Below are 72,089 nucleotides of genomic sequence, written 5' to 3'. Positions count from 1 at the left end.
TGAGTTACAGGGGCCGGTCTATACCACCCCTGTCAATTTCATATCCATAAGTGTTATGGTGTGGGCACAGTGCCAAATATAAAAAGAAACTGCCACCAATGCGCCACCTAGTGTCAGATCGGTAACCCCTTTGTCAGCTATCCTCAGGAGGCCATTGGCAATGAGTGTACCAAGTTTTGTATTAATCCGACCAACCGATGTTGAGATATAAAATAGTTCAATTTAAAGAGCGCCACCTAGTGGTCATCAACCAAAATTTAGCACAGAGCCTTAGGGCCTCATGAGGAAGTAGGATCCTGAGGTTGACGTCATTTGGACAAACCAATGTGGAGATATGCAACACTTCCTGTTTGGAACGAAATCTGCAGGAACTTGTTATTTAATAACTTGAGTATTTCTTGGAATATCAAAATTCTTTTAATAACTTTTTGTCAGGAGGGTCCACAGATGCTGTGTGCAAAGTTTGGTGTAAATTGGTGAAATTGCCTGGGAGGAGTTCGAAAAAGTAGGTTTGCGACATTTCGCGAGCTAGTGAAAAAAAACGCCAGGCAGAAATGGGCGTGGCCTATATCAGGAGATTCAGCACAATTCACTGAACGCGTGGATATAAGGTTTTTGAAGGTGCGACAAAGTATGTGGGAGTTATTAGCCAAAACGTACTTTCCTTGATAATAGCGCCACCTACTGGTGCACGTTCACAACAACAACAGATTATAAAATTTTTCGCCAAGCCTAATGACTTTGCCAAATAAAATCGACTTTTCATTCACATTCAGGCAGTGAAAAATGCGATCATTTTGGACGAAGGAATAAAATAATAATAATAATAATAATAATAATAATAATAATAATAATAATAATAATAATCATTCGAAAAACAATAGGGACCTCGCAGGTTCCCTGCTCGGGCCCTAATTAAAGCTGCAAGCAGCGATGAACGGGCCCTCGCAGTCCACGCGGGTCGGGGCGTGCTGCTGTCGGGACGTGCTGCCGTCGGGGCATGCTGCTGTCGTTACATGCTGCTGTCGGGGCATGCTGCTGTCGTTACATGCCGCTGTCCGGGCATGCTGCTGTCGAGGCTTGTTCATGCAACAACTTCCAGAGAGGGTTCAAAACTGAAGGCAGTGAAGCTGTCATTTCGTCATTTAGCAATAAAAGCGCCACCTATTGGTCGATTTGCACGAAATTTTGTAGAAATGCTCATCCTGCCATGGAACACAATTGCCAAAAGTTTTGTGTTCATCGGACTGTATTTCATCAAGATACACAAGAATGTCTGTTTGACCACAATGCGCAGGAAATTGTTGTTTTATATTTTGGTCGTTCTTTAGACTATCACAATTCTTTTAATAACTTTTTGTCAGGAGAGTCCACAGATGCTGTGTGCAAAGTTTGGTGCAAATTGGAAAAATTGCCTGGGAGGAGTTCGAAAAAGTAGGTTTGCGACATTTGGCGAATTTGCGAATGGAAATTTAGTGCGAATGTGGGCGTGGCCTACATCACACGGTTCGGTTGTATTCAGGGAATATATAGATATAATGTTTAACAATGTGCACCATATTATGTGGGAGTAATTGGCAAAAAACTTTTTGTGTTGATAATAGCGCCACCTGCTGGTAATTTTTGGTGTGTGAGTTACAGGGGCCAGTCTATACCACCCCTATGAATTTCATATCCATAAGTGTTATGGTGTGGGCACAGTGCCAATTACAAAATGAAACTGCCACCAGAGCGCCACCTAGTGTCAGATCGGTAACACCTTCGTCAGTTGTCCTCAGGAGGCCATTGGCAATGAGTGTACCAAGTTTTGTGTTAATCCAACCAACCAATGTCGAGATATAAAATACTTCAATTTAAATAGCGCCACCTAGTGGTCATGAGCCAAGATTTTGCACAGAGCCTTAGGGGCTCATGGGGAAGTAGTATCCTGAGTTTCACGTCATTTGGACAAACCAATGTGGAGATATGCAGGACTTCCTGTTGTGACCCGAATCCACAGGAAGTTGTTATTTAATAACTTGAGTATTCTTTGGTGTATCAAAATTCTTTTAATAACTTTTTGCCAGGAGCATCCCCAGATGCTGTGGGCAAAGTTTGGTGCAAATCGGTGAAATTGCCTGGGAGGAGTTCGAAAAAGTAGGTTTTCGACATTTTGCGAGCTAGCGAAAAAAAACGGTAGGCGGAAATGGGCGTGGCCTATATCAGGAGATTCAGCACAATTCACTGAACGCGTGGATATAAGGTTTTTGAATGTGTGACAAAGTATGTGGGAGTTATTAGCCAAAACGCACTTTCCTTGATTATAGCGCCACCTAGTGGTGAAAATTCACCATGACAACAGATTATAAAATTTTTCGCCAGGTCTGATCTATATTCCAAGTTTGATGCGTTTTGGGGTATGTTCAGGCAGTGAAAAATGCGATCATTTTGGCAGAAAAAAAAAAAAAAAAACAAATAATAATTAAAGCTGCAAGCAGCGATGAACGGGCCCTCGCAGTCCACGCGGGTCGGGGCGTGCTGCCGTCGGGGCGTGCTCCTTACCCGGACCCAATGCCCCGTTATTGTGCGCGCATGTCTTAACTGATAGCCGTCGTTACATGCTGCTGTCGGGGCTTGTTCATGCAACAACTTCCGTTGAGGAATCAAAAGTGAAGGCAGTCAAGCTGTTATTTAGTCATTTAGCAATAAAAGCGCCCCCTATTGGCCGATTTGCACCAAATTTGTCAGAAATTGTCATGTGGTGATGGAACACAACTGGGAAAAGTTTTGTGTTAATCGGACTGTGTTTCATCAAGATACACCAGAATGTCTGTTTGACCACAATGCGCAGGAAATTGTTGTTTTATATTTTGGGCGTTCTGTGGACTAGCACATTTCTTTTAATAACTTTTTGTCAGGAGGGTCCACAGATGCTGCGTGCAAAGTTTGGTGCAAATCGGAGAAATTGCCTGGGAGGAGTTCGAAAAAGTAGGTCTGCAATATTTGGCGAATTTGCGAATGGAAATTCAGTGCGAACGTGGGCGTGGCCTACATCACACGGTTCGGCTGTATTCAGGGAACATATAGATATAATGTTTAACAATGTGCACCATATTATGTGGGAGTAATTAGCAAAAAACGTTTTTACTTGATAATAGCGCCACCTGCTGGTGATTTTTGGTGTGTGAGTTACAGGGGCCAGTCTATACCACCCCTATGAATTTCATATCCATAAGTGTTATGGTGTGGGCACAGTGCCAAATCTAAAAAGAAACTGCCACCAGAGCGCCACCTAGTGTCAGATCGGTAACCCCTTTGTCAGCTATCCTCAGGAGGGCATTGGGAATGAGTGTACCAAGTTTTGTGTTAATCCGACCAACCGATGTTGAGATATAAAATACTTCAATTTAAATAGCGCCACCTTGTGGTCATCAACCAAAATTTAGCACAGAGCCTTAGGGCCTCATGAGGAAGTAGGATCCTGAGGTTGACATCATTTGGACAAACCAATGTGGAAATATGCAACACTTCCTGTTTGGAACGAAATCTGCAGGAAGTTGTTATTTAATAACTTAAGTATTCTTTGGCGTATGAAAATTCTTTTAATAACTTTTTGTCAGGAGCGTCCACAGATGCTGTGTGCAAAGTTTGGTGCAAATCGGTGAAATTGCCTGGGAGGAGTTCGAAAAAGTAGGTTTTCGACATTTCGCGCGCTAGCGAAAAAAAACCATATGCGGAAATGGGCGTGGCCTATATCAGGAGATTCAGCATGATTCACTGAACGCGTGGATATAAGGTTTTTGAACGTGCGACAAAGTATGTGGGAGTTATTAGCCAAAACGCACTTTCCTTGATTATAGCGCCACCTAGTGCTGAAAATTCACAATGACAACAGATTATAAAATTTTTCGCCAGGTCTGATCTATATTCCAAGTTTGATGAGTTTTGGGGTATGTTCAGGCAGTGAAAAATGCGATCATTTTGGCAGAAGAAAAAAAATAATAATAATCATTACAATTACAATAGGGTCCTCGCAGTTTCACTGCTCGGGCCCTAATAATTAAAGCTGCAAGCAGCGATGAACGGGCCCTCGCAGTCCACGCGGGTCGCGGCATGCTGCCGTCGTTACATGCTGCTGTCGTTACATGCTGCTGTTGTGACATGCTGCTGTCGGGGCTTGTACTTGCAACAACTTCCATTGAGGAAATGAAAGTGAAGGCAGTGAAGCTGTCATTTCGTCATTTAGCAATCAAAGCGCCACCTATTGGTCGATTTGCACGAAATTTTGTAGAAATGCTCATCATGCCATGGAACACAATTGCCAAAAGTTTTGTGTTCATCGGACTGTATTTCATCAAGATACACAAGAATGTCTGTTTGACCACAATGCGCAGGAAATTGTTGTTTTATATTTTGGCCGTTCTGTGGACTAGCACATTTCTTTTAATAACTTTTTGTCAGGAGGGTCCAAAGATGCTGCGTGCAAAGTTTGGTGCAAATTGGAAAAACTGCCTGGGAGGAGTTCGAAAAAGTAGGTTTGCGACATTTGGCGAATTTGCAAATGGAAATTCAGTGCGAACGTGGGCGTGGCCTACATCACACTGTTCGGCTGTATTCAGGGAACACGTAGATATAAGGTTTAACAATGTGCACCATATTATGTGGGAGTAATTAGCAAAAAACGTTTTTTCTTGATAATAGCGCCACCTGCTGGTCATTTTTGGTGTGTGAGTTACAGGGGCCGGTCTATACCATCCCTATGAATTTCATATCCATAAGTGTTATGGTGTGGGCACAGTGGCAAATCTAAAATGAAACTGCCACCAGAGCGCCACCTAGTGTCATATCGGTAACCCCTTTGTCACCTGTCCTCAGGAGGCCATTGGCAATGAGTGTACCAAGTTTTGTGTTAATCCGACCAACCGATGTCGAGATATTAAATACTTCAATTTAAAGAGCGCCACCTAGTGGTCATCGGCCAAAATTTAGCACAGAGCCTTAGAGCATCATGAGGAAGTAGGATCCTGAGTTTGACGTCATTTGGACAAACCAATGTGGAGATATGCAACACTTCCTGTTTGGAACAAAATCTGCAGGAAGTTGTTATTTAATAACTTGAGTATTTTTTGGAATATCAAAATTCTTTTAATAACTTTTTGTCAGGAGGGTCCACAGATGATGTGTGCAAAGTTTGGTGCAAATTGGTGAAATTGCCTGGGAGGAGTTCGAAAAAGTAGGTTTTCGACATTTCGCGAGCTAGCATAAAAACGGTAGGCGGAAATGGGCGTGGCCTATATCAGGAGATTCAGCACAATTCACTGAACGCGTGGATACAACGTTTTTGAATGTGCGACAAAGTATGTGGGAGTTATTAGCCAAAACGCACTTTCCTTATTACAGCGCCACCTAGCGGTGAAAATCCACAACGACAACAGATTATAAAATTTTTCGCCAGGTTTGATATATATTCCAAGTTTGGTGACTTTTGGGGTATGTTCAGGCAGTGAAAAATGCGATCATTTTGGCCGAAAAATAATAATAATAATAATAATAATCATTCGAAAAACAATAGGGTCCTCGCAGGTTCCCTGCTCGGGCCCTAATTAAAGCTGCAAGCAGCGATGAACGGGCCCTCGCAGGCCACGCGGGTCGGGCCGTGCTGCTGTCGGGGCGTGCTCCTTAACCGGACCCATTGCCCCGTTATTGTGCGCGCATGTCTAAACTGATAGCCAAAAAGCGGTTTTGTGTTGATAATAGCGCCACCTGCTGGTGAATTTTGGTGTGTGAGTTACAGATGCCAGTCTATACCGGCCCAATCAGTTTCATATCCATAAGTGTTATGGTGTGGGCACAGTGCCAATTATAAAATGAAACTGCCACCAGAGCGCCACCTAGTGTCAGATCGGTAACACCTTCGTCAGCTGTCCTCAGGAGGCCATTGGCAATCAGTGTACCAAGTTTCGTGTTAATCCGACCAACTGACGTCGAGATATAAAATACTTCAATTTAAATAGCGCCACCTAGTGGTCATGGGCCAAGATTTTGCACAGAGCCTTAGGGGCTCATGGGGAAGTAGTGTCCTCAGTTTCATGTCATTTGGACACACCAATGTGGAGATATGCAACACTTCCTGTTTTGACCCGAATCCACAGGAAGTTGTTATTTAATAAGTTGAGTATTCTTTGGCGTATCAAAATTCTTTTAATAACTTTTTGTCAGAAGGGTCCACTGATGCTGTGTGCAAAGTTTGGTGAAAATCGGTGAAATTGCCTGGGAGGAGTTCGAAAAAGTAGGTTTGCGACATTTCGCGAGCTAGCGAAAAAAAACGGTAGGCGCAAATGGGCGTGGCCTATATCAGGAGATTCAGCAAGATTCACTGAATGCGTGGATATAAGGTTTTTGAATGTGCGACAAAGTATGTGGGAGTTATTAGGCAAAAACGGTTTGTGTTGATGATAGCGCCACCTGCTGGTCATTTTTGGTGTGTGAGTTACAGGGGCCAGTCTGTACCACCCCTATAAATTTCATATCCATAAGTGTTATGGTGTGGGCACAGTGCCAAATATAAAATGAAACTGCCACCAGAACGCCACCTAGTGTCAGATCACTAACCCCTTTGTCAGCTGTCATCAGGAGGGCAGTGGCAATGAGTGTAACAAGTTTTGTGTTCATCCGACCAACCGATGTCGAGATATAAAATACTTCAATTTAAATAGCGCCACCTAGTTGTCATCGGCCACAATTTCGCACAGAGCCTTTGGGCCTCATGAGCAAGTAGTATCCTGAGTTTCACGTCATTTGGACAAACCAATGTGGAGATATGCAACACTTCCTGGTTGGAACGAAATCTGCAGGAAGTTGTTATTTAATAACTTGAGTATTTTTTGGAATATCAAAATTCTTTTGATAACTTTTTGTCCGGAGGGTCCACAGATGCTGTGTGCAAAGTTTGGTGCAAATTGGTGAAATTGCCCGGGAGGAGTTCGAAAAAGTAGGTTTGCGACATTGCGCGAGCTAGTGAAAAAAACGCAAAGCAGAAATGGGCGTGGCCTATATCAAGAGATTCAGCACAATTCACTGAACGCGTGGATATAAGGTTTTTGAAGGTGCGACAAAGTATGTGGGAGTTATTAGCCAAAACGCACTTTCCTTGATAATAGCGCCACCTAGTGGTGCACATTCACAACAACAACAGATTATAAAATTTTTCGCCAAGCCTAATGACTTTGCCAAATAAAATCGACTTTTCATTCACATTCAGGCAGTGAAAAATGCGATCATTTTGGACGAAGGAATAAAATAATAATTAAAGCTGCAAGCAGCGATGAACGGGCCCTCGCAGTCCACGTGGGTCGGGCCGTGCTGCTGTCAGGGCGTGCTCCTTACCCGGACCCATTGCCCCGTTATTGTGCGCGCATGTCTTAACTGATAGCCAAAAACGGTTTTGTGTTGATAATAGCGCCACCTGCTGGTGATTTTTGGTGTGTGAGTTACAGATGCCAGTCTATACCACCCCAATCAGTTTCATATCCATAAGTGTTATGGTGTGGGCACAGTGCCAATTATAAAATGAAACTGCCACCAGAGCGCCACCTAGTGTCAGATCGGTAACACCTTCATCAGCTGTCCTCAGGAGGCCATTGGCAATCAGTGTACCAAGTTTTGTGTTAATCCGACCAACCGATGTCGAGATATAAAATACTTCAATTTAAAGAGCGCCACCTAGTGGTCATGGGCCAAGATTTTGCACAGAGCCTTAGGGGCTCATGGGGAAGTAGTGTCCTCAGTTTCATGTCATTTGGACACACCAATGTGGAGATATGCAACACTTCCTGTTTTGACCCGAATCCACAGGAAGTTGTTATTTAATAAGTTGAGTATTCTTTGGCGTATCAAAATTCTTTTAATAACTTTTTGTCAGAAGGGTCCACTGATGCTGTGTGCAAAGTTTGGTGAAAATCGGTGAAATTGCCTGGGAGGAGTTCGAAAAAGTAGGTTTGCGACATTTCGCGAGCTAGCGAAAAAAAACGCTAGGCGCAAATGGGCGTGGCCTATATCAGGAGATTCAGCAAGATTCACTGAACGCGTGGATATAAGGTTTTTGAATGTGCGACAAAGTATGTGGGAGTTATTAGGCAAAAACGGTTTGTGTTGATAATAGCGCCACCTGCTGGTGATTTTTGGTGTGTGAGTTACAGATGCCAGTCTATACCGCCCCTATGAATTTCATATCCATAAGTGTTATGGTGTGGGCACAGTGCCAATTATAAAATGAAACTGCCACCAGAGCGCCACCTAGTGTCAGATCGGTAACACCTTCATCAGCTGTCCTCAGGAGGCCATTGGCAATGAGTGTACCAAGTTTTGTGTTAATCCGACCAACCGATGTCGAGATATTAAATACTTCAATTTAAAGAGCGCCACCTAGTGGTCATCGGCCAAAATTTAGCACAGAGCCTTAGAGCATCATGAGGAAGTAGGATCCTGAGATTGACGTCATTTGGACAAACCAATGTGGAGATATGCAACACTTCCTGTTTGGAACGAAATCTGCAGGAAGTTGTTATTTAATAACTTGAGTATTTTTTGGAATATCAAAATTCTTTTAATAACTTTTTGTCAGAAGGGTCCACAGATGCTGTGTGCAAAGTTTGGTGCAAATTGGTGAAATTGCCTGGGAGGAGTTCGAAAAAGTAGGTTTTCGACATTTCGCGAGCTAGCATAAAAACGGTAGGCGGAAATGGGCGTGGCCTATATCAGGAGATTCAGCACAATTCACTGAACGCGTGGATACAAGGTTTTTGAATGTGCGACAAAGTATGTGGGAGTTATTAGCCAAAACGCACTTTCCTTATTACAGCGCCACCTAGCGGTGAAAATCCACAACGACAACAGATTATAAAATTTTTCGCCAGGTTTGATCTATATTCCAAGTTTGGTGACTTTTGGGGTATGTTCAGGCAGTGAAAAATGCGATCATTTTGGCCGAAAAATAATAATAATAATAATCATTCGAAAAACAATAGGGTCCTCGCAGGTTCCCTGCTCGGGCCCTAATTAAAGCTGCAAGCAGCGATGAACGGGCCCTCGCAGTCCACGCGGGTCGGGGCGTGCTGCTGTCGGGGCATGCTGCTGTTGTGACATGCTGCTGTCGGGGCTTCTACTTGCAACAACTTCCATTGAGGAAATGAAAGTGAAGGCAGTGAAGCTGTCATTTCGTCATTTAGCAATAAAAGCGCCACCTATTGGTCGATTTGCACGAAATTTTGTAGAAATGCTCATCATGCCATGGAACACAATTGCCAAAACTTTTGTGTTCATCGGACTGTATTTCATCAAGATACACAAGAATGTCTGTTTGACCACAATGCGCAGGAAATTGTTGTTGTATATTTTGGCCGTTCTGTGGACTAGCACATTTCTTTTAATAACTTTTTGTCAGGAGGGTCCACAGATGCTGCGTGCAAAGTTTGGTGCAAATCGGAGAAATTGCCTGGGAGGAGTTCGAAAAAGTAGGTTTGCCACATTTGGCGAATTTGCAAATGGAAATTCAGTGCGAACGTGGGCGTGGCCTACATCACACGGTTCGGCTGTATTCAGGGAACATATAGATATAATGTTTAACAATGTGCACCATATTATGTGGGAGTAATTAGCAAAAAACGTTTTTTCTTGATAATAGCGCCACCTGCTGGTCATTTTTGGTGTGTGAGTTACAGGGGCCAGTCTATATCACCCCTATGAATTTCATATCCATAAGTGTTATGGTGTGGGCACAGTGCCAAATATAAAAAGAAACTGCCACCAGAGCGCCACCTAGTGTCAGATCGGTAACCCCTTTGTCAGCTGTCCTCAGGAGGCCATTGGCAATGAGTGTACCAAGTTTTGTGTTAATCCAACCAACCAATGTCGAGATATAAAATACTTCAATTTAAATAGCGCCACCTAGTGGTCATGGGCCAAGATTTTGCACAGAGCCTTAGGGGCTCATGGGGAAGTAGTGTCCTGAGTTTCACGTCATTTGGAAAAACCAATGTGGAGATATGCAGGACTTCCTGTTGTGACCCGAATCCACAGGAAGTTGTTATTTCATAACTTGAGTACTCCTTGGCATATCAAAATTCTTTTAATAACTTTTTGTCAGAAGCGTCCACAGATGCTGTGTGCAAAGTTTGGTGCTAATTGGTGAAATTGCCCGGGAGGAGTTCGAAAAAGTAGGTTTACGACATTTGGCGAGCTAGCGAAAAAAAATGGTGGGCAGAAATGGGCGTGGCCTATATCAGGAGATTCAGCACAATTCACTGAACGCGTGGATGTAAGGTTTTTGAATGTGCGACAAAGTATGTGGGAGTTATTAGCCAAAACACACTTTTCTTGATTATAGCGCCACCTAGTGGTGAAAGTCCACAACGACAACAGATTATAAAATTTTTCGCCAGGTCTGATCTATATTCCAAGTTTGGTGACTTTTGGGGTATGTTCAGGCAGTGAAAAATGCGATCATTACGGACAAAGAAAAATAATAATAATTAAAGCTGCAAGCAGCGATGAACGGGCCCTCGCAGTCCACGTGGGTCGGGCCGTGCTGCTGTCAGGGCGTGCTCCTTACCCGGACCCATTGCCCCGTTATTGTGCGCGCATGTCTTAACTGATAGCCAAAAACGGTTTTGTGTTGATAATAGCGCCACCTGCTGGTGATTTTTGGTGTGTGAGTTACAGATGCCAGTCTATACCACCCCAATCAGTTTCATATCCATAAGTGTTATGGTGTGGGCACAGTGCCAATTATAAAATGAAACTGCCACCAGAGCGCCACCTAGTGTCAGATCGGTAACACCTTCATCAGCTGTCCTCAGGAGGCCATTGGCAATCAGTGTACCAAGTTTTGTGTTAATCCGACCAACCGATGTCGAGATATAAAATACTTCAATTTAAAGAGCGCCACCTAGTGGTCATGGGCCAAGATTTTGCACAGAGCCTTAGGGGCTCATGGGGAAGTAGTGTCCTCAGTTTCATGTCATTTGGACACACCAATGTGGAGATATGCAACACTTCCTGTTTTGACCCGAATCCACAGGAAGTTGTTATTTAATAAGTTGAGTATTCTTTGGCGTATCAAAATTCTTTTAATAACTTTTTGTCAGAAGGGTCCACTGATGCTGTGTGCAAAGTTTGGTGAAAATCGGTGAAATTGCCTGGGAGGAGTTCGAAAAAGTAGGTTTGCGACATTTCGCGAGCTAGCGAAAAAAAACGCTAGGCGCAAATGGGCGTGGCCTATATCAGGAGATTCAGCAAGATTCACTGAACGCGTGGATATAAGGTTTTTGAATGTGCGACAAAGTATGTGGGAGTTATTAGGCAAAAACGGTTTGTGTTGATAATAGCGCCACCTGCTGGTGATTTTTGGTGTGTGAGTTACAGATGCCAGTCTATACCGCCCCTATGAATTTCATATCCATAAGTGTTATGGTGTGGGCACAGTGCCAATTATAAAATGAAACTGCCACCAGAGCGCCACCTAGTGTCAGATCGGTAACACCTTCATCAGCTGTCCTCAGGAGGCCATTGGCAATGAGTGTACCAAGTTTTGTGTTAATCCGACCAACCGATGTCGAGATATTAAATACTTCAATTTAAAGAGCGCCACCTAGTGGTCATCGGCCAAAATTTAGCACAGAGCCTTAGAGCATCATGAGGAAGTAGGATCCTGAGATTGACGTCATTTGGACAAACCAATGTGGAGATATGCAACACTTCCTGTTTGGAACGAAATCTGCAGGAAGTTGTTATTTAATAACTTGAGTATTTTTTGGAATATCAAAATTCTTTTAATAACTTTTTGTCAGAAGGGTCCACAGATGCTGTGTGCAAAGTTTGGTGCAAATTGGTGAAATTGCCTGGGAGGAGTTCGAAAAAGTAGGTTTTCGACATTTCGCGAGCTAGCATAAAAACGGTAGGCGGAAATGGGCGTGGCCTATATCAGGAGATTCAGCACAATTCACTGAACGCGTGGATACAAGGTTTTTGAATGTGCGACAAAGTATGTGGGAGTTATTAGCCAAAACGCACTTTCCTTATTACAGCGCCACCTAGCGGTGAAAATCCACAACGACAACAGATTATAAAATTTTTCGCCAGGTTTGATCTATATTCCAAGTTTGGTGACTTTTGGGGTATGTTCAGGCAGTGAAAAATGCGATCATTTTGGCCGAAAAATAATAATAATAATAATCATTCGAAAAACAATAGGGTCCTCGCAGGTTCCCTGCTCGGGCCCTAATTAAAGCTGCAAGCAGCGATGAACGGGCCCTCGCAGTCCACGCGGGTCGGGGCGTGCGGCTGTCGGGGCGTGCTGCTGTCGGGGCGTGCTCCTTACCCGGACCCATTGCCCCGTCATTGTGCGCGCGTGTCTTAACCAAAAAGGCTTTTGTGTTGATAACAGCCCCACCTGCTGGTGATTTTTGGTGTGTGAGTTACAGATGCCAGTCTATACCACCCCAATCAGTTTCATGTCCATAAGTGTTATTGTGTTGGCACAGTGCCAATTACAAAATGAAACTTCCACCAGAGCGCCACCTAGTGTCAGATCGGTAACACCTTGGTCAGTTGTCCTCAGGAGGCCATTGGCAATCAGTGTACCAAGTTTTGTGTTAATCCGACCAACCGATGTCGAGATATAAAATACTTCAATTTAAACAGCGCCACCTAGGGGACATGGGCTAAGATTTTGCACAGAGCCTTAGGGGCTCATGGGGAAGTAGTATCCTGAGTTTCACGTCATTTGGAGACACCAATGTGGAGATATGCAACACTTCCTGTTGTGACCCGAATCCACAGGAAGTTGTTATTTAATAACTTGAGTATTCTTTGGCGTATCAAAATTCTTTTAATAACTTTTTGTCAGAAACGTCCACAGATGCTGTGTGCAAAGTTTTGTGCAAATCGGTGAAATTGCCTGGGAGGAGTTCGAAAAAGTAGGTTTTCGACATTTCGCGAGCTAGCGAAAAAAAACGGTAGGCGGAAATGGGCGTGGCCTATATCAGGAGATTCAGCACAATTCACTGAACGCGTGGATATAAGGTTTTTGAATGTGCAACAAAGTATGTGGGAGTTATTAGCCAAAACGCACTTTCCTTGATTGTAGTGCCACCTAGTGGTGAAAATTCACAACGACAACAGATTATAAAATTTTTCGCCAGGTCTGATCTATATTCCAAGTTTGGTGAGTTTTGGGGTATGTTCAGGCAGTGAAAAATGCGATCATTTCGTCAGAAGAAAAATAACAAATAATAATCACGAGAAAAACAATAGGGTCCTCGCAGTTTCACTGCTCGGGCCCTAATTAAAGCTGCAAGCAGCGATGAACGGGCCCTCGCAGTCCACGCGGGTCGGGGCGTGCTGCTCTCGGGCGTGCTGCTGTCGGGGCATGCTGCTGTCGTGACATGCTGCTGTCGGGGCTTCTACTTGCAACAACTTCCATTGAGGAAATGAAAGTGAAGGCAGTCAAGCTGTCATTTCGTCATTTAGCAATAAAAGCGCCACCTATTGGTGGATATGCACCGAATTTGGCACAAATCCTCATGTGGGCATGGAAGACAAATCAAAAAAGTTTTGTGTTAATCGGACTGTATTTCATCAAGATATGCAGGACTGTGTGGTTTACCACAACGTGCAGGAAATTGTTGTTTTATATTTTGTTCGTTCTTTATACTATCACAATTCTTTTAATAACTTTTTGTCAGGAGAGTCCACAGATGCTGTGTGCAAAGTTTGGTGCAAATTGGAAAAATTGCCTGGGAGGAGTTCGAAAAAGCAGGTTTGCGACATTTGGCGAATTTGCGAATGGAAATTCAGTGCGAACGTGGGCGTGGCCTACATCACACGGTTCGGCTGTATTCAGGGAATATATAGATATAATGTTTAACGATGTGCACCATATTATGTGGGAGTAATTAGCAAAAAAAGTTTTTTCTTGATAATAGCGCCACCTGCTGGTGATTTTTGGTGTGTGAGTTACAGGGGCCAGTCTATACCACCCCTATGTATTTCATGTCCATAAGTGTTATGGTGTGGGCACAGTGCCAAATATAAAATGAAACTGCCACCAGAGCGCCACCTAGTGTCAGATCGGTAACACCTTCGTCAGTTGTCCTCAGGAGGCCATTTGCAATCACTGTACCAAGTTTTGTGTTAATCCGACCAACCAATGTGGAGATATAAAATACTTCAATTTAAATAGCGCCACCTAGTGGTCATGGGCCAAGATTTTGCACAGAGCCTTAGGGGCTCATGTGGAAGTAGTATACTGAGTTTCATGTCATTTGGACACACCAATGTGGAGCTGTGCAACACTTCCTGTTTTGACCCAAATCTACAGGAAGTTGTTATTTAATAACTTGAGTATTGTTTGGAATAGCAAAATTCTTTTAATAACTTTTTGTCAGGAGGGTCCACAGATGCTGTGTGCAAAGTTTGGTGCAAATCGGTGAAATTGCCCGGGAGGAGTTCGAAAAAGTAGGTTTGCAACATTTCGCGAGCTAGCGAAAAAAAACGGTAGGCGGAAATGGGCGTGGCCTATATCAGGAGATTCAGCACAATTCACTGAACGCGTGGATGTAAGGTTTTTGAATGTGCGACAAAGTATGTGGGAGTTATTAGCCAAAACGCACTTTCCTTGATTGTAGCGCCACCTAGTGGTGAAAATTCACAACGACAACAGATTATAAAATTTTTCGCCAGGTATGACATATATTCCAAGTTTGATGAGTTTTGGGGTATGTTCAGGCAGTGAAAAATGCGATCATTTCGTCAGAAGAAAAATAACAAATAACAAATTAAAGCTGCAAGCAGCGATGAACGGGCCCTCGCAGTCCACGCGGGTCGGGGCGTGCTGCTGTCGGGACGTGGTGCCGTCGGGGCATGCTGCTGTCGTTACATGCTGCTGTCGGGGCATGCTGCTGTCGTTACATGCCGCTGTCCGGGCATGCTGCTGTCGAGGCTTGTTCATGCAACAACTTCCATAGAGGAATCAAAACTGAAGGCAGTGAAGCTGTCATTTCGTCATTTAGCAATAAAAGCGCCACCTATTGGTCGATTTGCACGAAATTTTGTAGAAATGCTCATCCTGCCATGGAACACAATTGCCAAAAGTTTTGTGTTAATCGGACTGTATTTCATCAAGATACACAAGAATGTCTGTTTGACCACAATGCGCAGGAAATTGTTGTTTTATATTTTGGCCGTTCTGTGGACTAGCACATTTCTTTTAATAACTTTTTGTCGGGAGGGTCCACAGATGCTGTGTGCAAAGTTTGGTGCAAATTGGAAAAATTGCCTGGGAGGAGTTCGAAAAAGTAGGTTTGCGACATTTGGCGAATTTGCGAATGGAAATTCAGTGCGAACGTGGGTGTGGCCTACATCACACAGTTCGGCTGTATTCAGGGAACACGTAGATATAATGTTTAACAATGTGCACCATATTATGTGGGAGTAATTAGCAAAAAACGTTTTTTCTTGATAATAGCGCCACCTGCTGGTCATTTTTGGTGTGTGAGTTACAGGGGCCGGTCTATACCACCCCTATGAATTTCATATCCATAAGTGTTATGGTGTGGGCACAGTGCCAAATATAAAATGAAACTGCCACCAGAGCGCCACCTAGTGTCAGATCGGTAACACCTTTGTCAGCTGTCCTCAGGAGGGCAGTGGCAATGAGTATACCAAGTTTGGCGTCAATCTGACCAACTGATGTGGAGATATAAAATACTTCAATTTAAAGAGCGCCACCTAGTGGTCATGGGCGAAGATTTTGTACAGAGCCTTAGGGGCTCATGGGGAAGTAGTATCCTGAGTTTCACGTCATTCGGACACACCAATGTGGAGATATGCAACACTTCCTGTTTTGACCCGAATCCACAGGAAGTTGTTATTTAATAACTTGAGTGTGCTTTGGTGTATCAAAATTCTTTTAATAACTTTTTGTGAGAAGGGTCCACAGATGCTGTGTGCAAAGGTTGGTGAAAATCGGTGACATTGCCCGGGAGGAGTTCGAAAAAGTAGGTTTGCGACATTTCGCGAGCTAGCGAAAAAAAACGGTAGGCGGAAATGGGCGTGGCCTATATCAGGAGATTCAGCACAATTCACTGAACGCGTGGATGTAAGGTTTTTGAATGTACGACAAAGTATGTGGACGTTATTAGCCAAAACACACTTGCCTTGATTGTAGCGCCACCTAGTGGTGAAAATTCAGAATGACAACAGATTATAAAATTTTTCGCCAGGTCTGATCTATATTCCAAGTTTGATGAGTTTTGGGGTATGTTCAGGCAGTGAAAAATGCGATCATTTTGGCCTAAAAATAATAATAATAATTAAAGCTGCAAGCAGCGATGAACGGGCCCTCGCAGTCCACGCGGGTCGGGGCGTGCTGCTGTCGGGACGTGCTGCCGTCGGGGCATGCTGCTGTCGTTACATGCTGCTGTCGGGGCATGCTGCTGTCGTTACATGCCGCTGTCCGGGCATGCTGCTGTCGAGGCTTGTTCATGCAACAACTTCCAGAGAGGGTTCAAAACTGAAGGCAGTGAAGCTGTCATTTCGTCATTTAGCAATAAAAGCGCCACCTATTGGTCGATTTGCACGAAATTTTGTAGAAATGCTCATCCTGCCATGGAACACAATTGCCAAAAGTTTTGTGTTCATCGGACTGTATTTCATCAAGATACACAAGAATGTCTGTTTGACCACAATGCGCAGGAAATTGTTGTTTTATATTTTGGTCGTTCTTTAGACTATCACAATTCTTTTAATAACTTTTTGTCAGGAGAGTCCACAGATGCTGTGTGCAAAGTTTGGTGCAAATTGGAAAAATTGCCTGGGAGGAGTTCGAAAAAGTAGGTTTGCGACATTTGGCGAATTTGCGAATGGAAATTTAGTGCGAATGTGGGCGTGGCCTACATCACACGGTTCGGTTGTATTCAGGGAATATATAGATATAATGTTTAACAATGTGCACCATATTATGTGGGAGTAATTGGCAAAAAACTTTTTGTGTTGATAATAGCGCCACCTGCTGGTAATTTTTGGTGTGTGAGTTACAGGGGCCAGTCTATACCACCCCTATGAATTTCATATCCATAAGTGTTATGGTGTGGGCACAGTGCCAATTACAAAATGAAACTGCCACCAGAGCGCCACCTAGTGTCAGATCGGTAACACCTTCGTCAGTTGTCCTCAGGAGGCCATTGGCAATGAGTGTACCAAGTTTTGTGTTAATCCAACCAACCAATGTCGAGATATAAAATACTTCAATTTAAATAGCGCCACCTAGTGGTCATGAGCCAAGATTTTGCACAGAGCCTTAGGGGCTCATGGGGAAGTAGTATCCTGAGTTTCACGTCATTTGGACAAACCAATGTGGAGATATGCAGGACTTCCTGTTGTGACCCGAATCCACAGGAAGTTGTTATTTAATAACTTGAGTATTCTTTGGTGTATCAAAATTCTTTTAATAACTTTTTGCCAGGAGCATCCCCAGATGCTGTGGGCAAAGTTTGGTGCAAATCGGTGAAATTGCCTGGGAGGAGTTCGAAAAAGTAGGTTTTCGACATTTTGCGAGCTAGCGAAAAAAAACGGTAGGCGGAAATGGGCGTGGCCTATATCAGGAGATTCAGCACAATTCACTGAACGCGTGGATATAAGGTTTTTGAATGTGTGACAAAGTATGTGGGAGTTATTAGCCAAAACGCACTTTCCTTGATTATAGCGCCACCTAGTGGTGAAAATTCACCATGACAACAGATTATAAAATTTTTCGCCAGGTCTGATCTATATTCCAAGTTTGATGCGTTTTGGGGTATGTTCAGGCAGTGAAAAATGCGATCATTTTGGCAGAAAAAAAAAAAAAAAAACAAATAATAATTAAAGCTGCAAGCAGCGATGAACGGGCCCTCGCAGTCCACGCGGGTCGGGGCGTGCTGCCGTCGGGGCGTGCTCCTTACCCGGACCCAATGCCCCGTTATTGTGCGCGCATGTCTTAACTGATAGCCGTCGTTACATGCTGCTGTCGGGGCTTGTTCATGCAACAACTTCCGTTGAGGAATCAAAAGTGAAGGCAGTCAAGCTGTTATTTAGTCATTTAGCAATAAAAGCGCCCCCTATTGGCCGATTTGCACCAAATTTGTCAGAAATTGTCATGTGGTGATGGAACACAACTGGGAAAAGTTTTGTGTTAATCGGACTGTGTTTCATCAAGATACACCAGAATGTCTGTTTGACCACAATGCGCAGGAAATTGTTGTTTTATATTTTGGGCGTTCTGTGGACTAGCACATTTCTTTTAATAACTTTTTGTCAGGAGGGTCCACAGATGCTGCGTGCAAAGTTTGGTGCAAATCGGAGAAATTGCCTGGGAGGAGTTCGAAAAAGTAGGTCTGCAATATTTGGCGAATTTGCGAATGGAAATTCAGTGCGAACGTGGGCGTGGCCTACATCACACGGTTCGGCTGTATTCAGGGAACATATAGATATAATGTTTAACAATGTGCACCATATTATGTGGGAGTAATTAGCAAAAAACGTTTTTACTTGATAATAGCGCCACCTGCTGGTGATTTTTGGTGTGTGAGTTACAGGGGCCAGTCTATACCACCCCTATGAATTTCATATCCATAAGTGTTATGGTGTGGGCACAGTGCCAAATCTAAAAAGAAACTGCCACCAGAGCGCCACCTAGTGTCAGATCGGTAACCCCTTTGTCAGCTATCCTCAGGAGGGCATTGGGAATGAGTGTACCAAGTTTTGTGTTAATCCGACCAACCGATGTTGAGATATAAAATACTTCAATTTAAATAGCGCCACCTTGTGGTCATCAACCAAAATTTAGCACAGAGCCTTAGGGCCTCATGAGGAAGTAGGATCCTGAGGTTGACATCATTTGGACAAACCAATGTGGAAATATGCAACACTTCCTGTTTGGAACGAAATCTGCAGGAAGTTGTTATTTAATAACTTAAGTATTCTTTGGCGTATGAAAATTCTTTTAATAACTTTTTGTCAGGAGCGTCCACAGATGCTGTGTGCAAAGTTTGGTGCAAATCGGTGAAATTGCCTGGGAGGAGTTCGAAAAAGTAGGTTTTCGACATTTCGCGCGCTAGCGAAAAAAAACCATATGCGGAAATGGGCGTGGCCTATATCAGGAGATTCAGCATGATTCACTGAACGCGTGGATATAAGGTTTTTGAACGTGCGACAAAGTATGTGGGAGTTATTAGCCAAAACGCACTTTCCTTGATTATAGCGCCACCTAGTGCTGAAAATTCACAATGACAACAGATTATAAAATTTTTCGCCAGGTCTGATCTATATTCCAAGTTTGATGAGTTTTGGGGTATGTTCAGGCAGTGAAAAATGCGATCATTTTGGCAGAAGAAAAAAAATAATAATAATCATTACAATTACAATAGGGTCCTCGCAGTTTCACTGCTCGGGCCCTAATAATCACTACAAAAACAATAGGGTCCTCGCAGTTTCACTGCTCGGGCCCTAATTAAAGCTGCAAGCAGCGATGAACGGGCCCTCGCAGTCCACGCGGGTCGGGGCGTGCTGCTGTCGCGGCATGCTGCCGTCGTTACATGCTGCTGTCGGGGCAAGCTGCTGTCGTTACATGCTGCTGTTTGGGCATGCTGCTGTCGAGGCTTTTTCATGCAACAACTTCCGTAGAGGAAACAAAACTGAAGGCAGTGAAGCTGCTGTTTTGTCATTTAGCAATAAAAGCGCCACCTATTGTTCGATTTGCACGAAATTTTGTAGAAATGCTCATCGTGTCATGGAACACAACTGGGAAAAGTTTTGTGTTAATCGGACTGTATTTCATCAAGATACACAAGAATGTCTGTTTGACCACAATGTGCAGGAAATTGTTGTTTTATAATTTGGGCATTCTGTGGACTAGCACATTTCTTTTAATAACTTTTTGTCAGTAGGGTCCACAGATGCTGCGTGCAAAGTTTGGTGCAAATCGGAGAAATTGCCTAGGAGGAGTTCGAAAAAGTAGGTTTGCGACATTTGGCGAATTTGCGAATGGAAATTCAGTGCGAACGTGGGCGTGGCCTACATCACACGGTTCGGCTGTATTCAGGGAACATATAGATATAATGTTTAACAATGTGCACCATATTATGTGGGAGTAATTAGCAAAAAACATTTTTTCTTGATAATAGCGCCACCTGCTGGTCATTTTTGGTGTGTGAGTTACAGGGGCCAGTCTATACCACCCCTATGAATTTCATATCCATAAGTGTTATGGTGTGGGCACAGTGCCAAATCTAAAATGAAACTGCCACCAGAGCGCCACCTAGTGTCAGATCGGTAACCCCTTTGTCAGCTTTCCTCAGGAGGGCATTGGCAATGACTGTACCAAGTTTCGTGTTAATCCGACCAACCGATGTCGAGATATAAAATACTTCAATTAAAAGAGCGCCACCTAGTTGTCATGGGACAAGATTTTGCACAGTGCCTTATGGTCTCATGGGGAAGTAGTATCCCGAGTTTCATGTCATTTGGACACACCAATGTGGAGATATGCAGGACTTCCTGTTGTGACCCGAATCCACAGGAAGTTGTTATTTCATAACTTGAGTACTCCTTGGCGTATCAAAATTCTTTTAATAACTTTTTGTCAGAAGGGTCCACAGATGCTGTGTGCAAAGTTTGGTGCAAATCGGTGAAATTGCCTGGGAGGAGTTCGAAAAAGTAGGTTTTCGACATTTCGCGAGCTAGCGAAAAAAAACAATAGGCGGAAATGGGCGTGGCCTATATCAGGAGATTCAGCAAGATTCACTGAACGCGTGGATGTAAGGTTTTTGAATGTGCGACAAAGTATGTGGGACTTATTAGCCAAAACGCACTTTCCTTGATTATAGCGCCACCTAGTGGTGGAAATTCACCAGAGCAACAGATTATAAAATTTTTCGCCAAGCCTAATGACTTTGCCAAATAAAATCGCGTTTTCATTCACATTCAGGCAGTGAAAAATGCGATCATTTGGGACAAAGAAAAATAAAAAAAAGAATAATAATAATTAAAGCTGCAAGCAGCGATGAACGGGCCCTCGCAGTCCACGCGCGTCGGGGCGTGCTGCCGTCGGGGCGTGCTCCTTACCCTGACCCATTGCCCCGTTATTGTGCGCGCATGTCTTAACTGATAGCCAAAAACGGTTTTGTGTTGATAATAGCGCCACCTGCTGATGATTTTTGGTGTGTGAGTTACAGATGTCAGTCTATACCACCCCAATCAGTTTCATGTCCATAAGTGTTATGGTGTGGGCACAGTGCCAATTATAAAATGAAACTGCCACCAGAGCGCCACCTAGTGTCAGATCGGTAACACCTTTGTCAGTTGTCCTCAGGAGGCCATTGGCAATGAGTGTACCAAGTTTGGCGTCAATCCGACCAACCGATGTGGAGATATAAAATACTTCAATTTAAATAGCGCCACCTAGTGGTCATGGGCCAAGATTTTGCACAGAGCCTTATGGGCTGATGGGGAAGTAGTATCCTGAGTTTCACGTCATTTGGACACACCAATGTGGAGATATGCAACACTTCCTGTTGTGACCCGAATCCACAGGAAGTTGTTATTTAATAACTTGAGTATTCTTTGGCGTATCAAAATTCTTTTAATAACTTTTTGTCAGAAGGGTCCACAGATGCTGTGTGCAAAGTTTGGTGCAAATCGGTGAAACAGCCCGGGAGGAGTTGGAAAAAGTAGGTTTTCGACATTTTGCGAGCTAGCGAAAAAAAACGGTAGGCGGAAATGGGCGTGGCCTATATCAGGAGATTCAGCAAGATTCACTGAACGCGTGGATATAAGGTTTTTGAATGTGCGACAAAGTATGTGGGAGTTATTAGCCAAAACGCACTTTCCTTGATTATAGCGCCACCTAGTGCTGAAAATTCACAATGACAACAGATTATAAAATTTTTCGCCAGGTATGACATATATTCCAAGTTTGATGACTTTTGGGGTATGTTCAGGCAGTGAAAAATGCGATCATTTTGGCAGAAAAATAATAATAATAATAATAATAATAATAATAATAAGAATCGCTACGATTACAATAGGGACCTCGCAGGTTTCCTGCTCGGGCCCTAATTAAAGCTGCAAGCAGCGATGAACGGGCCCTCGCAGTCCACGCGCGTCGGGGCGTGCTGCTGTCGGGCGTGCTGCTGTCGGGGCGCGCTGCTGTCGGGGCATGCTGCTGTCGTGACATGCTGCTGTCGGGGCTTCTACATGCAACAACTTCCATTGAGGAAATGAAAGTGAAGGCAGTCAAGCTGTCATTTCGTCATTTAGCAATAAAAGCGCCACCTATTGGTGGATATGCACCGAATTTGGCACGAACCCTCATGTGGGCATGGAAGACAAATCAAAAAAGTTTTGTGTTAATCGGACTGTATTTCATCAAGATATGCAAGACTGTGTGGTTTACCACAACGTGCAGGAAATTGTTGTTTTATATTTTGGCCGTACTTTACACTATCACATTTCTTTTAATAACTTTTTGTCAGGAGACTCCACAGATGCTGTGTGCAAAGTTTGGTGCAAATTGGAAAAATTGCCTGGGAGGAGTTCGAAAAAGTAGGTTTGCGACATTTGGCGAATTTGCGAATGGAAGTTCAGTGCGAACGTGGGCGTGGCCTACATCACACGGTTCGGCTGTATTCAGGGAACATATAGATATAATGTTTAACGATGTGCACCATATTATGTGGGAGTAATTAGCAAAAAACATTTTTTCTTGATAATAGCGCCACCTGCTGGTGATTTTTGGTGTGTGAGTTACAGATGCCAGTCTATACCACCCCAATCAGTTTCATATCCATAAGTGTTATGGTGTGGGCACAGTGCCAAATATAAAAAGAAACTGCCACCAGAGCGCCACCTAGTGTCAGATCTGTAACCCCTTTGTCAGCTGTCCTCAGGAGGGCAGTGGCAATGAGTATACCAAGTTTGGCGTCAATCTGACCAACTGATGTGGAGATATAAAATACTTCAATTTAAAGAGCGCCACCTAGTGGTCATGGGCGAAGATTTTGTACAGAGCCTGAGGGGCTCATGGGGAAGTAGTATCCTGAGTTTCACGTCATTTGGACACACCAATGTGGAGATATGCAACACTTCCTGTTGTGACCCGAATCCACAGGAAGTTGTTATTTAATAACTTGAGTATTGTTTGGAATAGCAAAATTCTTTTAATAACTTTTTGTCAGGAGGGTCCACAGATGCTGTGTGCAAAGTTTGGTGCAAATCGGTGAAATTGCCTGGGAGGAGTTCGAAAAAGTAGGTTTTCGACATTTCGCGAGCTAGCGAAAAAAAACGGTAGGCGGAAATGGGCGTGGCCTATATCAGGAGATTCAGCAAGATTCACTGAACGCGTGGATATAAGGTTTTTGAATGTGCGATAAAGTATGTGGGAGTTATTAGCCAAAACAGACTTTCCTTGATTATAGCGCCACCTAGTGCTGAAAATTCACAACGACAAGAGATTATAAAATTTTTCGCCAGGTCTGATCTATATTCCAAGTTTGATGAGTTTTGGGGTATGTTCAGGCAGTGAAAAATGCGATCATTTTGGCCTAAAAATAATAATAATAATAATAAGAATCACGAGAAAAACAATAGGGACCTCGCAGGTTCCCTGCTCGGGCCCTAATAATCATTCGAAAAACAATAGGGACCTGGCAGGTTCCCTGCTCGGGCCCTAATTAAAGCTGCAAGCAGCGATGAACGGGCCCTCGCAGTCCACGCGCGTCGGGGCGTGCTGCCGTCGGGGCGTGCTCCTTACCCTGACCCATTGCCCCGTTATTGTGCGCGCATGTCTTAACTGATAGCCAAAAACGGTTTTGTGTTGATAATAGCGCCACCTGCTGATGATTTTTGGTGTGTGAGTTACAGATGTCAGTCTATACCACCCCAATCAGTTTCATGTCCATAAGTGTTATGGTGTGGGCACAGTGCCAATTATAAAATGAAACTGCCACCAGAGCGCCACCTAGTGTCAGATCGGTAACACCTTTGTCAGTTGTCCTCAGGAGGCCATTGGCAATGAGTGTACCAAGTTTGGCGTCAATCCGACCAACCGATGTGGAGATATAAAATACTTCAATTTAAATAGCGCCACCTAGTGGTCATGGGCCAAGATTTTGCACAGAGCCTTATGGGCTGATGGGGAAGTAGTATCCTGAGTTTCACGTCATTTGGACACACCAATGTGGAGATATGCAACACTTCCTGTTGTGACCCGAATCCACAGGAAGTTGTTATTTAATAACTTGAGTATTCTTTGGCGTATCAAAATTCTTTTAATAACTTTTTGTCAGAAGGGTCCACAGATGCTGTGTGCAAAGTTTGGTGCAAATCGGTGAAACAGCCCGGGAGGAGTTGGAAAAAGTAGGTTTTCGACATTTTGCGAGCTAGCGAAAAAAAACGGTAGGCGGAAATGGGCGTGGCCTATATCAGGAGATTCAGCAAGATTCACTGAACGCGTGGATATAAGGTTTTTGAATGTGCGACAAAGTATGTGGGAGTTATTAGCCAAAACGCACTTTCCTTGATTATAGCGCCACCTAGTGCTGAAAATTCACAATGACAACAGATTATAAAATTTTTCGCCAGGTATGACATATATTCCAAGTTTGATGACTTTTGGGGTATGTTCAGGCAGTGAAAAATGCGATCATTTTGGCAGAAAAATAATAATAATAATAATAATAATAATAATTAAAGCTGCAAGCAGCGATGAACGGGCCCTCGCAGTCCACGCGGGTCGGGGCGTGCTGCCGTCGGGGCGTGCTCCTTACCCGGACCCAATGCCCCGTTATTGTGCGCGCATGTCTTAACTGATAGCCGTCGTTACATGCTGCTGTCGGGGCTTGTTCATGCAACAACTTCCGTTGAGGAATCAAAAGTGAAGGCAGTCAAGCTGTTATTTAGTCATTTAGCAATAAAAGCGCCCCCTATTGGCCGATTTGCACCAAATTTGTCAGAAATTGTCATGTGGTGATGGAACACAACTGGGAAAAGTTTTGTGTTAATCGGACTGTGTTTCATCAAGATACACCAGAATGTCTGTTTGACCACAATGCGCAGGAAATTGTTGTTTTATATTTTGGGCGTTCTGTGGACTAGCACATTTCTTTTAATAACTTTTTGTCAGGAGGGTCCACAGATGCTGCGTGCAAAGTTTGGTGCAAATCGGAGAAATTGCCTGGGAGGAGTTCGAAAAAGTAGGTCTGCAATATTTGGCGAATTTGCGAATGGAAATTCAGTGCGAACGTGGGCGTGGCCTACATCACACGGTTCGGCTGTATTCAGGGAACATATAGATATAATGTTTAACAATGTGCACCATATTATGTGGGAGTAATTAGCAAAAAACGTTTTTTCTTGATAATAGCGCCACCTGCTGGTGATTTTTGGTGTGTGAGTTACAGGGGCCAGTCTATACCACCCCTATGAATTTCATATCCATAAGTGTTATGGTGTGGGCACAGTGCCAAATCTAAAAAGAAACTGCCACCAGAGCGCCACCTAGTGTCAGATCGGTAACCCCTTTGTCAGCTATCCTCAGGAGGGCATTGGGAATGAGTGTACCAAGTTTTGTGTTAATCCGACCAACCGATGTTGAGATATAAAATACTTCAATTTAAAGAGCGCCACCTTGTGGTCATCAACCAAAATTTAGCACAGAGCCTTAGGGCCTCATGAGGAAGTAGGATCCTGAGGTTGACATCATTTGGACAAACCAATGTGGAAATATGCAACACTTCCTGTTTGGAACGAAATCTGCAGGAAGTTGTTATTTAATAACTGGAGTATTTTTTGGAATATCAAAATTCTTTTAATAACTTTTTGTCAGGAGCGTCCACAGATGCTGTGTGCAAAGTTTGGTGCAAATCGGTGAAATTGCCTGGGAGGAGTTCGAAAAAGTAGGTTTGCGACATTTCGCGAGCTAGCGGAAAAAAACGGCGGGCGGAAATGGGCGTGGCCTATATCAGGAGATTCAGCACAATTCACTGAACGCGTGGATGTAAGGTTTTTGAATGTGCGTCAAAGTATGTGGGAGTTATTAGCCAAAACACACTTTCCATGATTATAGCGCCACCTAGTGATGAAAGTTCACAACGACAGCAGATTATAAAATTTTTCGCCAGGCCAAATGTGTTTGCCAAATAAAATCGCGTTTTCATACACGTTCAGGCAGTGAAAAATGCGATCATTTTGGCAGACAAATAAAAAAAATAATAATAATCACTACAATTACAATAGGGTCCTCGCAGTTTCACTGCTCGGGCCCTAATTAAAGCTGCAAGCAGCGATGAACGGGCCCTCGCAGTCCACGCGCGTCAGGGCGTGCTGCCGTCGGGTCATGCTGTTGTCGTTACATGCTGCTGTCGAGGCTTGTTCATGCAACAACTTCCATAGAGGAAACAGAACTGAAGGCAGTGAAGCTGCTGTTTCGTCATTTAGCAATAAAAGCGCCACCTATTGGTCGATTTGCACGAAATTTTGTAGAAATGCTCATCTTGCCATGGAACACAACTGGGAAACGTTTTGTGTTAATCGGACTGTATTTCATCAAGATACACAAGAATGTCTGTTTGACGACAGTGTGCAGGAAATTGTTGTTTTATATTTTGGGCGTTCTGTGGACTAGCACATTTCTTTTAATAACTTTTTGTCAGGAGGGTCCACAGGTGCTGCGTGCAAAGTTTGGTGCAAATTGGAAAAATTGCCTGGGAGGAGTTCGAAAAAGTAGGTTTGCGACATTTGGCGAATTTGCGAATGGAAATTCAGTGCGAATGTGGGCGTAGCCTACATCACACGGTTCGGCTGTGTTCAGGGAACATATAGATATAATGTTTAACGATGTGCACCATATTATGTGGGAGTAATTAGCAAAAAACGTTTTTTCTTGATAATAGCGCCACCTGCTGGTGATTTTTGGTGTGTGAGTTACAGATGCCAGTCTATACCACCCCAATCAGTTTCATGTCCATAAGTGTTATGGTGTGGGCACAGTGCCAATTATAAAATGAAACTGCCACCAGAGCGCCACCTAGTGTCAGATCGGTAACCCCTTTGTCAGCTATCCTCAGGAGGGCATTGGCAATGAGTGTACCAAGTTTTGTGTTCATCCGACCAACCAATGTTGAGATATAAAATACTTCAATTTAAATAGCGCCACCTAGTGGTCGTCGGCCAAAATTTCGCACAAAGCCTTTGGGGCTCATGCGCAAGTAGTATCCTGAGTTTCACGTCATTTGGACGCACCAATGTGGAGATATGCAACACTTCCTGTTGTGACCCGATTCCACAGGAAGTTGTTATTTAATAACTTGAGTATTCTTTGGAATATCAAAATTCTTTTAATAACTTTTTGTCAGAAGGGTCCACAGATGCTGTGTGCAAAGTTTGGGGCAAATCGGTGAAATTGCCTGGGAGGAGTTCGAAAAAGTAGGTTTTTGACATTTCGCGAGCTAACGAAAAAAAACGATAGGCGGAAATGGGCGTGGCCTATATCAGGAGATTCAGCACAATTCACTGAACGTGTGGATATAAGGTTTTTGAATGTGCGACAAAGTATGTGGGAGTTATTAGCCAAAACGCACTTTCCTTGATTGTAGCGCCACCTAGTGGTGAAAATTCACAACGACAACAGATTATAAAATTTTTCGCCAGGTCTGATCTATATTCCAAGTTTGATGAGTTTTGGGGTATGTTCAGGCAGTGAAAAATGCGATCATTTGGGAAGAAGAAAAATAACAAAAAATAAATAATCATTCGAAAAACAATAGGGACCTCGCAGGTTCCCTGCTCGGGCCCTAATAATAATAAGAATCGCTACGATTACAATAGGGACCTCGCAGGTTTCCTGCTCGGGCCCTAATAATTAAAGCTGCAAGCAGCGATGAACGGGCCCTCGCAGTCCACGCGCGTCGGGGCGTGCTGCCGTCGGGGCGTGCTCCTTACCCTGACCCATTGCCCCGTTATTGTGCGCGCATGTCTTAACTGATAGCCAAAAACGGTTTTGTGTTGATAATAGCGCCACCTGCTGATGATTTTTGGTGTGTGAGTTACAGATGTCAGTCTATACCACCCCAATCAGTTTCATGTCCATAAGTGTTATGGTGTGGGCACAGTGCCAATTATAAAATGAAACTGCCACCAGAGCGCCACCTAGTGTCAGATCGGTAACACCTTTGTCAGTTGTCCTCAGGAGGCCATTGGCAATGAGTGTACCAAGTTTGGCGTCAATCCGACCAACCGATGTGGAGATATAAAATACTTCAATTTAAATAGCGCCACCTAGTGGTCATGGGCCAAGATTTTGCACAGAGCCTTATGGGCTGATGGGGAAGTAGTATCCTGAGTTTCACGTCATTTGGACACACCAATGTGGAGATATGCAACACTTCCTGTTGTGACCCGAATCCACAGGAAGTTGTTATTTAATAACTTGAGTATTCTTTGGCGTATCAAAATTCTTTTAATAACTTTTTGTCAGAAGGGTCCACAGATGCTGTGTGCAAAGTTTGGTGCAAATCGGTGAAACAGCCCGGGAGGAGTTGGAAAAAGTAGGTTTTCGACATTTTGCGAGCTAGCGAAAAAAAACGGTAGGCGGAAATGGGCGTGGCCTATATCAGGAGATTCAGCAAGATTCACTGAACGCGTGGATATAAGGTTTTTGAATGTGCGACAAAGTATGTGGGAGTTATTAGCCAAAACGCACTTTCCTTGATTATAGCGCCACCTAGTGCTGAAAATTCACAATGACAACAGATTATAAAATTTTTCGCCAGGTATGACATATATTCCAAGTTTGATGACTTTTGGGGTATGTTCAGGCAGTGAAAAATGCGATCATTTTGGCAGAAAAATAATAATAATAATAATAATAATAATAATAATAAGAATCGCTACGATTACAATAGGGACCTCGCAGGTTTCCTGCTCGGGCCCTAATAATAATAATCATTACAAAAACAATAGGGTCCTCGCAGTTTCACTGCTCGGGCCCTAATAATCATTACAATTACAATAGGGTCCTCGCAGTTTCACTGCTCGGGCCCTAATAAGAAGGGACATTTGAGAATTTCTCTCACAATATACAACCACCATTAGCAATGAAAATCTTTCTGACAAGAGTCAGACAGAAATCTGGTATACAGACGAGTTAATGTTTTACAGTTTTATGTTATGTTTAGTCACATTTGCTAACTTCCTTGCTCCCTCTCTGATGATCATTTGGCGTTTACCCTGAAGCTAAGAGGCAACCCAATGACACGCTCTGACTCTTTCTCTAGGCTTGAACATTGTTGAATATTTAGGATAATGTAAGTTCACAACTCAAAAATGTGGAACAGAGGTCTTTGTTTTTAGATGTTTTAATGTGGAAATGTTAAACACTATATAATTAAATAACATGAATAATACACACGCTGTTCTATTTAAACAGTACTATGACTTGCAGCTCTGTCTAAATAAGACAAAGCACTGCTTACCATTTTGTAATGCAGCAAGCTGTGAGACTGCTCTTCGCTGTTGCCATGTTATCACTGGTTACCATACTGTATATCGACTTCAGCGGGGATTTGGCTTCAGTTCTGACCTTGGCAACACTTTTCCTCTTTTCAGTTGTTAAAGATGAGTGGAAAACTTTAAAGGCAGCACTGTGTGCTGGAAATTATGGCTTTTTAAAATTGCCCTTATGAATGACCATAAACATAACCTCCATCTGAGCAAATAAGCCTCGCTGGGGGCTTCAGCAGAGCAGCCATTAAACAGGATTCCCCCTCAGCTCAGATCCGTTTTTTTTGAGTGGTCAGTCTGCCAAGAATAAAAGTCAGCGGTCCATATAGCAGACGGCTGTAATGACCCTGAGCCAAACCGGTCCCTTCGGTCTTTAATGCAGGCCTTGCCGAATGGCGTATGAATCAGGAGACTAACATGCAAGTCGGGAGGAGTGGTGCGGACAGGGATATCACAAGGCCCAGCTCAGACAGCAGCAATAATGCAGCCCTCCAAATCCTATTATCATTGTAATGGAACGGATGGCGTGGGAGGAGAGGAGATGGCTGTGTGGGAGGGGGAGAGAGATGAGGTGGAAGGTTGCTCCTTCTCTCTGTTTCCTTCCCCCTATCTCAAGAAAAATGTGTGCACGTACGCACACGAACACACACACACACACACACACATATATATTCCTCTATCTTATCACTGTACCAGAAAGCTCTGAGGTGACACCCCCATGTCAAATAAATGCCTCCTTAAAGAAGAAAAATGTCAGGAGAAGAGGTGATTTGTGATATAACTCTAAACTTTAACTGAAAACATCTTTCATAACTCAGAAAGGAGCAAGTCAGCAAAAAGCGATAGCAGAGTAGAAATGTATAACATTAAAAAAGGAGAGATATGGCAGTGATACCTTGAGACCTTAGACCTTGAGAGGAAATGCTGTTTCGGAAATTAAAATGTGACGTAGAATAAAGGTAAATATAATTCCATAGGAGAATCAGATAATGCATAGGGAGATGTGTCTTTATCACGCACAGTACCATTCAGTCAAATTCATAATGAGACTACTCCACAGAATAAGATGTCGAACCTAATAACAATCTGCAAATATTCCAGCTCTCACAGAGACTTAATGGATAAGAGAAGCACTGAACCCCATCTGCCCGTAGTCATCATTAAGTCTTCAAAATCTTTCAAAAGTAACTGAGCTGGTTAAGAGGGCAATAAATGACTTGTGGGCATCAGTATATTCTGGGTACTTTAACAAGACCTCTGTCAGTTGCTATTTGGACAGATTTACTAACAACTGGGACACCCCGCCCACAAGTCTTGAGAATTATGCAATCGATGAAGTTTATGTTTCTGTAGGTGGCATGCTGTCCTCTGTCCAGTAATTATCATCAATCATGATAATTACTTTGTTCCTCATTTGAAAAATAGGAAATCCATCACTTCCTTTGTGTTTTATTGTGTCTTATAATAAACATAAAAGCTTTCATGAATGGTAAATAGGGGGAATCAGTATTGTGGTCGACAAGTGATTGTGACGACAAAAGATATGTGTATGTATATGATCAATCTGATTATTACAGATTTGTTTAACTTTATTTATTTAGCCTGGCGTGTTCATGTCAGGCACAAAGGAAGCACATCTTCTATTGCAGAAAAAAACTAAATAGACAAACAAACAAACAAACAAATGGGAGAAGAGGCTGTATTTTTCTCATGGATGAAATACAAGATATAGTGTGCCTTGGAAACCTTTGCAGCAGATCATCAATTCAGAGGTGTTGTTCACAGTGAAAAGGTGTGATACAAGAAGGTCTGATTGTCAAGACAAATAGGGATAGAAAGGGCGAGAACAGAGGGTAAGAGAGAATGGTGGGCCCCCACGTGAGTGTAGAAATAAAAGACAGGGCTGAAAGCTGACAAAGGTTGGAGAAAGAGACTGATTAGTTTCATTTGGCAAAGGACACAAACTGGGAGAGGATTGGACTGGAAGGGTTAGGAGGCAATACAATAGTGTACTGTTATCTAGGAAGATGACAAAAGCAGAAATGATGGAAATTACCAGGGTTAGCATTAGCATGCTAGCTAGGTTAGTTCTGGTTGTGAACAAGCTACTTTTCTTACACATTCAAGTCACATGCACACAAACTTATGAGCAGGAATCCAGTAAGGTGAAAGACAGTACCCTATACCAGCATCATAGGCCCTCCCAGAGCAATCATCGAAGCATTAGCCGAGGATTAAAGCAGATGCCGGCTCTCTTCTCTATCTTCCTCTGCATTCTTATCACCTTGTGCAGAATAAAGAATCCCACTGAGAATATCAAGTCATGTCCGAACCACTAAATACAGTATCACAGCTGTGATTGAAGTGAGCCGGAGAAGAATACACATAAATGATTAAGGTGAAATCTGAGAAAGAGAAGTCTCCCATAGGATAGACTACATAATGCACAAAAGTAGTCTCCTTTCCCCCCAGTAAGCAGACCGCAGTCCAAGATAGCTTTAACTCATTACTGGTAAATTAACAAAAAAAATATTATTTTATACTTAGACTTACACTTATACTTATATTCTAGGTGAATAGATTTCATAACCAGTGGAATATATCTGCAGCTCTGGTTTAGTAATATAAGATAATCTTTCATCTTTCCACCTTGTGGAAATTCAGGTGTTGCAGCAGCAAAAATGCAGAAATAAATACACATACAGTAAACAGAGAAACTTTGTGAAATAAATAATTAAGATTACAACAAAAGTATATAAAATATAAAAAATTACAAGGTATAATAATCATAACTTTAACAGATCATATGCCTTATCAGATCATTTTCTAAAAACACATTCCAATTCTCCAATATGATAATTATACATATAATTATATATATATATATATATATATATATATATATATATATATATATATATATATATATTCTATTTTAACATGTTATTATATATATAATAACAATCCCTAACCCTATCATAATATATATTAACATATATAATTTTAACACTAACTAACTAGACCACAAGACTTTTTAACAGATGAACAGAATTTGCACAGACTGTATTACGCAAATGATAATACCCTACGAGTTATACTATAATGAAACCAGAACTATTAACATCATGAAATGTACAACGGATGGCATTATACCACATATTATGCAATGGCCATGTGCTGCTGTGCGCAGAAGATAATTCTGTTTTCCTATAGGTCAACATTGTTAATTCAGTCATGGAAGGCAAAAAAAGAAAAAAGAAAAGGTCAGTTGTCCCAGTCCCTGGATCATTCCACATAACAACATTATATTGCAAACACTATGAAACACATTTTTAGTGGGAGACTGTTTTCGGCTTGTGCATTTCTGCCTAATTGATATACAGTGTTTAGCAAGAAATATGTAAACTGACATGCAATTCTGGTATTTTTATTATGCACACTGTACAACTACAAATAACATATTTACAAGGCTTTCAAAGACCTGCCTTCCATCGACTCTAAAGCAATTAGGCTGTATGAATTTGCAAACAGTTTATTTAAGGTAGGTAATTAGCTGCGCTTTTTATTGCTTATAAATTACATGCACAAAAAGAGCACTTGGATGAGGCTGCTATATTCCAGCGATTAATGAGGAATGCAGCACCCGGCAGCTCCGCCAATGTGTTGTCCCTCATTATGTCATCCAAGCAAAACATCACTCCTGTTTGCTCGCATATCTTGTCAAAGCTGTTGAGAAAAGCTAAAACACTGTAGGAGGGAATATCCATCAGCTCGGAACAGTGGGCCAAAGGGTCATAACCAAGGACAAATCCAGCAGTGCATGAAATTGCAGTAATACACACTGTTAAATTAAAAATGTCTGTTGTCGAGTGACAGGTTAAACGTAGCTCTGTTCAACATTAAATCAAGCAGTGGAGCATTCATTTTGACACTAAAGATGACAGGAAATTAGCCTGTTGCACGTTACATTACTGCTCACATTGACATGGCACTTTAAGTGAAAGACAAATATGTATATGAAATATTACCCGTGGAATGAACACTAAATATTTACCTATGCTTTAAGAGGCTATGTAGTTCTCATGGGCACAGTATCTATAGTGTACAAAATCTTTGTGGAGCTCACATATTTTTAACATTGCCCAATCATATTTACCTTATACAGCTCTCATCATCTATAAATGCCTATCCTACATAAAGAAGTACAACTCAAAGGTAATTTAAGGATTTCAGTCTCCTTACTCCTGCCTACAATCTTAAGCTTGTCCATTTTGAGAGGCTGTCTATTGATCACCGCTCTCCTTGTCGAGTGTGGAGCTGGGCTGCCGATGCAATCAGTTCTGATATAATGGGCCCAAGCATTTAATTGGGCACAGCCTCAGTGTTCTCCTCTATTGATTGAAATCTCCGGACTTAACCCTTAATCAGGCTCCAACATCACTTTCATGACAATACCATATGAGAGGATTTTTAGAAAATCTTCTCATGTTATGGTGGAGCTTTATGGTCTTCACTGGTCATTTTATTCCTCCGCATTTTGTACAAATTTGTACACTGACAAATGTGGTCGGATGTTCTTAAAGATTAACACAAATGGGGTTTAGACATGATATGGTATGATATCATGGGTAACTTAAGGTAAATGAGAGTCAAGAATGAGAAGTCAAATTTGGTTATTTAACCCAGGAAAGATGTACAGTTAGAAATTGGGTAACACCCAGTAGGAATCACTTAAAGTTTATTGTTAGAGGCACACAGGTGGTTCACTGATACTGCAGGGACAGAAAGACTACAGGAATATTTTACTCGATTAGAAGTAAAAATAGTTGTAAAAATGTGGTCGGTAAAAATGTACCCTGATCAAACATATATTAAGGTTTATTTCTTAATTTTATAAAAGGTGAAGGTTAAAGGTCTAGTGTTCATGAAGGTTCTCAGTCATCCAGGTCATGGTAATTCTAAGTGCGATATATCGTAGGCATCTGGACTTGTTTCAGTTTCACAAAGACGTTTCGCCTCATCATCATCCAAGAGGCTTCTTCACTTCTAACTGAAGAAGCCTATTGGATGCTGGCTTTAAACCCTGTGTGGGTTTGTCCTCACAGAGCTGTTAAGGTAACGTGTGAACTCTGATTTTCAGAGTCGTTAGGGCCACTTGTGAGTCGTTGACCCAACTGGCATTCATGTGGGTCGTAGGCCACCTCTCCAGAGGACGTGGCCTAAGACATTACTTATCACCCACCTACAATGCTGTACTGAGTTCCCTCCCCAGACAGCTTAACAACCATTCACACCCACCTAGCCCTAACGACTTACCTCTGTGATTTCCAACAAATCTCAGTACTTCAAAAAAGTACAGTAAGTATTACAGTGATCACTTACCACAGTCCTAGTTCTGAACCCTTCTATATGATTTGTCCAAAGGACAAGGAATAATTAGATCACATGCTGTGTAATTTGAAATAACTGGTCTGTTAGATTAAATCTGCATCATTGTTTTCTTTTGTGTTAAGTACAGTCCAGCTGACATTGCCTCTTTGGCTTGATATGCCAACACGAAGTCCAACTGCTAAGGCAATAAACATGTTTCAGAGAGAATTCAACATTCAGATGGGATGGCTACTTCCTAAAATCACCAACCAACAAGCGTGAGAAAACACTGTCGCCTAGGTTCTGCAAGCAGCTACTTGATTCCCTGCAAGATTGCTTGAAGAAGCAGTTTGGGAAAATCATGTCCGACTCAGCGCTGGTTGCTGCCACCATCCTTTATCCAAAAATGTAAAACCTTCAGTGAAAAAGATGTCCTCAAACTAGCTAATGAAAAGCTATTACTAAATGTTTCATGGTCAGTTTCTCATTTCCACTTTTTTCAACACTGAATTTGTATATGCTATTGCCTCCTTGCTTAATCATAATGAAAAACATATTAACAAAAAATGTTTAATTGTTTTTGATTTAGGCCGCAGTTACATTAAGGAACATTTTTTATCTGGACTACAGTGAGCCTCTGTTGCCGCCTGCTGACAACTACTCAAGTGCCTTCAATAGCCGTTTTTATGCTTGACAACAACCCGCCAATTTGGCTGTCCTTTTTGTGGCTAGGTTCGTGAATTTAGACAGACCGCGGCATATTGGGGGTCTGTTTTGGTCCGCCAATATGACGCCTCGGAGGGTACACTTTTTACCACCTCCATTGCTATGTAAATCCAAGGCGTTGATGTGCCGGCAATTGCGTGACATGGGCGGAGGTGTCGATGACGTGCACTGTTGTGTGACCCACAGCCGGGAGTTTTAAAAGCAGGAAACAGCTGATCACAGCTGTCAGTTCATCACTTCATCCGCGGACGTCAAGATGAGCGACTGGAAAGCCGCTGAGATCCGGGAGATGCTAACCATCACAGCCGAGAGAATCGTCAATAACCAGATCACGGGGACTGTTGTACGTCACTGTTCACACCCAACTTCGTGCTTCACGTCACGTCACACTTTTTTGCAAAGGAGGAATATTACACCTCCATTTCAAATAGACAAGGTGGCAGATTGCAGGCTTTACCTGGCTGCAAATGTGGTGCATTTTCTAACTAAAAGGGGCTATTGACTTCCTTTCTAATATGAAGCACGACCAAACAACAGCTGCACGCTGAAGGTGTGGACATGCTGACGTCTTAACCCGGCTGTATCCAACCGGTTGCTCAAGCTAAACAAAGCCCTCCCTGCCTCTGCTGCCTGTGAAAGGCTTTTCGAGCAACTGGATTGATCTTCAGCCCAGAAAGGGAAGTAGTGATTCACACCACTTGAAAAAAAAAAAACAGCTCCTAGTGAGGTTGGATATAGACGTACTACACAGCAGACTTACTACCTGTAAAATGGGCAGTACAGTAGAGTGCAGACGCAACAAATCGTTTGCATTGACAGCAGAAGTGCACTTCTACTGGAATTAGGAGGATGTGACCAAAAAATGAACAACTACTTCATTGTATGAAAGTTTTATTTGGTTGTGATTAAGTATTGTCTTTATTCAGTCTGTTCTGTTTAGTATAAAGCAGTGCTGCTGTTTGTAAAGCTAGATCTGTGTTAACTGAGATTTTAAGGTAGGTTAGTTTTTTAAAGCTGAAGTAGACAATACTAGGGAAAGATAGTTGATTATTGAGTGTCATTCACAGGTCGTCAACCACCGAGGCTTTGGGTTGGCCAGGGGGATGCTGATAGACACATTTGTGGTGACAGAACCAGGTGTTTTTCAAACTAGCCCTGTGTCTAAACCTAACCAGACCACCAGCACAGTGTTGTCAGAAGATAAAAATGAAAACTTAATCAAAAGGAACTTAAAATTGCAACATAAAGAAATGTAAACTACATTGCCAACATTTATTCTGGCCACTGAGTATTGAATATTATAATATTATATTCCATGTCTACCATAGTGCCCCCTAAAATGTACACACAGGACCTTTAATTTTCCTAAGACTGAATTCAGCCATCATTCATTCTATTATTAACGCCTACGCTTTCCCTCCTGTGACATGTCAAAATGTCTACTGTGAAAAGGGCCTGTTAATAAAGTTTACAGTTAGTAAAGTAAGGCGCAGCATCGCTAGTAATTGGCTGACATACTGCATTCACATCATCCATGAAAAGGTGCCATAACAAAGAAACTCCAATCAGACACATCCCATTTTAGATGTGCAATCTTCCATCCGATATAATAGCACGTATACATGATTATCGATTCCATCCCAGGTGGACAGCTGATTGAATCAATGGCAATGTGGCTGTGGCCATTTCCAAAGCCTTTATCATGATTGTTTTTAAAAACTCAGTTTACTGCCACATCTCTTCCTCCAGGGAGGCATCATTGTCCAAGGTGGGCCTCTGAAGAGCACAGCAGATACAATGTAATTGCTTGCAGTGCACAAACTAATAATGTGCACTTTAACTAAAAAAAAAAAAAGCCAGGTAGTTATTGAGCTTGGAAAAACAATCACAGTAGTGTTTGCCACGGTTTTGCCATATGTACAGAATATGTTTTGTATTCACAGAAAGTGTATCTATTTTTCATTAAGTACAGGCTTTCACTAGTTTATACAGTCATTACTCCGCATAAGCTCTGTTACGCTTGGAGAACACTAATGGAACATTTTAATGGTCTTAGTAAATCACAATGAAATTCTTCTAAATGTTTGTTTGCTACTGTACTTGCAGTGAATACAGCCACTGCCAGGAATTTTATATGAAAAATTATAGCCTGAATGATTTAGATGCAGAATAAATGCATACATATTCTTTTATTCCACTTCGGACACACAACAGACGGAAGAAAGTGTGTTTTGCCCCTACATCAATTGTTCATCAGTAAATTGAAGTAAATAATCCTATGTGGCTTCTTTCAAGTGGAATTTGAAGAACATTATATGTTTGAAACACTCCGTAAACCTGTTATTTATTTTCATAACTTTACGGGGGTAAAGAGGACTGAGCATGATGAATGAGTGCTGTGTGGCTGGTTGAGGATCACGTCATGCATGCTTCCATGCGTCACCTCTTCCTCATATCGGCTTCGCAACACGATGATGCGATGAGTAAATCATGGTTTCTGCTGGTATGTCTGTTTTTATAACATTTATCTTTCATCTGCTGCCCCATATGTCACCAAGACCCCATTTTAAAATCCAGTAACAAAATCAATACTTCAATAAATCAAGCGATATTGCTTGGTGCACCTGGTGATGATTTCTTTCATGCAGGAGGGCTAGTCTCAGGTCAGCGTTTTATGGTCTGTCATAGACTCTGAGGACGGGCTGCAGAGCATCATTTGTTATCATGGTTGCATCTCAAAAATGCATTAAGGGCAGCATTCTTTCCTCATTAACTATGTTGACACTTTCCATTAGTCATCTTCAGATAAATTGATTTGGGAAGCTGTCATAACGTGTCAAACTTGTGAAACATTGTGTGTGCTGCAAGAGTCAAAATCCTGCAGTTTAGGAGCTAAAAGCAAACATTTTTTAACCCAGCATATAGCTTATTATAACCAAAGTCTCAGTGTAGAGCAATTGTGGCATGAGAGCAAAAAACTGAAATTCAGAACGAAATTGAAAATGCAGGGTCAAGTCAAACCTGATCAAAGTGTGGGAAACATTACTTTGAAGTCACCCTTGAACTTTTTAAGGACCTTACATCTCTGCACAGAGCAGTTCTGTGATGTTCACTGGCAAATGTTCCTGTCAAATCCAATAGGAGCGCAAAGGACAAAAAAAGGCTATTGGTCAAGGAGGGTTTTCTGTTTGCAGGGAGTGAAATGATCTCCCTGAGTCTTCACATAACATCTTTTTAACTGTGGAAGGGAAGGCAGTGAATTTCTTTTTATGACTTCTTTCTTCTGTGGTGAAAAACCTTGCTTCCAGAGTACATGCATGTTGGTGGTTCATAAAGCCTTATTTTAGCTTTTTATATTTGGTTTACTAAAGGCTGAATGAAATGAAAACCAGATGCGATGAGGCCAGTTAGAACTAGCCCAACAAAATGGTTTCTTTTGAATAAATGTTTATACTCAAGCTTTCACATCAACTGATTTGTCTTTTTTTGAGCATATACTTTGTTTTATGTGCTATAACCAAGTGTAAACCCACCATAACTACACATTGGTTTCTGGACTACCACTTTGAAGCTTTAAGTCTGGCATTATGGCCGTTGCTATCTTGGATTTTTGAGAGCCAAAAAGGGCCATATTTGGATGAGAGGTAAGAGCTGGGAAGGATATCCTGATTGGATCTGACTGAGAACTCAAGGACATACAGTGGTAGCGTCACATCGATCAAAAAAGTAGCCACGCCCTAAAGCATTCCCCGACTTATTGTCTATTTTACCTTAAATAAAAAAAAAAACCTCTTCTTCTTCTGATATAACTCCTGCAGATTAGACGGTTCACAGCGGTTAGAACTGCTTTGAGCATGTCAAAAAAGTTATATTCTGTTTAAATGGTTTTGGGCATGTAAACGCACATCTTATCGGATCATTTTATTCAGTGTCCATGTAAACAGTTAAGTTTAAGTTTTTAGTTTAAATTTAATCTCGATTCAGAATGATGTCAATGAAGAAATCATTCCGATGTGGTCCATGTAACCATAGCTTCAGACCGGGCAGCTACATCCATATTTTATACAGTCACTGGCTTTAACCAAGTGTTTACTCTCATCTGACATCTGTGACATCCAGCTGTTATACTGACATATGATAACATTTACCCGCTATCCCCTAACCATGGAGGAGCACCTCCGACCTCATATTCTCCCTGACTCACACATGCCCCCAGCATCCCTGTCTCCTCTGTTGGCACACTGTGTGTAGGCTTAAACAGAACACAGATTAGCCAGAGTTTATTCGCCTCTTTGGTGTGTCACAGTTTGGTTATATCGCAGCCTCCAGTCTTCTGAACCTCACACTGATCTGTATCATTTATAAATGACCCGAACTGCTTTCCAATTCAGGAAGCGGATCTACTTAATACTAAGAGACTGAGGGTATAATATATCCCAAGTGCCGAACCCTGAGTTTCAAAGAATGAGATTTGCACTCTTTGCAGCTCCAACATTTCTAACGAGATCTGTTAGTCAAGGGAATCAACAAAAAGAAGGCATATCATTTGAAAAACTGTTGCCACCATCTCATGATACTTACTCCTTAACAATGACATTTTAATATCTTTAACTCACAGGCAAACGCAGATTTATACTTTCACTTTTAAGTATTTTACAGCAAATTCACTGCTTTTGTAAACTGTTACCAGATTACAAAATGTTGAGTACATATAAAAATAGCACTTTTTGTCTGTAATTATAGAGAATTTGCCCATTTGGTGGTGGATTAACATTTCAGTGTGTTTTGTTTGAAGCATATCTATCAAGTATACATGTCAAACTCTGCTGCAATGGAAAGTTCAAATTGTAATGCAGAAGACACTCTATTCAGTTGGATTTTTATTCATTATTTACAGATAGTACAATGGTGAAATAGTATTTTCAGCTGGCACATTTACATCTGAATTTGCCAAAATGAAGCAGCAGCAGCAGCTAACAGGCTGGACACACTGGATGCATATGCAGCGCTGCTGTGTGGCGTTACCTCTCGCTTTTCATTTCGGTGTCCATGTTAACAGGTTAGACCGTTCACACTGGATGTATGAGATGCGCTTCTCACGCGAGTGAGCAGCAGCTCAGCGACGCAGCCGTCACGCACTAAACAAGCATCCTGTGTGGCCGGCCTGTAAGACTTGAATCTGGACCTCTGTGAAGGTTTCTCATTATCTCTTGCTGCCACTTTGATGTCTCCCCCTCTGTCAGGAACTGGCCTTAAGAGTCCACAACGACTGTTGCTGCATGACAGCAATCTTCACAGCAGAGATGCCTGCGTCAGATCTGTCATCCAAATTGAATCTGGGAATTTTCATAAGAGCCAATTGAGCAGAGGAATCCTTGTGTGAGTGTGACTTTTTTCCAGTAAGGACAGGTGGGTTTCAGCTGTCAATCGATCATCATCACTTCAGAACTTCTTTTCTAACCTGTGGTGAGATTGGAGACTGTGAGCCCTGGAATCAGTGGATCCTCTGTACTTTCTTGACAACCCACCTTACTTCCGTGTGACATCTGTGAATTTTTCTGACCAGTTCCAGACTTGGATTTCAAAACTTCTTATTTTGAAGATTATCTTTATACTTTCTCACAAACAAAGATCAAAGGCTATATCTTATGCTTGGCACAAGATGGCACCGTTGTCATCTTCACGCCCATCACCCACGTTGTGTAAATAGCAAATTTACTTGCGCCCAACTAGGCGCCACTTGGCATGTTGGACTTAAAGTGGGGTGTGGTCAGGCGCACTGATGGCGGATTTTGAGGCAGCAGAAACTGACCATTGACCAAAAAAAGCTGATCTAAAGTCAGAAGCGCAGTCTGTTTCCTGCTATTTAAAGGATGCATTAGATGCAGGCGGGTTCACACCGTTCATACACTGTGATTTTATGATTTGAGAAGCTGCTTTCAGTTATTTTAAACATTTCCATGAACACAGTAATGAACTGTAAAAAATACCGTGCCACATTTAATCCGCAAAACTAAAAGCTGTAGTTATAAACTCTCCAGATGAAACGAGTCAGTAGTTTTAAACAATCAATGAAGTTTATCAGCTGTACTTGTGCACAGATGCGAATGTTAATGTAGAGATACTCATATCGTTTCTGCTGCTGAGGATCGCTGCTGGTAATGTCATTAATATTTTCCTCATTAAGGACGTGTTTTTCCTCTCTCATCCCAAGCTTTATTGATCATGATAATGCTTTTTATGACCCGTCCCACCTGATCCACCAACTGAGAATTGCACACACAGAGGGATGCACAGCAGCGCTCTTCCTCCTCCTCGGTTAAATATCATTTTATTTTTTCATATGCAGTCAAACAGAGTTGTTGATGGGACACATGAGATGTGTGAGATGAGGGTACGATTTATTGCAAAACTTTCTGAATCACATTCTGACACTCATCAAATTTCAGAGAGTGATTTTGGACATGGTCAAAGGAAACACAAGCACACATTTCTGTCTGAAGAATCCCCTGCATGTCCTCCATGAAAGGAAGCCAGTCTCTTCTAAAGGTTAAACGTCTTTTAATTAAACTGAAATACTCGGCCAAAAGCCTTTGACAGATTCTTGGTGTAATGTGTTCAGAATGAAAGGAGATACTAACTTTCAGCGAAATGCAACATTGCTCAGACCGACCTAAACTTTGCAAAATTGAAAGCAGTGGTAAATGTTTTATGAAGAGGTCCAATTGTATGTAAGTTAATGGTCTTAATCACTAGTTTCAAGTCTTCTTCAATACAGAATGGTGTTCATTTTGTACATTATGGTCCCATTTAGAGTATACATTTAAAACAGGGTATGCTTAAGAGCGTGGCTACCTTCACCTTCCTTCACAGCAACTGTCAGTAGCAATGGGTGTGTGCCCCAGCTCCACTTTGTCTCCAAAAAAAACAAGATGGCGACGTCTGTAATGCTAAACCTAAGCCTTCAAAATGGTGGTCCACAAACACTTGGGTGCAGAAAGGAGAAATAAAGATATAAATCCAATCAACTTCATGGATAACATTTTCACACCACATATCACACTTTCAATTATCCATCTGCTCTGGTAATGACTACAACACAGTGAAGAGGCGAAACATAACAGCTGGAAAACTGTTAAGTCTTCAGTTATTCATTATTTCAAGAGAGCTACAACAGAGAAGAACTGGGATTGGCATAAAGTCCACAATACATATACTTTATACCATGGTCTGGGTGAATACATGATTTTGATTGGCTGAAGGGCATCAATTAACTTTTGATATACGGACACCTCTGGAACTCCACAAGTAGTTCCAGTGAAACTGTCTTTTCACCATTCTAAATTGATGCGCTATGGTCTGTATCTAAAATGGGTGGCATTCAACATTTGAAATAAATTTAATGAAAAAAAATGTATATCTTGTGTACAACGCAAAATGTAATCTTTCAGTCATTGTCCTCTCAACACCACAGGGTGGCATTTGTAACACACAAGCTGCAGGAAGTAGCTTACACTCATAATAAAGTGGGTAACCTAAGTGTCTGCTGACATTCCAGCTTAACTGTCCAAAATAAGTAACGGATAACTCATAAAAAGGTGAGCAAACCCTGTTTGAATTTAAAAAGTATGAAGTTGAATCTTGCTAGCATAACATTAGCTTTCTGGCTAACAGCTGAGGCGAGGGGTTCAATGAGATGACCAGACTAGTTTATCTCCTATTGCTAAGTCGTATCTATGGTCTCTCCTATTTACTGTAGTAGTGAACAACGTTCAAGAGCCTAATGGAATTGTAGTAGAACTGTAGAGTTACTTGATAGGGGAGATTCTGAAGACCCAGAACTCAAATACACACAAAAATTGACAGACACTGAATAACCGTCAAGAAAGGTATTTAAATTGTTCAGCGCTGGGAGGTATACATCACATGCTGAATGCAGTCTGAATGAGTGTTTATCTTTGAACCATACATTGACAGAAATGTAAAACAGCTATGGTTACATGCCAAGAAAGAAATACAATCCAACAACAAAAAAACAGAGCATGACAGATGATTTCATCCCATCATACTGCTTGTGAAAAACTTAATGGACTTTGCGTAGGCAACCACTACGTGGCCTCCACATCGTCCATTACTTCCTGATAATGGACCTTACACATACTACTAATACTTCTTTCTATAATGCTTGTCACGTCCCAGCCATTCATCTCCTAATCTCTTCCTCTTCTCCATGTCAGACTCTTTCTTTCACAGCTGCACTTAATCAGAGGAGACAGGTTAATAGTCAGTGGCCTGTGGTAACAGTAATAGCTTCACATACATGAAGAGCCATTGTAATGACTGCATCTTCATGCCTATTAGGTTGAGACATTTTACTAATAACTTTCCACTTGGAGCTGCTTGATCCTTTCTACTTGATGCTTCGAGGGGTTTGCAGTGGGGTCACCATTTATAAAGAGGCTTTTAACGCTTAGATACAGAAGCATCAGTGTTTTTTTTTTTCTTACTGTAAATGAAATTAAATGAGGTCAGGCTTAGTCATACCAAGCAAGTACTGTGTTTGTCCAGTGTGATAGAGGTGAACCAAATGTAGCTGAAGTAAACTGGTGAGGTGAGATGTTCTTATAAAAAGTTGAGACAAATGCGGTTTCCATTTTATTGGATCAAAGTCTCGAGAAATAGATTCAGGTACACTGTGCTTGTGTTTGAATTTTTCTCCCTCACATCTCCGACTATTGTAATTCATCCATTTGTTCTTGTTTTGTTAAGATCATTCTCTAAGTTTTCGAGAGGTTAGAACAGACCAGCTATGTTTTCATACTTTCTGACATGAAATGAATGTTGATCGTGAGTAACCAGAGCTCAAGTCCAAGTGAAAAGCCTGTTCTTTCATGTATAACACTGACATCCTTTATAGCTGAGGTCCGTTTTAGCCAATTGGTATGAAATTATAGTTTAACTTTTACCTCTGCCAACGCACTTACCTTACATGTGAGCCAATCTGCTTCAAACAAAAAACCGTCTACGAGGAGGGCGTGAGGCATAAACTGGAGTGAAATCTCATTTTCCCTGATTATGTTAAATCAGAACAGGTACAGCATAGGAATAAGGCCTTTATAAAGACAAATGATCCTGTACATTTAATCCACATTATTACAGATCAGTCTTAACTATGATAGAAGAGGTTTGTACAGTGGTGCAGTGCTACAAGGTAGCAATAATTCTTAGGGTGCTTTCACACCTTAACTGTTTGGTTCAGTTAAAATGAACAATATCATGCCCTTTGGGCTGGTGTGAAAGCTCCCCATCAAATCTGTGCTGTGGACCAAACAACTGGACCAAGACCACTTGGAAAAGACAGCTGCCAAGTGGAGTGGTGCATTTCTTTTTATTATATTTTTTTTAAGGAAAATGGACCAAGCATAGCATTTTTGTTTTATTGTAGATGTGTTTTTAGCATGATTTCAAAAGCTAATCGCATATATTTGTGTAAAAAAAAAAAAAAGGTAACCATGGAAACACGGGATTTCAGTTTTTCCCTGATCAATCAGTTTTAAATGAGTAGTTCAAACTGTGGTCTGTTGTGCTTGTATCCTACTCTGTGTAGTTTGGCAGTTTATTAAATTCATTAAAAAGTGTGTTAAAACAATCCAGCAGTAATCCCTTCCCCCAGAATATAGCCTCCTTTTCATTCTGTCTTTACCTGATTGTCATTATTCATAACAAACGGTTGATTTGCATTTGAATATATGTAAAACTAATTTGTGAATAATATGCATGTAAATGCAAGCTCACTTTGGGGGTTAAAAGTGGTGGGGACATAAGGGGTTGGATGAAAAAATATATTTTTTACATTATTCAGCATATGCCATTTTAGGCAATGTAATGGGGAGACCAGAGTAGAACATTTATGAAAAAAATTGCAACACACCTTTATGATTTTATCTATACTGCCTTGTTGTTTTAATGCTGCATACTTTGACGTCACAGAAACAGAGTTCACAAGAGGTTTATGAGTCAAGTTCAACCAATCATGACTCATTCTAAGCATTAGGTTTAAATATCTGTATGTGAGAATTTGAATTACACAGGAGCAAGGATTTGATCGTTTCTATTTTTTAGATGCTATCATTATTATTATTATTACCATGTAATTCTGTTGAAATTCCACGCAACAAATAATACATTTCACAATTTATCTTAAACACCATGCCTTTCAATCTCATTCAGTGGCCACCACACGATCATCAATCTGAAAAGCGCACTCGCTAACTACATATTACAGAACATCTTCCTGTTAGTCACTATCTTTTTATGTTGGCTGACTTTAAAATCCAGCAAAAAAAGACACAATGGGCATCATGCGAGAAGCAATTTACGAACAATTTTTCTCTTATTTTTGTTTGGATCTAGGATTTTCTCTTATTTTGTTAGTACCCATTGATTTCTGGGATTCACCAATGTTTTCTTATTTTTGTTCTTCTCTTTGGTAAGAGAAAATTGGTCGAGAGCACTCTTACCAAGAAAAGAGAAAAACATCCCGTTTACACAGTCCACAGTTTGTTTGTCCAATGTAAGGACAAATTATAGGAACATAAAAAAAAAAGCATAACATAATCAAATTTAGATTATCAGTTTTAGAGTTTAGATGTTTTAGAGGAATTTCAATGACTGGATTGTTTAATTTGTGGTAAAAAATACTACCAGATGCTTTGGCAAACCAGGCCCTATGCGCGCAGATCACACAGATCTGTTTGATGAGACAGATGTGCAATAACCTGGAGCCTCAGGTTAGGCGAAATACACTCCGGTCAAATCCTGTGCCTCCACACCTCCAGGTAGTCAGTGCACTCTGAGTTTTGGCCACAGGATCATGCCAGAGAGAGATAGGAGACAGGTCAGGCATTTCACAGTCCTCTTTGAGCTGTGTGCTTCCAAGAGCAAAGCGATAATGTCATTCATGCCCCAGTACATATCGTTCCCGTACACTGCTAACCAGCAGGTAGAGATTAAGAAGAACGTTTTTTTTGCTGTGGCTGAATTACCAAATATCATTGGTGCTGTAGATTGCATGCATATACGGATCAAAGCACCCTCTCTAGATCCATTCCCATTCCGCAACCAAAAGCTGTATCGCTCTATAATGTCCAAGTAATATCAGATGCAAACTGCCACCTTCTGAATGTTGTGGCCCGTTGGCCAGGGGAAGCACACGACTCTTTTGTGCTGCAGAATAGTTCTGTGGGGATGCGTCTGGCTCAAGGAGCTGGTGGAGATGGGTGGCTGATTGGTATTCTAAGAACCACCATCCAGTTTAAGTTTTATGTAATTCAATGTTATAAAACTATAACATAGGTAACCAAGGTTATGCCCTCACTCCATGGCTGATCCCCAGACCAGACAGGAGCGCTCTTACAACCACCGGCACGCACCCGCTCCGTGGTAGAGTGCACAGTTGGAGGGCTGAAGGCCAGGTGGAGATCACATGCTTACGTTGTTTAATTTGATTTAACAATACCTCAAGTTCACTGCTGCTGACATTCTCCTTCTTCTTACTACCCTTCTTTGGTGGCATCTCTCCAATTGCTGTGCCAGCATCGGCTATTTGCACACGGCACAACACCTGCCCTTATATGGTGTTTAGTGGGCATTACCTATGCTAATTACAAACAATCAGCCACGTGTCTCCAATTTATGATCAAGTGGGATTCAACATTCAGCACACCTGGGTTAGAGCAGATTTGGATGGTAAGAAAGTTTGGTGCATCTGGAGTTGACTTCTCTTATTTTTTCTCTTTTAAAAAAAAGTAATAAAAAATATAAGATAAATTTAGGAGATTGTTGCTGCACGAGGCCGAACGATTTTAATATGCTACTCTAGCTAGCTAATCAGTCCATCTAATTTTTACAATATTACATTTAAATTTGTCTATGTTAATATATGGGGATCACATCTATTAGTTAATCAAAAAGCCGTGGGGACATGTCCCCAGTGTAAATTACACCTATACCGCCCATATATGTATGCACACACAAATATTAGGTGCTGCATGACCTGCTCAGTTGTTCTCAAAAGCCAGTTTGAAGGCAAAAGTCATTTCATCATTTCACGCCAAACGAGCTGAAATACATGTGTGAAAGCACCCGAAGGAAAGGGAGAACTGGTGGATTCTACTGTAAAATTTAGAATATTTATGAACCTGCTCCGTGGATTTAACTTATATAAATATTGAACGGAAATTCTGTAACTCTGTAAATGATACAAATGTTCCTGTCATAGTGTATCATGCGTCGTTCTGTTGCTCCCTTCCATACCATGTGGCATCAAGCAGGGATCATACATTGTTATATCTTGTGCAATAGTGTATGATTACATACATGCGCATGTAGTGATTAATATTGTAGTCCAGTTATGGTGCACTAGTATCACACAGCATGGCGTAGTATGGCTGTGGAACACATTCACTCTGAATGCTGGCAGGCATGAAATTGTATTGAGAACACCAACATATTTGAGGTCAAAACTTTAATCACTTTTCTAAACCAGTACCCGGTCTGCAGTTTTAGCTGCAAGTAGGTAGTGCTGTTAAAGGTGACTCTAATACCTAAACTGACCAATTAAAGCTAACATTGTCCTAAAACCTGGTCACCCAATATCACCGTCAGATTATGTTGCACATGATTGTGTTTTATTATGTCATGTTCAGTAGTGGTAGATATAATATTGTATCATTATTTTGTTTTATGTGACACAAAGTTTTATAGCTTTGTATCAGCTTCATGTGATATTGCTTCATAAGATACTGTACCATGTACCCTATTATGTCTTACCATATTAGCAGTAATATATTGTATTGCTTAAGGCATGGGGTTGCACCAGTTAAACAAAATATTATTTGCTAAACAAGTAGGACCCTCAATGAGGTCATTCATGAAATGATACAGCTTGCAGGGTAAAGGTCTGGCTGGGGTGGTGTTGGAGAGTCATGCTTGTGCTGGACGGATCAGGAGTGCAGCTGCAAAGAGGGAAGAAAAAACACATTGAGGCAGGTGGTGCAGCCTCAGTCTTCAGCATCAGACCCTGTGTATCAATAGAAAAGAGTAGTGAGCAGGATGCAATGCGGACTCATCTCAGGTTGACTACAGCCAGGCTCACAAGCACATAATATAGTAAACATTCAAAATAATAATATAACATTATATGTTCAATGTATATTTCAATATTTCCTTGTTTTAATCCATATAGTAGTGTACTGTATTAAGATTTTATTGCATCATGCTATTATCTATTGTAATAAACAATTTGGCATTATATACTATGTATAGTAATTCACTGCACCCCATCCCAAAGCAGCGATTGTCCAGTCATAGCTCAGCAACAATAACCATGACAGGCCTGTAAAGATTTTGATTATATATGTTGAAGCAATGTGTATGGGGCTCTAGTAAGAATGAGCTCTTGGCATCTAAAGAGTTTGCAGGGAGGCACCTTTGTTTGTAAGACATTCCAAAACCAAAAATAGAAAAGCAAACTCCTAAGGAATGAATTTTACAGTGTTTGTCTGCTCACCTGAAAGCTGGAATCAGTAGCAGTTCAGCAGCAACCTTTGCACTAACAATGCTGTTTATTTCTGTCCATGTCTTCCACTCGGATCCTTAATTGATGACAATGCTGACCTTTTGCCTGGGATGCAGTTTTACCCTTTAACCCAAAGCACAATATCATGTTTGTAGCCATCATGTGCTCATTTAAGATGCCTTTAAAGGGTTTTAGTCAACAAAAAAAAAAAAAAGTCATTTGGAAACATTAAACGCAGGGTAAGAGCTTTTAATTAATTCTTGGAGCTACCGTTAGCTCTGTTAATTTCAGCCAGCAAAATTGATGGTCGATCGTCTTGACAAATTCAATTGTATATTGTGTTGTACTCTGTTTGCTGCCTGTGTGATGAAGTGTCGCTGCATGGAAAAAATGAAGACGCTGCATAACTTTCTTGCTTTTTTTATGATTTTAGTTTGCTATAATAATCATTCTTTCCTGTGACAGAAAATGGGGGTAGAACTGCTGTCTGGCAAAGGTTTAGCTGGAATAATGCACTAAAAACGAATAGCTCATGGATTTTCCCTCTATCGAAGCATGTGATGATAGCACATGGAAAAACCATGATTGCTGCACTGTAGAAATGCATTATGCAAATGTTAGCATTTTCCCTGCTTAAAGATGTGGAGGAAAACTAAGACATAGACAGATCAGGCTATCAGCATCACCTTTGGCTCCTCAGTGAACAATATCCTCCAGTAGAGGAAAACAAATGAGTCCACATCATTGACAGTGGCAGTGGGCCCATAAGAGCAGCTGGAGATAAGGGCGATGCTGAGACTGGCTGGCTGAGAGGCATTGTCTGAGAAAACAACTGAGTAACCACTCAATACCCAAAGCTCAGATTCCCGGAGACCGTCTAATAATGAATGTTCTCCTGATAATATTCTGCAGTGTTTACACTCATTTTATGAGAGCGAAGAGGTTTCATCAAATTACACTGGCCTGCATTATGCATGCAAAGCAACAAAGGTCTGATGACTAAACAAATGAAAGCTGTTGTGGAGTCTGCAGTCTCTGTCTCTCTAACCAACCACGTTTCTCCCATAGAAATACACAGAAATAGACTCTTTCTTTTTCCGTCCTTTCTCCTACAGTCACAGTATCTGTTCTCTCAGATACACTTGTGCCCTCTGTCACTTTAACTGCTTTCATTGTTACTTCTCCCTAGTTCAGCATAGCCAGGGGACATATTGTAGTGCTGCACCAGAGGTGTTTTAAAGTGGGTCACTAACTAAATTAGAGTCAGAGCCTTCTAGTGCACTTGAGTCAGAAACTGATCGGTTGCAAAAGATGTGTCTAAAGTCAAGGAACACCAAGACAGATTGCCAGTCTATCATAAGGCAAATACATGTACAAGCACACAGACTCCCACTCCACACCTCTGTTTAAAGCAGCAATACTGCCAAAAGTACTAGAAATGAAGACTTGCAAAGTCAAAATACAACCGTACACCTTCTGAATTCAAGTTTCTTTATCTAAACAAACTTAGATGAGCTTAATTACCTTGTAAACACACTCAACATAACCAAATGAAGCTTGCCAAAAACAGTCTTGCTTTGTCTGTCAACAATCACCTCTGCTTGGTTAAAATAAATCCTCATCCTTCACAAGTAAGTTTCTGTCTGCTGCTGATGCCTGACTCACCCTCTGTCCTCTTTCGCGCCCCCACCTGTCATGTATTTTTGTCCCTGAAGTCATAGTCAAGGTCAAGACCACTAAATCACCTCCATACTCTATCCTTATGTACCCTATGCCTTGTGACATCAGTCATTGTCAGAGGCTGTTTTCAGTCCCAGTCTGGTGTCCAGCGGCATTCACTGGGAGGTGGCTTCGTACCGTAGAAACGTCCTCACACCTGAACGACTGAATAGGTCATCTGTCAGCGTCTCCTAAAACGATATATATCACTGTTCCCAAAACAAGTTGGCCATTGCAGTGTGAATGCAACACAAATACCTTCATCGTAGGGTTGCAGATTGGTTAGGTTTAGGGCAAGAACAATACTTTGTTAGGTTTAGAAAAATATCATGTTTGGGTTCAAATCAGTTCTTTGCTTTTGTAACTTCCATTACAAATGTACCTATTTTACCTAAGTATTTACCTGGTGTTACTTACCTACATTAGTAAGTTAAAAGAACCCACTGTGACTTTTGGTTTCACACCAGACTGGGGCAGAACAAAGGTTTCCTGAGTGAAAGTCCTGTCCTTCTTTAATCTGTCCAGGATTTGTCACTCCCTCCTCTACAGCTGTTATAAGTCCCACAGCCCCTAGAGGTTGTTGCAAAACCTCAAATGTAAATATGGGTTGTAAAAAGCTGCTTGATTTTTTCAACCAATATGGTTGTTTTTCTGAGGTAGACGGGCATTGATGGTCGAGTTGAGCACCACTGCCCACAGTGACTCCCCCCATCTTATGAGGGTGGAGTGCAGGCAGACTCCTGTCAGCTAATAGGGTCACTTAGCTCCACATCTATCTGAGCTATATGCTAAAGTACAGCAAAAGGTATAGTGAGCAGTAGTAAGTGGTTATGCTGCTATAAACACTTGTGTCATGTGTTGCTTTTCATTTCCACCTTTTGTGTGATTTCCCGCCCTTTTTCTGTGTCCACCTGTGTCTTGTTTGTTAATCAGCCCTTGTGTGTATATAGTCTGTGTGCTCCCTGATGTCTTTGTCAGTTCGTCCTGTGTTATTCACCAGAGCCTGTTCCTGTGTCTTCCAGTGTCTCCCAGTGGTATGTTTTCTGTTTTGTGTTTCTCGCTTTATTCCTTGTTTTTTTCCTGATTTGTACTTTGCTTTTGGTTGTACTTTGTTTGAGCTGTTGTATTGCTACTTTGTATTTTGGTATTTGCGCTTCTTGGGTTTTTGGTTGCTGTTATTTTCTGGATTCCGGCTTGTTATGAAAAATGGCTTTTTGTTCCTCATTGCATTTGGGTCTCCACCTTTTTGCCAAAACCTGACACCCATCTCACATATCCTGTTCTACTCAGAAATTATCCAATTATCAGCTTTTCTTAAAGGCCAGCACTGTCACAAGTAAATTTTTATGCATGTCTGCATCCAGAAACTGGTAGTAGTGTAGTGAGACACCAGTGGGCTCACTGCCATCACTGGCTCCCATGGTCCTGCCCATGAAATCAACACTTTGTTGGGCATCTATAGTATGTGCAGTATGTGTTAATGCAAGTGTCAAAGTAAGTATTTTATATTGTTGCTTGCTGTATTTTATTTGCATGAGTTTGTTTTGTTGTATTGTATGCTTTTATTGTTGCAAATTGGTTTGTGTCTGCACTTTCTGTCACTGCTTGATGTCTGCACTCCCCTTGACTAATTTGATTCTCTGATAACCTGCACCTGGTAGATCTCTTGTATTTGTAACAGGCACTGGTGACCACCAATCGAATCTCTGAGAATGGCGCAAGGGACCAATGGCATGGTTCGACGGGTGGGACCAACCACAGGCCAAATGCACAGAAAAAAAAGAGAGGAAAGAAGGCAAAGGTGTGCAGAGAGGTGTGCAGAGAGGACAGAGACGTGAGGAGCAAGGACTGTGGTGTACCAGGCAGTGGAGAGGAGACTGACAAGCCACCACTTTTCTCTGCTGCACCCACACTGGACTGCAGGTTTTAAGGGACGATAGGATTTTAATATATTTGGGGTTCTTTCAACTGAATGCATTAAAAAAATTGTTAAATTTGAAACTTTTGTACCTTGAAGTTTGGCTCTTTTCGTCTCCTCAGTGTTGCTCTCCACCCGATTTTTTTTTTTAAAAACAACATCCATTTTATAGATGTAGTGTCTAGTATAGATGTGGCTGTCCAATATAACGGCATAATGTATCAAACTGTCTTTGTTTTAAAATGTATTAATCAATCAATATGTGATGAGCTTAAAAATGTAGACTGGCTATCAAATAAAGAAGCAAGTTGAGTCATACCAAAATACCTCAAGTTCCATAGAGGCCTCCTCCATTTCGCTACCTAGCATTCATGGGCGCTACAGTGCACTCATCTACACTACCTCATATTTACACTTGAGCTTACATCTAGTTCACAGCCAAATAGAAATGACAAGTGAGTCAGAATCGCTCTACAATTAGTCAAAGCACTTTACTCCCTAGGAAGCCTGCTGCATGCATTTTACTAAGAATCACTCCAATGTAATAAACAGCAAATGAAATCACACTGAGTGATTGAAAACTTCACCACACTTCTCATCATTGTCCAGGAATATTTTTCTCTGTTCTGCATTTTACTTCAAGCCGAGAGACGGGCGAGAGGCCAGTTTGGAGTAAAAATAGAAAGATTCCCACCTTCTAAAAAAACCCCAAATTAGCATAAATTCCAAGCTTACAATTGTAAGCTTCTTGGCAGAATCATTTACAACAGAAACTACGTGCAAACACTTTGTGATAGCCAGAATGAGTCTATCTTGAGATAAAGTTTATTTAAGGAAACTGAAGTAATCTCTTGCTGACAGTTTAAGCAATCTAGTGTGCATTGTTTCTAGTTTGACATGTCACAACCAGCAATGAGGCCTCGTAACCAACCATGTCTACTATAAATTATGTTTATTTATAGTTAATTTGCAACAGCAATTTATGTTCATTTGACACATTTTCTGCCAGTTCAAGAAGTGTGATGTTCATATGTTTCAGGAAAAATGAATGGTGTGGTTGGCAAGTTGGATGGGTCTTCTCTCATACTGGAGTTCATAACAACAATCTTTTCATAACCATAACCAAATGGTTGGCTATCATTATGCATATCCACATATAGTTATAGTATTTACGCATCTAGCATAAAACAGCAAAAAACTTCAGCATTTATTTAAAGTCTTGTTTGTGCGATCTGAATGAGTTTAAGTTCAGTGCTCACTCTTTTTAGCTCTTCATCAACTCCTGGGAAAATAACTGGGTGTCTGCCTGTTAAACGCTGCACTATGTTCAGCAGCTAGCTAACCTTTGTAGTAGGTTTTTAGTTCTTCTTAATTTTTTAGAGTTCTATTACCGAAAAATATGCCAGTTATTAACACAAAATGGGACCCAAAAGCAAGACACAAGGAGGCAGGTAGGTAAATAAATAAAACGGCGAGTTTTATCAAAAGCAGTCTCTCCTGCTGGAAAGCATTCAAACATGTTAACAGTGCAGATTTGTTTGGAAATCTGTAGAGCTACATGTGAATGTGAGGTCCAGGTGTGTCACAAGTTTCAAGTATGGAAATTGTTTTCGTGGTGGTTCTGTGAATGCTAAGGATTTATTTATTTTGTAGTCATGTATTTTTCCTGTTTTACCAGTGAAATTCAAAGTTGTGATTTTAGGTATTGCATTGCAATTCTACCATCCCTGCTGGCTCTCAGTCTCCTTACCCTCACACTTTCACTGTCTCTGTTCCAGTCAAACTGCTGTTGTTCCTCAAAGTACTTTTTTGTTATTCTGACTGTCTCTTCACACAAAGTACAGTATACAGTATATAATGCCCTTTAATTTCTTACTCCCCTCTTTTAGTTCATAGCCCTTAGACCCCTGGGAGGCAATTAGCAACCGTACGACATCACCTGATTGCTCTTTAATTAGCTCCCCTGAGTCTGTTGCTTGTTAAATGAGCCAATAGCTGATACAGTCCCCACTTGAGCCTTCAGTGGAGTCTCTGCACAGGACAATAGATGCCTGACTCACAGGTTGACAGCATTTTGTTGTGATGTCTCATCTGAATCACATGGGTATAAGTGGTAGATTTAACCCTTCACTTGTCCGTGGAGCTCCTCTCTTGTGTATTTCCCCAACTGAATTGATTTTGATTGAATTAGCAGTGAGGAATGAGGAAATATTTAATGGTCCGCTGTGCTGCCATGGAACACTTTTCAGATCCCTTTTGCATAGACAAATGTAAATCCGCTCCATAAATCCTTTAGTGGTTGAGCTAAAAGGCTTTCCAACTGATCAAGCAAGCAGGACAATTGAGTCAAGTGGTAGGAAGAGTAATTGCACAATGCAGGTGAAAGCCAACAGTCTGAAAATGATGGATGGTGTTTCTCTCTTATTCCAAATGGTACTAAGAGCCTACGGTTCAGAAATTGCTAATGAACAGTAGGAAAGAGTGAGTGCCGCATCAATCTGCTTCTACCTCCAACCATGTCATGTTAATCACTGTACTCACTGTGATGTCTTTCTCTCGCACCATTCTCCAACTTGCTTTGTGAAAGTTTGCAAATCTGTTTCTGCTGTGCAATTCAATAGATCATAGAGTGGCAGCTTATTGAGATGGATGTGTCAAAGGATGAGAGGGAAACTAATAACCTCACCGGGGATACGCTGAGAGAATTATTCAATATATTCTTTATTTATGTTTTTTTTTTTTACTTTTCCAGGAACTTAAATAAGACATGCACTATATCCGACACTGAGACATTGCTTCCACACTCTGTCAGAAACATTTTCTTTATTGGACACGGCTGAAAAAGATCATGCAAATGTAGTATATTTGGATGGATAAACCAGGCTGTTTGAGAGCATGTAAGGTTCTTTATTTTTCCCTGCCCCCTGCCAGGTATGCAGATGCACTACATTTCTGCTTGTTAGTCAACAATTAGGCTCTTGAACCCTGAAATGCCTCTCGATACTGCCTGCCTGTGTTATCCATGTCATTCATGACCAACATATAGCGATAAAACATCAATTTCCTACAAAAATTCTGCTCCCTGTCAAAACTGTCTGCTGCCACAGTGAAACAAAAATAAAACAAAAACATCATTTTAACATGGACTAGCAAGACAAACAGTATACAGCTACACTGGACTTGAGATTGTCAAGTTTTGCAGGTATTTGGTCATAAACAATATTCAACAAATACAATTTTTGATCTTATGATGACAAAGACCTAAAACTCATCTTATGATGACAAAGACCTAAAACTCAGTGGGCCATCCAGCTAGTTGGCCACATTTTACATACACAGCTAAGCAAATAGGCTTCTGTTATTCCCAAATGTCCACTAGATCCATTTCAGTAACATGTTTAGTCAAAAACACAGTATTCCAGGATTAAATGCTGACAAATCGGCAAACAAACTGCAAACTTTTTCATGCTTTTATTGGTATAAAGACTCATTTCACAGCAGACACCATTCTCCCTCTACACTGGAGATCCTGAGATGTCAGCTGTTTGATTTAAGCAGATATGAGCTTCAATGCCCACCCCAGAGCCTACAATATTCAATGAGTCATCTTGTAGACAAGTGACCCACTCTGAGCAATATATAGTTTATTAGTTTATTAAGCCTAAATTTGGAAAATATGGAAGATTATATAGTTTCATGTGCACTTGTTTTTGACTATATAATATGCATGAAGTTAGTGTATGTAAGGAAATAAAGAACTATTAGTTTTTGCCCTGCTTTCTCTCAGGCAGGGGTATTTTGCTTGTTGTAGCATTGTAAAGTTAAAACAGATTTTGGTTGACCCTTTTTTCCTTGGAGGGTCGATCAAAATGATGCTTAACAATGATACAAGCATAGGGAGATGTAAAATACATTTCATAAATATCACATACTCCATGTTACTAAATGTTTTGCCAAGAATGTTTTGAAAGGACACATAAAGTGCATGAAAACTAGTAGTTCTGTATATATTCTGCATATTTTGTATGCGTATACACACACACACACACACACATATATATATATATACAAAGTAAATAAAACAAAGTCAGCACAGGGTTAGGGTTAGGGTAAGAGGAGCTAATAGAAAATAGCTGAAATTTCTGTTTCATTTATCATTTTGGTCCCAAAGATGTTATTTTAGGAAGTTGTGATACTGGATGCTGCAGAGACTTCCTTTTTGCTTTTGATTGGATAGCACAACTATTGTTTACTGGCAACCAATATAAACATTTCTAATTTCTTAACTAGCTGAACCTTCTTAAGTTTTAATGCTGCTCTCAATAACTGATATTTAGTGAGATCTTGCAGTAGGGATGATTTTGCAAAGAAAAGAAAAGAAAAGAAAAACGTAATTAATTTCAAACAGATGGTGAGACCCAATCAGGGGACTAACAAAGTCATTAGGCTTCATTGTCCGAGAACCATTAAAGTCTGCAACAAATGTACTGTGGTTCAATGAGAAAATGTGGCTATATTTCACTTAATATGTGAAAAAGTTGACCTGCTGGTGGTGCCAGATGAAAAGTCAGGGGATCACCAAAGTCAGTATAATATATCAGTTTCACACCAAAAAGAACTACTATTACACACTCCCAAATTTGTATGTGTCCATTGCAATGTGTGTACTGCATAAAAGGTGTAATGATTACAAAGAAAACCACAGTGAAACAACTCAAATCAGGTAAATCTTCTGTTTTATACCCAGTGCTGGACAGTGACGATTGATGTAAGATTCCCAGTGTTACCATGACCCGGATCATGTCAGCCTATCAGCTCACTGTCACTTCCAATTAGTTCCCATCTCTGTGCTGGATGCCCTGTCTGCTCCCCCGCTCGCACAATATGGATCCTATCTTCATGTTATTTTTTTTATTATTAGAGTGTGGACAGAATGAGACAGGAGCAGCTGGTATTTCTGCCAGTCTCCAGTGGAAAAATTACTCTAAGGGAAGTGGCAGAATGGCAGAGCCATCCTCCTGTTGAATGTCAGCATACCTGCAGTTGGTCAATAATTGGGTCTGTGTGATAATTATGTTAGGATTGAAAATTAAATTAGAGAGTTAAGAGAGATGTGGATGTCAGTCTGACTCTTTAAAGCTAATTAACCGCTGATGTCTGAACCTTCTAATCAGTAAAATAATCCACCAGCATACAGTCTATTATGGGCTAGATTAATTGGTTCACTGACATCCCGAGGCATAAAAATTCACACACATACGATACACACCCATAGACTAATTAGAATCAAAAAATGGAGTTTAAACTCCCTTTCCAAAGAAAATGAGATTTTCTTTTTTGTCACAATTTAGTATGTTTTTTTTTACACGATTCAAATGGACAGCATGCAGTTACCATCTCTTTATGTGGAAGAAACCTGTTTTGACAAGCGTGCAGTCAAAAAGCCCAGAACGTCAAAGTACACATTACAGGTGTGTTTTTATTCTTAAAGTACTCAGAAATAATTACTTACATCAGTCACAATCTCTTCAAGCGTTATCATTTTCTTTAACCTGGAGGTACTGTACCTGCTAATCTTCAAAAAGCACTATAATTACCTGTCTATCTCTTCTGCTGTCAGTCATTTAGACTTTTTAATTAAGCCTCTGTTTGGTACATGGTAGATGTCATTTTGAAAAAAATATATTTTCCATTAGAAAAAATCTCACATACCTCAATACCGACGATAACTTTATTTACTGCTGATTCCAGTCGCCTTTGTCAGAAAAAAAGACCATGTTGGCCGACTGTGCAAGAAGCTTATCAGGATCCTTCTTTGTGTTTACTGGCGGTGACCTCTTGTGACAGTACTAATTATTATGGCAGTAAAGGAGGAAGTCAGGTGAAGTAATATAACAAGCCTATGAGTATGCATAGAGAGGAGGACAAAGTGGAAAGGAGAGTAAAACAATCACAGGAGACCACAATTCATGTCCCATGTTTAACTTACGCTCTAGGCCTGTCATAATATCAGATTTTCACTGGACTATTATTGTGGTCATAAGAATTCACGATAACAGACTATTGTAGGATATATAGACATTTTGAAAAAAAAATGTTAAAATCATCTTAATCTTCTGTGCTGTGTATTTTGTCTGTTTTCTGACAAATGAAAAAGTAGGGAGGTGGGAAGAGTCTATGTAACCATAAATAATATGTCATTTTTGACAGTAGCAGCAACACACCAGATCCATGCCATACACTAGCTAGCAAACTGTTACTGCTTTTTAGCTTGCCTTTGTATGGCAGTTGGCAACCAGTGTTAAGGCACATTACCACCACCTACTATGACAAAGTGATAACAGAAAGAAACAGAAACGATTTAAGAGGCCCTGGATTATTTACACAGTATTTTCATATGTCTATTATTAACACAATATCAATATTTCATATTTTGAATATCATGGTTATTGTCAGTACCGGTTATCGGCGACACCCCTATTACGGACATAATCAGCTCTCATAAAGTACCTAGTATTACGTATTGTCCATACGTAACTCAAGTTACCACAACGTTTTCCTAAACTGAACCAAGTTGTTTTCTTGCCTAAACCTAGCCAAAGTGTGACTGTACAACAAAGGTCTAGTTAGGACGTAGTAGTACGTCTCTTGTTGGTACCCTTCAGCCGACATGCTGTTTGGGAAAGGTGATATTTGTCATTTTTCATTTAGGTATGAGGATGTGTTGACTACTTCTAGTACGGCTTAATTTATTGATGTCTTGCTGAGAAAAGATGAAGGACAGGACAGTTTAACTTTGAAATAATAATCCCTTTTGCATCTGAAATGGAAAACCTGAAAAGCCGCTCTGTTGCTGATTGCAAGTTTATTGACTTAATGAAGGCTGTTTTCTTTCTCACCTCCTTTGTTGGCTGGATATCCTTTTGGATTCAAACTCAGTATGAGTTTTTGCAATCAGTTAGGTGCATTAAAAGTTTTCAAACAAGATGTGTTAAAGGAAAAACAGCAGCAGGATCAGAACCTCTCATGCACATTAAATGTTCTTGTACTAATAAAGGTACTGCACCAACAAGTCCTTGTACCTGAATGAGAAATAAGAGTTGTTTCCTGATATTTATGTAAGCATCTTTTACATCTACACCTCAAGATTTGGTTGGATACCAAAGTCTAAAAATTATAATTTGCCATTTTATTGGAAATCAAGTACCATAATGTTTTTTGCCAGACAGCTATTTCTGAGTGTCGCCACAGGTTGCTTGGTAGCTGGTCCTGGCCAATGCATATGTCAGCACATATCCCCCGACAAAATTACTTTTGTTTTTAGACTTTGGTTTTTGTAACAGAACAATTTATAGGCAAATTCAGTTACCTTTGACCAGAGCCAAGCTAGCCGTTTCCCCGTGTTCCCAGTCTTTATGGTTAGCTAAGCTAACTGGCTGCTAACTGTAGACACTAAAAGAGTGGTTATTGTGAAGAAAGCTAATCAGTGAATTTCCCAAAATGTCAAACCATTCCTTTAACTTTACTGGGGAAGACTACTATTGCTTGGCTTTCCTGTCTGTGGACTTCCGAATACTATACTATTATTCAGAATATTACACAAGTGTCTTTCTTGTCAACTGTTATAAACAGTATGCATGTAGCTATGAGCAAAAGCATCTTTCGTTGTGATTATATAAAAACAACAAAATGTTCATAAAAAGAAATTAAATTTGTTCTCAGAAAATATAAAGTTGCATAAACAACATCTTTTATGTGGTTCATAGTGTTAAACCAACGTTATTGTAAAGCTTTAGATTTCACTTCAAGGGTGTTTTCAATTAAAACTCAGTCCAACATTACGTCAAATCTCAATGCTGTTTGAATGGGTTCCATCATCAAATGCTTGTTGAGAACAACTGAGATATTACAAAAGTACAAGTCAGTAATCTAATTGTAAATGTAAAACCCTCTCTATTTTCCTGAGCTGCATTGTAGTATGAGATTAGGTAAACAACTCGGAATAAACCAGATGGCAGCAATGGATGAGATTGGCCTGCTGATAGTAACTGCAGCTAGAAGAAGCAAAAGAGCTAATTACATTTCCCTCTGCGACAACGTGAAAGTGCATTTAGATGGAAAAGAAGAAGATTGAAAAGTAATGACACCTTATAAGACTAAAAGATTCCCAAGCAAAAAAAAAAAGTGAATGTATATGAGGAGGTCTCAAACTGCTTGGCTCGTCTCTCACATAGCAGCCACACCCTTGTATTGTGTGAACTGACACACAGCAAGAGCGGTTTACCCTGGACAAATTGCATTTTTCCAATTCAGACCGTCCCCATGTGCTCGAGGTCACTTATTGCATTTCTTTCTTCTTCTGGGAGAATCACAATGAGACTGCTCCCTTTGTCTGGTTCCTCATAATTTATCCAGACACACAATCGGTGGTATTTTACTTGTCTGTGTGTGTTTGTGTATGTGTGTGTGTGTGTGTGTGCGTGCTTTGCTGCTGGTGCTGAGGTGGCTCTTAATAACTGCTCTAATTTCTCATAGCCTAGATAAAGGTCACATACTAAGATGTCAGCAGTGAATAACAATAACATGAAGAAGTTTTTTTACCCATAACCCTATTCTTCCTCTCTCATGCCTAATCATCTTAGAGAGTCCTCTGTAGCTATTGTGACATTTTTTAATAAAAAATAAAGGCTTTTTTTGTTCAGGTTACCTGAAAGAAACATTGTCTCTGCCTTACAGTTTGTGTCTGGGACTGTTTGTGCAAAATGCTAGTGATTCTACACTACGTATTCAAGTTCAGTTTTGGTGCCCTTTTTTTTCTTTCCTTTATCTCTGGGATTTAATCTAGTCAAACTACAAAGCTCAGCTAAAGTTCTCTGTGTCACGTTGACCCCACAATCTGTGCCATGACATCCTTCTCTTTCAGACAAAGTCTGAAGCTAAAGCTACGGCCAAAAGCTGCAAGCCGGAAAGCCACTTTGGGTTGTTCCCCTCAAGGCATAATTACAAAAGAGGAAAAGAAAAGTAGCCGTGGGTAGAAAGGCCTTGGGTTATGCTCAGCTCTTACCATCTGTTCCCTCTACAGGAGGTTCTTGATCCATTATATCAGAGGGGGGAAATAATGGAGCCTGAGGGAGGGTCGCTGGCCCTCTCGGAGGCCAGATCTGAGACGATGAGAAGGTTGTTGGTGTTATTCTGCTGTCTCCTGACTCTGCAGGATTCAGTTGACCTCTGCTTGGCATGGTGCAGAATGCAGTCTCGAGCAAGAAGCACAATCTCTCAAAAGACTTTCCTGAAGAGCATCGAGTGCTGTTGGTGCTATGAGCAGTGTGGCCAAAATAAAGTGAGCACATCTTGTCCTTGTGAGGCAACAAGTCATGAATTTTAATCCTTTTTAAAATTAATTGCAATTAATTGCCAGTGCATCCCATCAGAAGATTGGAACAACAGAATGATGGCAGGCCTCACACCTAGGGACTCCAACTCTGTGAGCCAATGGGAAGAGAGCAGGGGATCACAAGGCCAGGGTCCCTAAAAATGAAAATGCATCATCGCCTTATCTGTAGCAAAATAATAAAAGCAGATAGGATTACTTGAACAGGTTATTTAACATTTCAACATTAAACATTGCTGAGAAGTGTACTTTTGTGTAAATAAGACTGTGAGGCTGCAGCAGTGCTTTTAGCTAAATGCTAATGTTAACATGCTAATATGCTGATGTTGAGCAGGTATGTTTACCATGTTCACCATCTTAAAGTGATAATGCCATTTGTTTCGCAGATATTCGGCCGTAAATTAAAGCATTGGATACATTTTTTCAAAAGTTTAAAGTTCTGGACTTACAAAAATGTTAGCTACTTTAACAAGCAAACATCACCTGCACTTAACATCAGTGTGATGCTAATTAAAGTCCTTTGCAGGAAAACACATGGACATGTTGAAATCTGGTTTAATAACATTCTCTCTAAAACCGGTAACTCACTTCTGGGTACCTTGAAGAAATTTATACACCTGATGCCTGGGGGATTAACTTTTACTTAACAGAAAATACAAATTAGATCATAACATTTACATTTAGCAGATGCTTTTGTCCAAAGCGACTTAGAGTAATTCATACACACATACATTGATGGTGGTGGCTGCCATGCAAGGTGCCAACCAGACCAAGGGAATCAAACCGGCGACCTTCCGATAATAAGACACTGGCTCTACCCCTGAGCCACAGCCACCCGGGTACATAACATGTACAAAGAAAATAGGCTGCTGCAACATATAAAAGATTAACATCAAGAAACAAAAATAAACACAATCATGGGAATGTATACAAAATGATTTCTGGACAAGTGCACAAAGAAAGTTACGGCCTTGTCCAACTTGATTCTCCTCCATATTGTCGAATAATCCCTTACTTGGACATGTGTCTGACGGGAAGGTCACAGTGGGTATTCTGGCTCTGCAGCTGTGCCTGGCTGTAACATTCTGGCCACTGATGTGAGTCAGCATTCAGGCCTGGTGGTCGCTCAGATTATCCTCCTTCTGTGAAAGACTTTGGCCTTGGCAAATGACTCAGGAGCAGTCAGAGAAGATTTATTAAAGTAGGTTTGATGTGGTGGCTCCACATTGGCCCAGCTTGTGTGGCATGAAATGGTCTGACACTCACCAAAATTGAAGTTTGTGGGTAATCTTGGCAGCGGCCTATGGGAGTTTAATTCAGAAAGGAGACACAAGACTGAGTAACTTCAACTCATTTCACATCAACGGACATTTCTAAGGCTACTTGGTCCTCTCTTAATAACTTGTGACATTGGTTATAGTTGGAAAAATTAAGCATAACATATTGTTATGAATATAAATTCCTGAATCATTCCCCGTACATTAAGTATACAATATTAAAAAAATGCCTTTTATAAATAGTGTTTCCTACGGAAGCCCTAAAGGGCCATGCATTCATACATTTTATTTCCTCCGTTTTCCCGTGATAACGAGTTAATTTTATTTGTTTTCTCGAGATCTCGAGTTATTATCTGGAAATAACAACTGCCGTTTTCCCGAGATAACGAGATAATTTTCTCGAGATCTCGAGATAACGAAACTTTGTTTTCCCGAGATAACGATATAATTAATTTGAGATCTCCTCATTAACTACATAGCTGGTCAGCTATGTAGTTAACGACGACATCAGGCTCACTTAGATTGCGCCACCGATATAGCTGAAGCCTTGCTAACCGTCTTTTTAGATTACACACACTAATATACACTAACTGTATATTATCTGTAATAGCAAGGCATAATGCTATTTCAGCCTGTGTCAGGCCTTGATTGAAAAGATATGTGACGTGGTGATCGATATGCTCCTGCTCTGACATTGCTACACTGAATGATGTTTACTGCAATGATTTAATATACTACACTATCGTTTTGTTTTCTCAAGATCTCGAGAAAATTATCCCATTATCTCGGGAAAACGGCAGTTGTTATTTCGAGATAATAACTCGAGATCTCGAGAAAACAAATGAAATTAACTCGTTATCACGGGAAAACGGAGGAAATAAAATGTATGAATGCATGGCCCTTTAGGGCTTCCGTAGTTTCCACAGTAATTAACAATGTCTTTTTATTCACATTACCACAGCAGTATATAAAATTGCTTCTAACACATTTATCAATAAAACTCACCTGTGAAGGACTTCTACCGGTTGATAAAAAAGGAGACGGTTGCCTCTGCAGAGTCCATTAATTCCTGATTATCGACACCTTGTAGGGCATAATCCTGTTTATACCATGGTCACTTCCCAAAGAAAAAACATTTCAGACCATTTATTTATATTTACATGTGTTTTGTGATCAGATTATGAAGTTTTTCACAAGCTTGAATTTCCCTGGGAACACCTGAGGCTTTGACTAATATCTGGAACAATCATTACAACCCCATAAGGTTCTCATGCAGCGGAAATATCAACTATTCCAGTAAATAGGATGAACCATAGATACAATTTAGCTACAGAGATAAATTAGTCTGCTGAGCCCATAGAATTCTTTGGCTTAGCTGTTAGCCAGAAAGCTAACATAATGCTTGCAGTCAATAACATTGCCTGTAGGCAGTGTTGGGGAAGCTACTTTGCAAGCGTAGCTTGTAAAACTACATGTAGTTCAGCCTGGCAGTAGTTTGAACAAACTACATTTCTACCCCTGGAGAAATGTAGTTTGTAAAACTACTGCTAAAAAAAGTAGCTTTAGCAACTACTTATACTCATTATACTCATTTAACTCAGCGTTAAATAAATCAACATATGGTTTATATGAAACAAAATATAATAGCCTACAAAAAATTCACATGCCAGCAGAAATATGCCTCTCAACTCAAGTTTTATTTTTTAAAGAACAAAAGCTGACATTTTTGGTCAACATCACAGGAACTTCAGAGGCACTAACACTTAGGCACTAGAACTAGATGCCAGGGCAGAATCGCTTGTTGACACGACACATGAGCAGTCTCTCAAAGTTTTTATCAGACAGCCGGTTCCGTTTGGCACTAAAAACATCTTTACCAACACTAAAAAGCCATCTATATCCAACATGTACAAGCTCAAATATGGCCATGGTTGGGCTGGTGCGTTCGGGGGCGCATCGGGGGTAGCGGGAGGGTTGTCCATGATGTGCTTGTGCCATATGAGCACTGCCTTCCTTGGTATAAAGACCCACCCACTCTGTGAAGCATTTGAGTGCTGCCAGGGCAAGCCAATCAGAGGCAGCGTTGGCTTAGCATGTCATGACATGTTTCATGCCTTTTTTCAAAGAAAAATTAAATAAAATTTATATTATACAGGTCTTTTTTTATAAAAAAATATTTCATGTTATTGGCCAAAATTGTAGTTTGTAAATTGAGTAGTTAAACTACAAAAAGTGACCCAAAAAGTAGTTGAAATACTTGACACAGCACAAAATATGAATGTAGTTTAACTACCAGCAAGTTACAGCAAATCGTAGTTAAGCTATGTAGTTCAACTACATGTAGTTTAAGTCTCCCCAACACTGCCTGTGGGAGACAAACAGTAAATATAATCTAACAGCATGTTTAACAACAAGCTAGAAAGCCACAACATTTTCACGAACAACCAATCGTCCATGTGTACTGTCGGCTGCAGCCTGAAGTAGCAAGTTAAATAGTGAGGGGGGTGTGAGATGATCACAAAGGAACAGTATAGGCTACTTCTTGCAGCTGGTGTGCAGAACGCGCAACCGAGTATCATAGTAACTTTTAAAACAGCAGCACTCTCAAGGCTTTAGAAGCGTTAGCTAAGTTGGCTCAGCAATAATAATAAGAGGATTCACTGGATAGTGTTGCTAACCTAGATCTTCATGAATGAATTATATGGCATAGCAGTCGCTCTAACAATGTAAGAATGAGGATTAGCGTCCTGTTACCATGGAAAATGCTGCTTGCGGTTAGATGACTAGACGCAATATAAATCATGCCCATAACTCGTGCAAGTGTTCATGTGGGCCACAAAAAAAAGGTAGATATTAGGCGTTAATTGTCACACTGCAGCCGAGTATTCAACCAAAAGCATTGTTTAACCATTTGTACGACATATCATTAAATGTGTTATACTGGGCTATCATGCATTCATTGTATATGTTATGGATGCTTTATAGTTATAAGTTATAATTGTTAACAAATACATTATTCACACTTAAATATTTCTTAATGTGTGCTTATTGTGCCATTAGAGTATATTGGTTAAACAATTACTTGTTTACATATTGCTTAAATGTAATGTCAGAACCTGTTTCAGATTCTAGAATAAAATATAAACACATCTGTAAATATCCAAATTAAATGTGTAATACCTCTTCCTCATGTGCAATATTTGTTTTATCACCTTGTATGAACAAATCTTTTGTAGCAATTTTGTTCTCTGTTTTGTCTTGAGATGTCATCTCGCCTATGCTAATAGAATCCGATGTAATGGGAATGTTTTGTCCCTCACAACTCTATTTCTGTGGAGACTAAATGATTAACCACCGATTTATTCCTACAAGAGCAAGCTATTGATGAAAACAGATCCATTCCCGGCCGACAGCTGCCTCAGCAAGACAAAACATGGTGAAGTTCAACTAAAGTTCTGATATCGAGCTGCTCTTATACTCCAATCGGCGAGACAAGCTTTTACATTAGTGGGATTCTGTTAGAGGCATTAATAAAAAGATATTACTGTATGGATTACTGTCCCACCATGCATCTCTGGGACCTGAAAGCCCAAATAAGTAATGATTTTCTCATACAGCATGCGATAGTATCTCTGATCATCCTTCCTATGTACAGTGGTTATAAAATATTACAATATGCTGTATATTTTTGGATCTATATATTGCCTGACGTATGCAGCAGTCTTCCTGCTCCTGGTAGGGTGAAAACTAATGCCATCAGGGCTTACGGAAACTCATAACTGGACTGGTGAGCCTCATAGGTTTCATGCAATATAAAGTAATGTTTTTTCGAATGCAATAAGCTAAATCTCACCAGTCCTCACAAATTGTAACATGGAAAAAGGTTATTGATTTCACAGTGGCAGGAAAACAAGGTTATTCAAAGTCCAACAGTATACCAAAAAGTTTGAATATGAAACTGTACAAAACTTGACTGCTCCTTCTATGTAGACTGTAAGGCTTTAATGTATGTCTATAATGTAACACACATTCTCACAAGAGAAATCCATTTTGTCTGAACATCAAGCATGACCTCTCAGGGTGAAATTAAGAGGTGACAGTCCCAGAAAATAAAATTTGATTGATGATTAATAGATGTAGTCAAAACTGATCTCCTGAGGTGCATATCACCATGAAGACTTCCACCAGCTGTTTGACTGACAGCATGGGCCTTCATTAGTAAACAAGATAAACACATCATACCCAGCCAACGCCACCCATGCACCACTCCTGTAAGCACACACCTACACTTCTTGCTAACCAAGCATGTTCTGTGTTTTAGGTGAGTATCCTTCAAAGCCTTCTATAGACCCATTGCATCGTGTGCTAAAGCAAATTAAGATGATCCTCTCTTATCCTCAAAGCTTTGTCACCTGGTCTATTCCCCGTCATTATGACAGCTATGAGCTGTGGCCACCCCTTAATGGGATTATCCCACATGTTCACTATAGGGGGATGTGTAGGCTGCAGGGAATTATCTTGCCTGTGTACTCTGTGACCACATCTGTCTGCATCATCGCTGCACAGGCTTCCTTTGCTGAAGAATTGCTGTAAAAAAGCAGCCCAGCTTCCTACATAACTCCCATAAATTCTTACATTTATTTACCACAACTGCAGAGAGGATCAGGCCTGAGGCTTTCATAATGCAGTCCTTTATGCATTTTCTTTCCTTATATTTTATTCAGACATCTACATGCTGAAGTTTAATTTGCTGTTAATGCAAACTCTAACCTTCCTCTTTGATTTCCTGTCATCTTGATAAAATCAGCATAATGTACTTCAGTACAGCAACACTGTTAAGTCGTGCTTGGCCAGTTCAAACTGTTAGGTAGCCCCAGGGCAAAAATAGAAAATGTAATTTGACCGCTATTTGGTCCATCTACCACCAGCTTCCACCCTCTGTTCATTATGTGTGTACTGTGTTACCTCCAAGTTCCCATCATGGATGCATTAAAAGACCAGTGTGTTAGATTTAGTGACATGCAGCAATGAGGTTACGCTCCAATGCCCTTCAATTTACCGGAAGTGTTCAGGAGAACTGACAGTGGCCATTAGTAATGTAAGAATGTGAAAGGTTCCCTCTAGAGCCACTGTTTGGCCTGTCCCTTCTGGGCTACTGTAAAAACATGGCAGTGTAACATGGAGGACTCTGTGGAAGACACGCCCCCAGGACATAGTGGCCAAACCATGTAATTACGTCACATGATGCACACTGGGAAACTATTTACTACAATTTCTACATAATGATGCCTCAAGAGAGCACTCAGGCTTTGTGCTAGATTGTCCCAATGGCCACTTGCAATATTGCAACTGAAATAAACTTCAATTTAATGCATTAAAGGTATAATATTAATATTAATAAAACTTTCCACCTATAATACTTTTATGTGTGTGGTATATTATGTTGCACCTATAGACTGAGCCTGACAAAAACTAATGTGCATGTGCTCAATGTGTAAGCGAACCTGGAATCTAGAAAACGTTTTCAGCTTATGTGATCAGTAAGCAATTTTCATTTGAATGAATCAGCACCATTTCTTTCTCCAGTATTGACTTCTTATTGTGAAATGTATCCATGGTTCCCATCAAGTACAGTACAGTGCAAAAGGCTGGCCAACACTCCACCAGTTTTACACATGAATATGAGTTTATTAGTCATGGGGAGTGGGCTACTGCTCAGTGTGTGAGAGTGAGAGTTGTATAATGTCTTCTGTGCCTCTGGAGAGAACTGCCTAGAGTCTGAGGAAATGGCCCCTAATGATGGCTTCTGTGATGAACTGGAGACTTCTAAAGTTGCAACAGAAAGCCTGTGTTACAGTGATGCCAACTTTTTTCCAATGACAGTCACTAAAAGTTGTCAGATGATGTCATAAATACTCATTTACATATCAATAAAATAATTGTGCATTCATCTGCATAAAGCTTAGAGGCTGTGTTGGTTGCCACGCGGGATCACTTTAAGCCATCTAAACGGTAGATAGAGAACTCTTTAGATAAACGATCACAAACTCACTACCGGGACACTGTATTTTTTAAGTAAAACAAAATGTTATTTACAAGCTCCATTACAGAGAAAGTTGCAGATCGAGGATGTCACATAACCATGGAATGTCACTATATGGGAATGAATAACAATATTTCTCGGCTTTCCCCTGATCGTCAGACTAAGTCGCCAAATTTGTTGCCAGTCGCTTTTTAGAAAATAAACTTGCTAAGAGGGTCTAAAAGTTGCTAAATCTAGCAACACGTTGGCAATAACAAACTAGGGATGGTGAGCTCAAAAGGCATGGGCATTTATCAGCCTTATCAGGAGTTGCATCATGGGAAATTTAACTTAAGCATTTTTGAATTAAGACCTATAAGTGGCTCCAAAAGTCAGGCAATCAGCCTCTGCTAATTATATTTGACCTTTTTTGTTAGAAAAAAGAAAAGTATCTCTTGCCCATTAACTTAATAGAAATGCACTACTTAGTCCTCAATTGTTGCTTTAAGCAATACAGCAGGACCCACCTTGGTTGATTCATGATGAATATTTTCAAAAAAACATGCAGTTGTTCAAAATTATTTGTGTTTATTTAAAAAAAACAAAAAAAAAATCAATTAACACATGGCTTTTGGGGCCCCTGTGGCTACTGTCCACTTTTTCTGGCTCATAATCCAACCTTGTACTCTTGTCTGCTGTCATTGATTTATTTATTGTAGAGAAATACTCTTCTTACTCATGAATTCATTGCAAACTATTCCAGTATGCTGTTTTTTTCTTCTTTTTTTTTGTCATTAAAGCCCAAAACTCTCTGAAAAGCTTTACAGATGTTTCACATTAAAAGCTTTCCAGCACCTCAAAGGGCATAGCTCCCCTTTCCTAAAAGGCTGATGGAACTAGTGTTGTGGAAGTGTACATTATGCTAAATTTACCACATAAGCTGTTATATTAAAGGTAATTTAACCTGTGTAGGCACTAGCGTATATTTGCTTGTGTCATCCATGAATACTGGCTTTATTTGAAAATTTACAGCATATGTAGTACAAGGTGTTTGATGAAGGCTGTTAAATGTTTTGAGGTGCATTAATAAGCCACAGGGTAAGGACAAAATGATTACTACAGTACTGAGAAGCCGGCAGAGGCTATATCCTTGCCAAAGCCAACGACTGACCTGGCTGACGAAAGGCCACTGCTGGTAACAGGACAGGCAATGGAAAATGAGAAGATGACTATTCATCTGACTAAGGTGGTAACCCTCGCAAGCCACTGGATCAGCTACTGCCTTGGCCTTCTGCACTTGGCTCCTTGCCTGCCAATAAAATACAAAAGAAGAAGAGGAAAGCCCAATCAGTAGTTAATGTAGCTAGCTGAGGAAATGCTAGGTACCAGCCAAGGAAAGCAAATGTCCAGCTGAGCCAGTAGCTAATCTAGCGGGTTGCTAGCCAAAGAATGCTAGTTACCAGCCGAGGAAAGCTAATGTCCAACTGAGCTAGTAGCCTATCCAGTGGGTTTCAAGCCGAGACATGCTAGTTACCATCTTAGTTGAATGAATACTTCACTTCTCATTTCCCACTGCTGGCTTCTCAGTAACCAGCAGCTTATCATTAGCCAGGTCAGTTGCTAGCTATGGCCTTTATTCTGCAGCATACATGTAATCCTCTATAACCTTCACTGATCTCTGCCCCTTGCCAGAAAGAATTTGAACAACCCTGCAACAACTTCTTCAACACAAATCTCACAAACCTTGACCAGGTGAAAGAAAGAAAGTAATTTGCTGTGTCATTGCTATTGATCAACAACTCCATCAATCCTTGCACATATTTTGTGGTTATTTTCTGCTATTGGGCAGGAAACTTGTACTGGTTGTCCCTTTAATACACAATTCATTTAGCAGCTTATCATTTGAAATCACGGAAATATCCTGCAGCAACAGTACATATCTGAAAACCAAAAAAAAACTTGTTCTCTGAAGGACCTGGGGCGTTGTTTGTATTCTCATCACACAGTGTTGAACCATGTCTCAGTTGCAGGTGGAAATTGGTACTGCTGTCTCCATTCACTGTTATTTGGTATTCCAGTGGTCATGCGAGCAGCCCGAGCTCGTCCGCAACTTCTTGTCTTTGGCGGCAAGGAAGGAGGTTTTAATGCCAAGGGATGGAACAGGCAATGACAGAATCTCCCCAATGACTCTTTATGGAGTCTTCCTGAAAAACAAAGTCAATAAGACTTGGGACGCCGAGCCACAGATATTGATTAGCTGTCTCTGACTATGAGGCAGGGGGGGTGATGCAGCAAGGGGGAGCGAGAGCGAGGCACGGTCAGGGATCTGAAGAGAGAGAGTGAGTGGGAAAGGAGAAAACAGAGGGAGGGAGGATGTTTTGATGCTTCTGCAATTCACAGACATCAGTGAGATGCAGGTGCTTGAGGGGGAAGAACGCTGCTGCTTTCAGTGATGATCGTGGGAGAAGCTGAAAGGAGGCGGGCTGCAACAAACCACAGCAATGTACAGAATGTGTGAA

The 72,089-nt window shown here is 40.9% G+C and overlaps 1 long non-coding RNA gene across 1 annotated transcript; it reads left to right on the top strand.

The window, feature by feature from the left end:
* The first annotated feature begins 51,935 nt into the window (after window positions 1-51,935).
* LOC140995517 (uncharacterized) lies at window positions 51,936-52,963 on the top strand. The gene is made up of 2 exons (XR_012178782.1): window positions 51,936-51,996; window positions 52,624-52,963. It is a non-coding gene; the product is annotated as an uncharacterized lncRNA (long non-coding RNA).
* Window positions 52,964-72,089: the final 19,126 nt, after the last annotated feature.

Source organism: Pagrus major, chromosome 5 (genome assembly GCF_040436345.1).
Source record: "Pagrus major chromosome 5, Pma_NU_1.0".
NCBI lineage: Eukaryota > Metazoa > Chordata > Actinopteri > Spariformes > Sparidae > Pagrus > Pagrus major.
The sequence above is the reverse complement of the archived record's forward strand: the minus strand, read 5'-3'. Positions and strand labels throughout refer to the sequence as shown.